Source organism: Camellia sinensis, chromosome 11 (genome assembly GCF_055761805.1).
Source record: "Camellia sinensis isolate YWXY chromosome 11, ASM5576180v1, whole genome shotgun sequence".
NCBI classification, from domain to species: Eukaryota; Viridiplantae; Streptophyta; class Magnoliopsida; order Ericales; family Theaceae; genus Camellia; species Camellia sinensis.
The window spans coordinates 88,858,503-88,930,591 of NC_138971.1; the positions used below are offsets into that span (position 1 = coordinate 88,858,503).

At 35.6% G+C, this 72,089-nt stretch overlaps 2 long non-coding RNA genes across 2 annotated transcripts; one reads left to right on the forward strand and one right to left on the reverse strand.

The window, feature by feature from the left end:
• The first annotated feature begins 12,440 nt into the window (after window positions 1–12,440).
• On the forward strand, window positions 12,441–17,423 carry LOC114257653 (uncharacterized). Its single transcript, XR_014344206.1, has 3 exons — window positions 12,441–12,878; window positions 14,680–14,743; window positions 16,660–17,423. It is a non-coding gene; the product is annotated as an uncharacterized LOC114257653 (long non-coding RNA).
• Window positions 17,424–18,064: 641 nt separating this feature from the next.
• On the reverse strand, window positions 18,065–36,972 carry LOC145803171 (uncharacterized). The gene is made up of 3 exons (XR_014345291.1): window positions 36,926–36,972; window positions 21,439–21,499; window positions 18,065–18,445 (listed from the first exon to the last, which is right to left on the reverse strand). It is a non-coding gene; the product is annotated as an uncharacterized LOC145803171 (long non-coding RNA).
• Window positions 36,973–72,089: the final 35,117 nt, after the last annotated feature.

Sequence of the window (72,089 nt, forward strand, 5' to 3'; positions counted from 1 at the left end):
CATTGTATGACCTTCCCCTCTCGTACCCAAGTTCCCGAGCCGAGGCAACTTTGGTGATGACGGACGCGTGGCCTTAGGCACGAGTCAGGGTTTCCTAAATTTTCCAAAAATAAAATATTTAGCTGGTGACTTTGTATCTGGCAAAGCAGTCCATGTTTGACACTTCTTTCTAAAAATCAGTTTTTCAAAACGATTTGCCGGATTTGAACTCTTTGGTGATTTATCAATCTCGCATTACACTTTGCAAGATCAGATTAAGAACCGTGACATTGAGTCCGAACTGTAGTGAGCCCAATGAACAAAACGAGATTTTCCCGGGACGTTCGGGCGCGTCTACAGTTATGCCCATGGTGTCTAGCATTTTCTCTATCTGCCGAAGCCAATTTTTAACTATCTTCGGGTCCGGTACGCCTGTAAACTTTGGGGGCCTCTGCTTCCGAAACTCAGAAAAGAGTCAAGTCCTCTCATTCTGCCGATTGTTCCTTATTTGCCCCAGTTCCTCCAAAATTTGATGACCTAGGTTATTGGGGATGTCAGCCCCTACGGGGATGGGTCCGTGTTGATTTCTGGGACAATTTCGTACATTGTCGCTGGTTTTGGTATAGTTATTAGCTCGCGTGTCCACCATTCTATTCACGGCACGTGATGAGTTGGTTTCTAGTCTTAGAAAATCTTACTACTTAGATTTGAAATAAAGGTTCAGTTTCCTTAGGGTGCACTAAAGCAAGTAACAGCCAATAAAATAGATCAATACATCATTTATATATTATAATAGGCATCATTACAAAAGGGCTCCTATATCGGAGTTACATTCAAAGAGCATCTATGCGTTACAAAGTTCAGGCTATCTGTCACGACCCAAACCCACCCCTATAGGTTTAGCATCGTAACCGGCCAGTAATCTTGGGATTACTGAAGGCCTCTGAGACAGATTGTCATAATATTAGGGGCTAGCGGAAGCAAATAACAATATACAACATCCATTGAGCTGTGCAGACTTATATGAGACAGAAAAGATTTAAACTTTTTATGTACATATATACACATTATCTTTAAGTCATCATATATATACAGATCAAGCAAAAAGCACTTAGTCCCTTTTACAAAATACACAAGACTTGTTTAACCAAACAAGAAAACATAACTTAAACTTTAAATCACTTAGCGATAATTACTTGACATATCCGGAACCTCCACGGGAGGCACATAGGTTGGCTGACAAAAACAGATTTTAGGCAGATACCTCTAAGCCTGGTCGCGTGCCTGCTCACCTACATACATAAATAATACAATGAGCTAGAGCCCAGTGAATAACAACAGAGTAAAGGGTTTTAATGAATGAGTCCGTACAGATTCAGAAACCATAATTCAGTTTCATATCAAAATCATAATTTGTCCAGATCATATACAGACAAAAATCATAAGTCATACGCAAGCATACGTGATACATCCATTAGCATTAACAGAACATAACAGAACAGAACGTATACACGTGAGGTTACGAATAACCAGTTCCATAAAGAAACCTTCGGATCCGGGTAACAGAACAGAACATAAATATGCTGAGTCCGCGTGACGGGGCCTTCGATACAAGTAACAGAGTGCTAACAGATTAAGTTCCATAAAGGAACCTCCGATACCGGGTAACAGCCAACAGATATCACATGATGCTAAGGATGTCGCGAATACATATCAGAAATTGGACAATCATTCATTAAACAGAACATATCATTTCAGAAAATAGATCTCATTTTATCACACAGAAAATAAATACAGTTGAACATAACTTTACTAAGTTATTACTCATAGATAGCCGTAGAAGCAAATCAGACGGACTGGACATATCAGATAAATCAGGCAGACAATGGCGCGTGACCTACACAAGCACATAACATATACATATTGAAATACAATATTACTCCCTTGATCAAACTTGACTTTCCTAGTCTTTTCGTCTAAGTAGTCTGAAGTTCTACTATGCTTATTCTTTCTCATTCAAATGAACCGGGTTCTTATTTCACATATTCTTTCATTACTAAGCCCTTCTTTTCCAAATAGATTGATCTTTTACTTGGCTTCTTAAACAATTACCACTATATCAATGATTCATTCTTCAACTAACTAATCTATGTTGATTGGTAGCTTATTAATCTTTATTGAGCCATAAATCATGTCTAGAATGCCTTGGAAAGAGATGAGAATAAAAATGTGAATTAAATGCAATTTTTCAAAATATGCTAAAAATGGGGTCTTCGCTCGAGCGCCACTTTGGTCGCTCGAGCGTACTTTAAATTTGAAAAACTTCTGGGAGATCGATTTTCACGCTCGAGCGAGACTTTCCTCGCTCGAGCGGACAGCGTAAATTCTGAAATTTCTAGAATTGCAATTGAAGTTCAAATTTGATATTCAAAGCCTCAAAGCATGAATTTTTGGTACACAAAAATGGAGAGCCATTGTATTAGTAAACACTTTCAATTAGAAATCATTCATTCAAAATCATGCTCTAATTGTCCAAATTTAGTTTTAACTCGTCTTTTCCATATCAAACCCAATTTCAAGCCCACTAATTTTTAAAACACGAATTAAACTTTCAAAACTCTTGAAAAATTCATAATGTACGTACAATTGGAACTCAATTTCATGTTAGGACAAATAAATTCAACCCAAAGTAATTAATTTCTACGTTAATTTTCATACATTTGATCATAGCTTCAATTTCTCATTTTCTCTTTAATCACATAAAATTGGCGTCAAGGTCATTTTATTTTCCTTGAAATCATGAAATTGGAGTCATGAAACTTCTTATAAATTTTCCAACTAATTTCCATAATCTTATACCCAACTTAATTTGTAACCTCAACTTAATTCATAATCAAAATATGTTTAATTTAAATAAAATCTTAAATTACATTACATGCATGGATTAAAAATCTAATTATAAAATCAAAGCTTTATCTAGCATTAGGATTAATTCTAATTTCCCATAAACTTGATGTTCATAAAACATTTCCTTTTTCTCTTCAAAATATGAGATTGAATTAATCCAAATCCTTCAAAATCCATGATGTATGTATCTTAGAGTATTAAACTTGTAAAATTTATTCATGCATGTAACAAATGGAACTTAATCTCATGCAAGATTACAAAATTAAAGTCAAAATAATTGATTTCTAATTTAATTTCCATAAATTGAACATAACTCCATTTATTCATCATCTTGCTAACTTCATCTATTTATATGAAATTGAACCCAAGTTTAACAAATTTAAGAAATCATAATTCATAGTCTTGGTCCTACCTTGATTTTACATGCAAACCCAAATTTAATCTCATAAGTCTTTTTACACATGAATTAAATCTAAAACTTTGAAATTCTAACATGCATGTAAGGATGAACCTCAAATTTATAAAGAATAATAAAAATCAAACTCAAACTAATTAATTTTCAAATTTATTTCCATAATCCTACACTTAACTTGATTTTCTTCATCTTCTTTTTTTTTTTCCAGCTTTTAAGTAATTAATCTAAAAGATTTGAACTTAAATTCCATACCTAGAGTTCTTGAGTGGTGAATTTCCTTTGAATTTCCCCTTTCCTTTCTTTAAACCCATGCTTCCTTGAGCTCCATCTTTCTCTCCTTGACATAGAGCAACTCCCCCATTTTATTTTATTTTCCAGCAACTAAGTGCCTGGAACACTCTCTCCCTCTCTCACACGGGTTTCCAGCAGAACACCCAAATAAGCCTTCATTCAAATATTTCAACATATACACACACACAAGCACACCTTTCTTGTTGACACATATTGCACACGTGCACCTTGGGTCAAGCTTCCTGCACATCACTTATACATATGCACACAATCAGATTTCTCAATACCCCCACACAAGTTTCTCTGCACACCTACACACAATTCTAATTTGTTCCATAATTTAATTTATGTCTAGGATTAATTCAATTAAGCATCACTTAATCTTAATAAATCTTGATCAACACATAATTAAATTAATTATAACAAATCATAATTCCTACATAATTTAATTAGTCTAACTTGACTTCCATTAAGGCCCAATTAATTATGTTTAATTTTATCAATCCGAATCAGATTTTTTGTCAGGCTCCCAAAATGCTCCAAATATTAAATTAAACTTATTTTCATCCTCAATTTTGGTTTCTCAAGCTATTTGGGCCTTTAGTTTCTAATCAGATTTCAAATTTCCGTCAATAAATTACATATCCAAATTGGACACCCCATAAATAAATTTAATTCGTAATAATCACAATTCTCAATTCTCATAATTTAATTAACTTAATTTTCTCCAATGTGGACCTAATTAATCGGATCTCAATGTTACTAAACTAAATCGAATATTTAATTAAACTCTCAAATAGGTCCATAATTAAGATTAAATTGATTCGACTTCTTAACTTCACTTCCTTAAGCCATTTGGACCCGCAATTTCTAATTCCAAAATAAATCTTTAATAGAATCATATACGAATCAGATCCCACAATCCTCATAAATCCCAAATTAAATTATAATACTCGGCAATAAAATTTCAAATCCTCTTAATTAGTCAAGTACTAATCATTATACGTGATGGGGTTGTTACACTATCTTATTCTAAGGATCCCCATCAGCGGGTCTTACAAAAGCCTACTTTCATTACTCCTCGAACTAGTTCTCGTTTCCCGACCAATCAAAGTCTTCTTTTGGATCTTTGTCAGCGGAGTCAGTGGCTTGGTCCGGAGAGCGGGGGGTGTACATTGGTGAGGGGGGATTGTGTTCAGATGACACCTCTATAGGGTAGGCTGGGTTTGCTCTTTGCTATTCTGGTGACTGTTCCATATTCATTGGTTGATGGTTGCCTGGCTCCTGATAAGAAGATGTGTAACTTTCAGCCGGAGTTGGTGGTTGGTGGTATGCTTTGGTGGTCAAAGCTTGGTGTATCAAGAAGTCTATCCTCTGATCATCTTGCTCTATTCGGATCGCCTTCTTCACTGCCCGGCTCAAGAATTGTAGGCGGCGCCGCACCAGGGACCTCTTCTGCTCCCTCGTATAGCGGGAGTACTCCATCTCCACCTTACGTATCTCAGTTTTGATCATTTCCTCGGCAGCACTTATACAGCGTCGGCGGCTAAAGCAGGGGCTAACCGACATGGCCCTCCTTCCTTGCTTGCAGAAAGTACCCCACGAGTCGAGACTGACGGCGCGTCCTAGATAGTCTCCCGATGACATCCTAAGGTGGAAAAAGACTTTCATTAGTTAATCTTCTTAGAATAGCGTGATAGAATAAAATAAGATAAGGGGTAATGGCTTCTAGAGTCGCGTATAGGGTTGCGAGGATTAAGGGTTGAACCTAGGCTCTGATACCAAGTTGTGACATCCCGATTCTACACTATTAGTTGCAGTCAAGGGAGAGTCACTAATGAGTCCTATGGTCAATAACCAAGTAAGATCCCAGATCGCTGGTGGAGTCGAATTAGCCTCCCTTCTAAGTCCAGCTTTCTTAGGCAGCGCACTGCCCTTTTGACAGATCTTAAAAGGCATTGACACAAGGTCTCATAAGCAACGATAAGGTTCATACATAGAATATAAATACATAACAACCACAAACATATTTAATTCAAAAGATGGTTCCATTACATGACATCCCAAAAGAAGCTTAAATCTTCACATGAGTCTTACAAAATAACAAAAGGAATTTTCTAGCCTTCCTAAGATAGCCAAAAGTCTTCGAAGGTTTCCGGCTCGTCGTCTCCAGCTATGAGTTCCTCTTCGTCACCTGGCATGATACGCCGTGAGCTTTGAATGCCCAGTAAACACACACACACCCCGTCTCTTTTTCCCAGTCCAATACACAAACACCAATATAACATCAAGTAATAAAGCATGATACTCAAGTAAATAAATAAAAGGCTAAGTTAGATGCCAATAAACTAGAAATCCCCCAAAGAAATTTCGTCCTCCCAACCACAAGAATCGGACGCGGATTATTCGGTATGCCCCCTCTTTTGCTACTTTGTTGCAGAACTAACCTTGGATGCCTACCAACGGTTATATACCGCGTAGCGCCAACCGCAGGGCCTCAAAAGAGACGGTAAAATAGGGCCTTGGCCAAATCCCTCCTCACACCAAACCACCTAGGGTCCGAATACAACCGCTCCGTTCAAGGGTTCCGAAAACCACTTGCGCAAGACTTTAACTTTCAAATAGGGAACACATCCCAACAATCCATATATCACATATTCTCATCTTTTCATTACTCAAGGGTTTGAAAACCCAATTCCCTCCCTATTAGGTTTCCTGTTGAATTAAATGTTTTAAATCAAGGTTAGTCCAACTTATAAGACAATAATATCCATATAAGCATGCATTCTTAAGATGAGAAAGGTAAATAACATAACCACGACACATATAATATCATGCCAAGATATGATCATAAGCTAATAAGCAATCTCATGAACTCAAGGGTATAAAACATCCACACATAACAAAATTTCCAGATTTAGTATCGCATAAAGATTAAAATGAAAGGTCTATTTTAGATCCTTCACCGGGCTCGGCCTTCTTATGGTTCGTAGGAAATTTGATCTAGTTTCTAGAACATTTTTCGGAAATGGGATTGCTTTTCCAGATTCTAAGTTATTCAGAAAATATTTCAGCGCTGTCTAGATTCTGTCCAGATCCGTCGACCGTTACGAAAATTTGATTTTCTTGCAAACCACTTAATGTTTTTCGATGAAACCAATTTACTTGAAAGTTAACTCCTCAAGGAAGATTTTGACATGAAATAGAGGTCCAGAATAATTTTACACGTTTTTCTAGAATTTCTGGAAGTGGGCTGAAAAAACAGATTCTAAGGTACCATGCCCAAAATAAGAAGTTTTATGAGATAAGGGTTCAACCAAGGGAAAGTTTTCATTTCTTTTGTGAATAAAACATGCTAAATAACATATATTTAACTCAGAAAATTTGCTTGAAAGAGTGCCCTTGGAAAGTTGAGAGATTGGTATGAAAAAAAGATGGTTTTGTGCCAAAATAGGGAAAATACAAGAGAGATGGAATCAATACTCAACCCTTAGCATTTTTAACATAAGAACTCATTAATAACAAATCTGAAAACATTATTTAGAACCTTTAGAAACATGTATTGAAAAAAGGAAAATGAAAGAGAAGGTTGTGTTTGTGGCTTATTTGCTACTTTGCACAAGAAGGCTCTCTTCTTCCTCCTTTTTCTCATCTAGACTTCTCTCTCTTGCTCTCCTCCCTCTCTCTAGCCGAATGTGTGTGTGTGGGTGTGGTGTTTGTGCTTTGCCAAGCTAGGGGAGGTTGGTATATATAGGCAATTTTGATGTAAAATGTCCTAAAAGCCCATTAGTTGGAAATAGATGGAAAGTTTAGGATTTGTTTGAAGTTTAAAGGAATAGAAGTGATTTTTTTTTTGAGGGGGGGGGGGGAGGGGGGCTTACTCAAGGATTAGGCAACACTTAGTTAAAATGGAACTAGTTTTGGAATTTGCATCCTAGGTCTAGGGCACTAGGTTGTGTTTTTTTTTAGAATTTCATGATGATATATTTTGAAAATGGTCTTTCAGTTTCTCCTAGAAGGGCCGGCCATAGGGAAGGGTGGAAGGGCCATTTTTTTTATTAATTTTGGTCCTAGGGCACACTTTTGAAGGTATATATATATATATATATATCTCTCTTACATGATTGATGGTACTTCAAGGTACAAGGTACAAGTACTAGTTTTTGGGGTAAGTTTTGAATTTAAATAAAGAGTGAGGGCTTGGAGTTAAATACATGTAACTTATGTAGAATTAAATTAGGTTAGGGAACCTAATCCGGCTAGGGAAATTCCTGTTTGATAAAAATAAAAATAGTAATGCTAACCGACAAGATTCGAATTAATTCAAGTAACCGAGGGGCTTTAAGAAAATAATTCAAACATTAGGGTTTTTAAAGTGAATACATATTTTAGGGGCATCACAGGGTGATTAGCCACCACCACCTCCTTTGTTTGCATTTTTTATTATTATTATTATTTTATTTATGTTCTTTCTCTTTTCTTTCTTCTTCCTTTCTTTTCTTTTGTTTTGTTTCGTTTTTTCGTAAAGTGCACAGTAATTTACTGTATACTTTATAATATAATAATATATAAAACATTTAAAAGGTATTATTTACATTAATATAGGTATAAAGATCTAATATATATATAAACACATAAAAATCACACAAAACTATAAATTAATACAAATTAATAAACTAATAAAGTGTATATTAAGGGATTAAATGTGTATTTTTAGGCACCGATCATGTACCAACTAACACAATAACTAAGACAAAAGACATACATGTAGATTTCACCATTTAACATGGTCCTATCTAATATTGTATTTAGTTAATGTGTTGATTGGTACACTAATTAGTTTTCCTAATATTATTGTTTAAAAAATGCTTAGGACTTACAGATATTCAAGCCTACTAAATAGTATTGACTCGTAATTAACCCTTAATTTTGAGAGAGTAAGTTGTTAAAATTGCAAAAGCATTAAATAATGGTGAACTCGTTTGTGAGTAAAGATTTAAATCAAGAAACTAGTCTTAAATGGGTTAGTGATACATGTTTGAAATCACAATATAGGACAATTATAAAAGAGTTGAAGCTCGTGATCTAATAGATTCAATTCAGTCCTTTGATTTTGCTTGCAATGTACACAGGGCCAGCCTGAGATTTGTGAGGCCTAATGCGAACTATAAAAATGAGACCCCTCTTATATATATATATATATATTAATAAAAAAATTTATTCATAAAATGATAAGTATCAACAAATTTTTTATTTAAGTTTACTTGCACATATAATTATTAAAATTATAAACTAAAATTTACTTTCATATACACTACAACAAAATTAAATTTTTAAGGCTTGCAATGCATGCTGTAAAAACTCTTTCACGGCATGCACACAAATGCCGTTATATAACATGCCGTGGAAAGGTAATTGTCATTTACAGCATACATGTAAAGTTGTAAAAAAAACATTTATGGTATACTTTGTATGCCGTACATAATCTTTTACGACATTTTTTTGCATGTCATAAATTATTATACTTTTTACAGCATAATTTTGCATGCCGTAAAATGTTATTTTTAATATATTTATGGCATACTTTGTATGTCGTATTTAATTTTTTACGAATTTTTTTTGCATGCTATAAATCATTATGCTTTTCACGATATAATTTTGCATGCCATAGAAGATTATTTATAATATATTTATGACATACTTTGTATGCTGTATATAATCTTTTACGATATTTTGTTTTTGCTTGCCATAAATCACTATACTTTTCATGGCATGATTTTGTATGCTATAGAAGATTATTTTTAAAATATATACATTCATTATCTTGTTTCTATATCTCCTGGTATATTTTACCTATTCTATTCACTTCCTTACATCATTACAAAATCATTTCTTACTCTATACAACATCAAACAATATTACAAATATATATATATATATATTAATTCAATCAAATCACATCAGAATTCCAAATTTACATAAATGTCAACCAAATTCATATTCACTACTAATCTAAAACAAATAAATAAACTCACACTAGCATCATTTTAACATTCAAATACAAAAAACTTAACAAAAATGTATAAACCACATGCCAACAACTTCTAAAAATCAAAGAAGACTACTGAGATGGCGATTAAGAAAAAAAAAATGGATTCATAGAATTGTCAACAAATCTTCTTGTTAACACGTCCCCAAATCTTCTTGGTTACAAAGAAAAAAGAAAAGATTGTTGACATGGTCACAATCATGTTCCTCGTGAGACCATTGAGCTATTATCCAAAGAGCATCACCATTTTTCCTTGGTTTCATTATCCACTATACAGACCTCTGAACTTTGATTTCCGTTTGTGAACAAAATCTAAACACAATGTTTGTGAACAGAACTTTGATTTTTGTTTGTGAACAAAATCTAAACACAAATATCAATATCAACTAACAATCAACACACAGTACAAGAAAAGTGGGCTTATGAGACGGAACTTTTTGCGACAGCACATTTGCCGTCGCAAAAAGTCATTTTTTGTGACGGCACAACTTGCCGTCACAAAAAATGTGACCTTTTGAGACGGCACAATTTGCCATCACAAAAAATATGACTTTTTGAGACGGCACAACTTGCCGTCGCAAAAAATGTGACCTTTTGAGACGACACAATTTGTCGTTGCAAAAAAATATGACTTTTTGAGACGGCACAACTTGCCGTCGCAAAAAATGTGCCCTTTTGAGACGACACAGCTTGCTGTTGCAAAAAAAAATGTGACTTTTTGAGACGGTACAACTTGCCGTCGCGAAAAATGTGCCTTTTCGAGACGGCACAACTTGCCGTCGCAAAAAAATGTGACTTTTTGATAAAAAAAAATAATAATATAATTTTTTTCATTAAAATAAAAACAAAACAAATAAATTTTCAATCTATAACTAAAAATGATTTTTTTTTAAAAAAAATTCATTAACTACAAAAAAAATTTATTTTAACAAAAAATAGTTTTTTTTTGCTACAACAACCCCCGTCGCAAAAAAAAAAGAAAAGAAAAAGAAAAGGTTAAACCACGTTTTGTTGTTTAAATTTCATTTGTGACCGACTTTTTTTTCATTCCCGCTATGTTTCCCTCCCTCCTTTTTTTTTCCACTCCCCCCATTTTTTTTCCATTCCCGTTCTGTAACCCCCCCAACCCAAACAAAAAATTCCCAATCTCAAACCACCCCGCCCAAAACCAAAAATCCCTAATCTCTTCTTACCCCCCTCTCTGCCTTTTTTCACCCATTTTTCATCTTCCTCTCTCTCTTCTCTTTCACTCATCACTCTTCTCTGTCTGTCTGTCTGTCTATCTGTCTCTCTTTCTCTCTGTGTGTCTCTCACTCATCTATCTCTTCTCTCATCTCTTTTCTCAACTCTCTTCTATCTATCTCTCTCATCTCTTTCTCTTTGTGTCTCTCATCCATCTCTCTTCTGTCTATCTCTCTCATCTCTCTGCCTCTCTCTTTTCTCTTTATCTCTCTCGCTCATCTCTCCCTGTCACTCTCTCATTTATCTCTTTTCGCTCTTTTTTGTTCTCTCTCTCTCTGTCTATATCTTTTTACCCATTTTTTCATCTTCCTCTCTCTCTTCTCTTTCTCTCTCTCACTCATCACTCTTCTCTCTCTGTCTATCTGTCTCACTCTCTCTGTGTCTCTCACTCATCTATCTCTTTTCTCATCTCTTTTCTCTCCCTGTCTCTTTCACTCATCTCTCTTCTTTCTATCTCTCTCATCTCTCTCTGTCTCTCTCGCTCATCTCTATCTCTCTCATCCCTCATCTCTCTCTGGCTCTCTCGTTATCTCTCTTCTCTCTCTGTCTTTTTTTCTATCTCTCACTCTCTATCTCTTTATCTTTTTGTCTCTCTCTCCCTCTCTCTCTCTTCTCTTTCTCTCTCTCTCTCTCTCACACTGTGTTCGTGTTGCTCACTCTCTGCCTTCCGTCTTCTCTATTTACTGAGCTCCCTCTCGATTTATCTATCCACTACAAGAAAATGCACTTTTAGCGACCACTGTGTCCCTCTCTCGCTCATCACTCTGTCTCTGTCTCTCTCTGTCTCTCTTCTATCTGTTTCTCATTCATCTCTCTCTCTCACCACCCATCTCCTTTACCACATTTACCACTACTGCAAACGTCATTCCACTACCACCATTACTACTACTGTCGCCACTTCACCTCTATGACTACCATTACTACTACCATTGCCACCACTCCACTACCACCACTACCATTACTGCCATTACTACTACCATTACCTCTCCTTCACCCTTGTCACTCCATCTACTCTACCACTACCACAACTTCACCACTAATCTCCTTCGCCATCACCACCACCACTACCACCATCATCTCTTATCCACCACCTTCACCACTACTGCCGCTCTCTCTCCTCTACCACAAAAAATTAGTTTATGATTTTTAATAACCAAAAAAAATGGGCCGCAGAAAAATATTTTTCATTGACCACGAAAAATTAACTTTTATTTTAGTGGAAAATATTTTTCATTAAAATATTACCCCTACTTCTACCAAATAAAAAATAATAATATTTTTTTTCATTAAAATAAAAATGAAACAAATAAATTTTCAATCTTAGTAACTAAAAAAAAAGAATTTTTTTTAAAAAAATTCATTAACTACGAAAAAAGATATATTTTAACAAAAAATAAAATTTTTTGACGACGGCAACCCTCGTCGCAAAAAAAAAAAAAAATTAAACGTCGTTATTTTGTTATTTAAATTTCATTTCTGACAAAAAAAAAATTATTTTTTATTTTTTATTTTTTATTCCCGTTCCTTTTTTTTCCATTCCCGCCCCCCAACAAAAAATCCCCAATCTCAAACAAATATCCCTAATCTCTTCCCCTTCCTCCCCCCAAAACAAAAAATCCCCAATCTCAAACCCAAAAATCCCTAATCTCTTCTTACCCCCCTCTCTCTCTCTCGATCAACGGCGAACGGCGTTGGAGCAGCGTCGGAGGAGGAGAGGGAACAACGTCGGAAGAGGAGGAGCAGCGTCGGAGGAGGAGCAGATCTTCCGATGTTGCCTGGCCTCCCCAAGTCCTACCCTGTCACTCCTTCTTGTATTCATAGTTTTATCATAAAATAGTATCTGATAAACAGGTTGGAGGTGTTCATTCACATCTTATTTCTCGAGTTCAAAGGGACAAAAGTAGAGTTGGGTGCTTTATGTCCCAAAATGACATTATGACGACAGTGTTTCCAATGTTCCAGCTGCACATTGAACCACATCTTGTTCATGCACATGTTAGTAGATTCGAAACCATTTGAGGCTTATTATTGTTGCATAATTTATTGTTTCATGTTTTTTTGTCAAAGAAAGAAAAATCATTTTTCACTTTGAAATATTTTAAAGGTTGCCATGGCTTTTTTATATTTGACTATTTTGAACTTTTTTTTTTTTTTTTTTTTATCAAATCCAGTTTAATTTTTTTTTTATCATTGATTCAGAAGTATCATAATTTTGTGCAAAAATTTTGATATATGATATTTGTGAGATTTAAACCAGGGTAATATTGATGTAGTGGCTACATATATCAAACCTTTAGAATTACTCACTGCAGGTTATGGTGGATAATTTCTTATATGCATGCATTGCCTTATCTTTTGCTAATTATTAGAATTATTCTTTAGCAGTAACAGGCGTGAAGGCGAACTATATCAATTTTATGGACCATTCCCAATTTTATGACACGAAATATATGCTGGTTCAGTCTTTTCTGACTTTATTTCAATTGTTATTTAGTCAGTTTCTCTCTGTTTTACTGTGATTTTGGTTATTATTCCTGACAATAAGGTCCTTGGAGTCTATGGTAGGGGCTGGTTTTTACATGGCTCACCATTGCAATTGATTATGATAAATCATTACTATAATGCACACTGACAATGTGTTGTCAACCCAACACAGTAATGTACAATTACAAGGAAACTTCCCCCCCCCCAAAAAAAAAGAAAGAGAGAGAGGAGAGAGAATCCCTTGAGTAGTGGAAAAGAAATAATTAATCTATGCTAAGGTAAGAGAAGCCCTTGAGCAGTGGAAAAGAAATAATTAACCTATGTTAAGGTAAATGATTAATTGTGTTGTAATATTCTATTATTTTATGGCATTTTGTTTATCATGTGTTGTGGGAGATCTATTAAATTAATATAATAATTATATATTATGAGAAAAATATAAATTATGATAAGATAATGTAATCATCGTATTGTTATTAAACAAAGATTTAACCCTCCCTGAAACATGCCGCAAAATCAGTATTGCTAGAGATTAAAACCCAAATACAAAAAAATATATATAAAAAATTAGTGTGATCTAAATTTATTTTAAATATGATCACACTTGAAATGAATTTGAATTATACATTAGTTTTTTAGATTTTTTTGTTATTCTTAGTCATTGTTCTTTGTCTTTTTTTTATTCTTATTTTTGTTATAGTGCACCACTAGGATTTGAATAAGAAAATTATTATAGCACTCATTGTTGCTTCAACTCTCCTTTGTGGAATTTTGCTGTCTCTGTTTTGTTTCTGGATCTATAGACACAAAAACTTGAAGAACTCCATTGCAAAAAGCCAACAGAGCCATGGTATCTTCTTTATAAATAAAATCTCATTCACTATTCCTTCAAGATTCTTGAGAAAATATAGCTACCCCTGTGATGCTTCTTGTTCACCTTATGTGATTTTTTTTTTCTCTTTAAATTTGAATTTGAAGATGCTGTAAATGGAATTTCACTGGGTCCAATTTTTTTTTTTTTTCTCTTTTTCTCGTTTCGACTTATGGATTGTTTTAATTACCAATTCAAATTGCAAAGTGCGATGGATTGGTTAAGTAAAATTGAGCATCAAAATATTGTTTCGCTATTGGGTTACTGCATTCATGGCGAGGCAAGGTTTCTTGTTTATGAGATAATGCATAATGGGTCTTTGGAATCCCAATTGCATGGTATTTAAAAAAAAATTAAAAAAAAAGTTAAAAAAAAAAATTCACTGTCCACATGAATATGCTATTTTTTTTTTCTAACTTATATTTTTTATTGATATTTTAGGCCCATCTCATGGATCGACGTTAACTTGGCATCTCCGGATGAAAATTGCTCTAGATGTTTCAAGGTATGCCAATCTTCCAATATCTTGTTATTATATGCATCTGTAATTTCAGAAAGTACCAGGTCTATTATGTTATTTTACTTTTGAAAGTGAACCCACTCTTGATTGCCTTGATGAAACTATGTTATCAATAACTTGGCACACACATTATATTGGAGTCCTTTCTGACAGAGGGATACATCTGCGTAGGTATGTCTAATAACAATTAGTTTTATTGAGAAAGATTGATCAACTAGAGATGCCCCGGTTCTATTGTTTTGTTTATTTATGAAATTTTGCCCATTTAATACGTGCTTTCAACTTAATGCAAGTTATAGGGGTCATTATTTTCAAATATGGCTTTGTCTTATACTTTGTTCACTTCTATATAAAGTTGTAAACATTGTGCAATGGATTTTCTTTAGATGGAATTTTTTTGTACTTTTGTTCTTTTACAAAACCCAAAGGAAATTAAATTGTTGAAGAAACTTGTGAGGTTGAAAAATTGTTCATCCTTACCTATCAGACCATGTGATCATCATTCAAAACAACATTTTTATTGATTTGAATCTGAATATTTCATATTTATAAGATATATTTAACATCTAAGTGTGTAGATAAATTTTTCTCACCAAGCAAAGATTTTAGTTGCCTCTAATACTCTTCAAATCAACAAAAATGTTAACTCTAAAATTCTCTGAATGGAATTATTATTATTTTACTTGGAAAATGCCCCAAAAAATCACCCACTTTCAAAAAAGACAGATCAACTGCAAGTTCTCCATAGGGGTGTTCTCCTCTTTTTAAAATTAACTTTGACACCAAAACACAACACATACAAACAACAACAATAAAAAGGTTAAATAAGCTTTTGCTTTTCTTCAACTTTTTTTGACTTTAATTATTGCGGTGGGGAAAGTGAACCCTTAAACAACAAGTAGACATCAGAAATTGAAAATTGAGAATCAAAGCTAAGATGGAAAAAACAAATCTGCAGCTACTTGTCTTTTCCATCAAAGAAAAATGGAAAAGTAGAATAGAACACGGAACTCATGATTGTTATATGAGTTTCCATTCTTATATATTCTTGTTTCCAGATCTAGCATATAGCAAAAAAGTTTAAAGTGATCATATATGGTCTGTTTGGTTGTTGCGAAAATGCTAAAAGTCAAGGGAAAAAAAAAATCATATATTGAAGATATCAAAAGAAAAATTAGTTAGTTTTATCTCCTCATTGTTGATAAATGTGCAATTGCCTTCAATATTACTGGTTAACCAATCTACCAAACCTGTCCAATTTGATAGAGGAACATTCATATTGCACGTATCCTGCATAACTTCCAAACCCTGTAGTAGAATGGACAATTAAAAAACAAGTGATTATGATCCTCAGTCCTAGTATCACAGAGACAGTAAATAGCAGAGTTCCTAGTACCAAATACTACAAGTCTCAAGAGTGTTCAGTCTATTATGAATGGCAACCCAAACCACAGTACTGATTCTAGGAATAAGAATCTTAGCCCAAGCAACTCTAGAACCATGAATTCTCCACTCATTCCAGGCAGACTTTATAGAGAACTGCCCATCAGAAGATGCAGCCCCACCACCTTATCAGCCACTAATGAAGGCTTCATATCCTCAGTTATAGCAGCCTTAATCTCATCCAACTCCCAAGTTTGACAAACAAGTCAATTCCACCTAGAACCATGAATAACAATCTCCTCTAGGTCGATTGTCTTTAGTTATTATGGTATTTAATTCCTGCTATTTGTGCTGAATAGGTTAAGATAGCTCTTCTTGGCCAATTTTTTTTGTAATAATGATTAAAATCCCATTCCTATAGTTCCTATAGACAGTTCACAACTTTCTTCGGATTGTCCATTAAAAACTCAGTAGATCATTTTTTTTCTCCAACTAAATTGTTGATTTGTTGTTTACAGGCTGTTAGTCAGGAAATTCGAAAAATATTGACATAGAGAGCAGCCTCATTCAACATTGCCTTGGACGATGTGTCTATCACAGGCCTAACTTTTGGGAAGGAGTTTACAGCTGCAATTGAAGCAAAACAAATTGCTGCAGAAGAAGCTGAGAGGGCCAAGTTTGTTGTTGAGAAAGCGAGCAGGACAAAAAAAGTGCTATTATTAGAGCCCAGGTGAGGGAAGTGCTTTTCAACTTCATCCATGTGTTTATATGAGCTCTCTCTTTCTCTCATATTGTTGTCAAAAATATTTAATATCCAAGGTGAAGCCAAGAGTGCTCAACTGATTGGTGAAGCCATTTCCAAAAATCAGTCATTTCTTACACTCAAGAAAATTGAAGTTGCACGGGATATTGCACAGACAATATCTAAATCTGCCAACCCTCTGTTCTTAAACTCAGATGACCTTTTGCTGAACCATCAGGGGATGAATGAATGTTTAAATCTAAAGATTCAGACTAGGCATCAGAAAATGAAGAGCAATTGTAATTTGCATAGATTGAATTGATTCTTTGTGTATGGATTAGTAGCCTTCTTTAAATATCAATTTGATTTATTTGTTGTTCCCGGCAGAGTGGAACACATTGCTATTATGTAAGCAAAAACAATTGTAGTTTCTGATATGGTGTATTATTCTGTTCTTTAGGTTGAGCCAGATTACAATTGATTAGTAGCCTTCTTTAAATATCAGATTTTAAATAGTGGGATAATTTTTATTGTTATGAATTTTTATTTATGTACTGTTATGAATGGAACAATATTATGAATTTTCATTATGTGCAAACTTTTGTTTATGTATGTATTTATATTATTATGTAATTATCAATTTTTTTTTAGTTATTTTTCATTTAATACAGGTTATTTTCATATTTTTAATAATTTAATACAATTTTTTTTTGAGACGGTAGCACAAACACCGTCTCAAAAAGAAAATTGAACCAGGGTTTTTTGTGACGGCAGCTTTACTGTCGCAAAAGACAGGGAAATTGGTTGAAAAGTAGGGCCTTTAGCGACGGTGTTATTGCCGTCGCCAATAGTCCTTTAGCGACGGCATCAGGTGTTGTCTCAAATAAACTTTTAGCGACGGTATTTTTTGCCGTTGCAAAAAACCCTTTTAGCGATGGCAACAATGTGCCGTCTCAAAAAAACTTAGATTTTCACGCGTTATTTGCGACAGAATTTTTCTGTCACAAAAAAGGCATTTTTCCATCGCAAACAAAAGGCGACGGCATAAAACCCTTTTGCAACCCCCCCTTGCCGTCGCAAAAAGCCATTTACCGTCGCAAAAAACCTTTTGAGACGGCGTTTGGAGTATTTGCGACGGCGTTTTACTGTCGCAAGAAAGCAATTTTTTTGTAGTGACATACAGAGTCATGATTCTTTAGCTTCCACTACTCCAAACAAGGTGCAATGTAAACTATTGAAAAAGATGAGCACAATATTCATTTACTTCAATAGTACTTTATTAGTTCCGCTACCAAGTTATCTTGGTGTATAATAATTAAGATCCAATCAATTAACATAAAATGAAAGTACCAAATATTAGTAATCATTTCTTATCCATAGCCTACACCAAAAACTCACCTACAAGATCAATTAGAATCCGGTGCTTGCATTATGATAGCAAAATAGCACCCCAAAATCCCAAGCTTCTAGCATCCACAATAAATGAATTGTTCACTACACCAATCTACATCAACAGAAGTCAGCCGGCTTGCCGATATTAATGTTCTGCTCACCTAGATAACCTATAATAGCATTTTTTTGCCAGCTCTTGAAACTCCTGCAACCAAACATCAGTGTGATGTGCTTATGCATGAAGAATTAACATTATGCCAACCAAAAATCAGACAACCTAACTAATTACCAGTTTGGCATGAGCTAAAAAAGCTGCTTTTTGGATAAAAAAGTCAAAAAGCAAAAGACTGTTTGTTCTGAGCAAAAAAAGCCAAACTTTCCCACTAACAAAAAGATAACTTTTTAGCAACTACCAAATGCAACTAAAAAAAAGCAATAATTAGAAAAGCACATCGAGTAATGTAAAACTTGAAATTTTATAACTCAAGTCATCTGTAATAATAGTTAAACTAGCATATGCCATATTTTTGGTGATGAAATGTTAAACTAGCATATGCCATATTCAGTGGCTTGGCTTGGCATGCTCTTTCTATGTTTAAAAGGGACTAGACTAGACTAGACTATATACATATGTATGTATGTATGTATGTATGTATGTATGTATAGAGAGGAGAGAGACTAGACTAACAAAAAGAATTCAACTTTACATCTCAGGCTACTATTACCTATTATTACCTTCACCTCTGGAGATGTGGTTTTAGCCTAGTCTAATAGTTGAGACTTGCATTAATTGTGCCTTAGATTCTAAGCATGCTTAGAATCTCTCTTCTTTTCAAGTTGTGGTCTCAATCTTTGACAAAAGGAGTATTGTGGCAAGGAGATAATTTTTATGGAAAGTTTATCTAACCAGTACTTATCTTTGCACTCTGCTGCTGATCTCAGGGAGGTCACGCCACACCTTGTGAAACTTTTTTAGGTCCTTTGGAATCCCTCATTCAAGTTATGGAATTTTTCACATCTTAATGTTAATTCCTTTTTATTTTTATTTTTTTTATGTTTTTGGAATTTGAGAGTTTGAACTTCTGAGTTAATCTATCACCCTTCCAAGTCTTCCTAGGTCTATAGCTTCAGCTATTGTTTATTTATAGTGCAGGCACTTTTTTGAGCTTTATAATGGGCTTTGTACTGCGCTTATGTAAGACTTCATCATTCTGCCTCCACCATCTCTATCTTTAATATGAATTGATGTTAAATAGACCGCTCTCTCTTTTAGTTACAATTTTGAAATGGGTTATTCAAAGTAACTGAATGAAAAGGAAGGTATTATCTTGTTGACCTCGATGAGTTGAAATTAAAGCCTAGTTGAGTTGAGTTTTTTGTAACTTGTGATCCCTTACTATAGTATAATCTCTCTTTCCTTCTCTTAAAGGCATAAATAATAATTAATTGTACTTACTAATTTAATCTGACCTATGCTAAAGTGCTTCCTATGTTACAGGCATCATGTACTGTGCCTTTAGCAGGTTGTGTTATTCATCATTTATGTCTCTCGTTGGATGCATTGGCCTGTGCACAAGTCATGCGCTAATCAGTTTAAAATTTGTATTTCATCTAGTTTATGATAATTGTTTCTTATTAATTTGTTTGGATAATTAGGGTCTTGTTGCTCACTCAGCTTCTTTCAGTTGCGTCTTTTCTTCCAGTTTGCAACTGTACTATTATTGTGCTGTTCATGAAATTTATCAATTAGAAATTTATTGTTCTGATCTATTTATTTCAATTTTTATGCATCAGGTTCGCAATTACAGCCCACCTCCCGATATTAACAATAGTACTAAGGTCAATGTGGTACTGCAATGTCTTTTACATTCGCACTAACTGATCTTTGTTGACCAGTGGCCATTCCGAAGGGTAGACTAGAGTCTATGGCTAGGATCAGGGTGCTTTTAGTGTTGGCCTATGCAATTATAGGGAAAAAAGAAGAAGAAGAAGAGAGAGAGAATTATATTATCTCCATTATGCCATGCTTCATATTCATGAGAAATTACGTATTAGATGGGAAAGCATAATCAAAGTTAGAAACTCTAATTTCCAATTCTATATATTTTTAGTATATGTTTGTCTGAAGCATAACACAATCACCAAATCCCAATAGGATTTTCTCAATCTCTAACCGTTTAACCTTGCAGATGGAAGTTGGGATTGAAGATTGCCTTCATATAGAATTTGAGTACAATAAAAGCAAGTCAGCAAGAATGACAAATTTGTGTTTTTGATTAGTAATTTATTATCTGTGGCTTACTATGCTCTTGTTCAGACACCTAGTAATAATTAAACTTTGTTAATCCAATAAACTGAATGTTGATAAAAAAAGAAAAAAAAGAAAAGAAAAGGCAGCTCCTGGTTGTTCAGTTCAACTGGGTTGTGCAGGACACTAAACCCAGGTCCCACTTCTTCAATCAATCAAAGCTTCTTATAACTTAAAGCTGATATTAATCCATATGTATTAGGCTTTCGATTGGACAACTTCTCTATTTGGATTTTGGATTCACAATCTAACCTAACCAAATTAGCTGCCTCGGTGTTTGGCACAGTTTAGTTGTAATTTGTCACTTAAATTTCAATAAAAAGCAGGGATGTATGTCTTGGCTGACTTTGGTGTTCATTACTCAGGTATCATCTGAAAGACGTTATTGTGGGCAAGATATATTTTCTTCTTGTAAGAATAAAGATTACAAATATGGACCTTGAGATCAGACGCAATGAATCAACAGGATCAGGGGCCAACACCGATGTTGAGACTGAGACACTTGCAAAGTATGAGTTGATAGATGGTGCTCCAGTCAGAGGTGTGCAAGAATCATCATTTAGGTTTCATCTGTTTTTCAATGCATGCCATCAAAATAATACTAACTAAGCACAATCATCATTTAGGTTTCATCTGTTCTTCTAATCTCTGTTCCTACTTCAAGTATATCTTTCTTGCAAGTTAAATTTAATAATACTAAGCAACTAATATCTCCATCAAAATTTAATAATACTGAACAAAGCAAAATTCAACTAGCAATTGGAAACAATTTCTGTAAGAACAGAGACATTCAAACCACCCAAATCAATAGAAATTTTCATTGAAGAGCTATAAACACAACACAATTCAAAATACCTCATAACCTCCTGTCTCTCTATGAATCCTTGCTGCTTGAGATCATAAAGTTGAAATGAAACTGCAAGGGAGAAAAATTTAGCTTAATTGAATAGAAATCAAATCACAATCAAAATCAAAATCAAAACCCTAGAAATCAAATCAAAATCAAAGAGAGATGAGAGAGGAGAAACTGAATTAATCGAATAAGGGATGCAATTCAAGGCTCTTACCGAATTAATTGAATAGAAACCAGAAAAAATAGATATGCAAGCAACAATATTGTTGGCTTTTTTGACTTTCAAAGGTTATTTTTGTAATTGTGAGCATGCCAGTAAGGATCAATCAGTCCTTACAGAATATTAATTGCCAACCAATTATCAGACGATTGTGCTGTAGTTCTTTCAGCCTCAATGAAGAGGACTTTTACTGGTGGCTTTGCTTAGGAGAATTAACTGACATTGATTAAATGAAGAACAATTGCAGCATTTCATTAAGTAAAAATGAAAGACTTACAATGATCCAATTCAGCCTCATAGAGATTTACAACAACAATCTACTTGAAACTACTCCTATGAACGAAGTGCAGTGCAGGAATTTTAAAGTACAGCAATGTAAAGAATAGGAAATATAAAAACTGGAAAGGAAATAAAGTTGATAATACTGGTTTTTTGGATCTGAGTCTGAGAGCTTTTTCTGGGGCCTTCTCTGCTATTTATACTTCTCAAGGATAACCATCGAACTGCACTTCTAACCATCGAACCACTCCTCCGTGATTGCTGATCATGTTGCCTTATAGTTAGCTCCACTATGCCAATACCTGCAGTTAGGCTTCCCTCTTGATTTTTGAATTTAAATGTGAGTAACCGTTGAAGCCACGTCACTTTGCATCTCTTTGTTGATCCAGTACTACGTAGATCTTATGAAAACCAATACTAACTACCACGTGTACGATCACGATCGAAGGTTTGAATTGTCTTCCCGTATTATCCTCAACCTGCCACGTGTTGAACTGTGATTGGCTTTATACAAAATATGTAGCCAACATTACCCCCCGCACTAATATACCCAATACTTGGTGATATTAGTGGATCAAGGTATTTTATCCATGTTTTAGAACGTGCATGGGCTTTGTATTTTTCCAGAAATGCAATCGTCATTCATCATCTGCATTAAATTCTCCTTTAATCCTTTGAGCATCCCACTTATTCCAGTATTCGAAAAGACTGATACATCTTTGATGGCTAAGCCAATCTTCTCTTACGTTGATCAAGCATACGAAGAGTTGTTTGATGATGTTGTTCTTCCTCAAAAGAACCTTCATGCATTTATTGGCTACCTTTACCCACTTTCCTATATTCAAGTCATGGAAGCTTTTGCAAATTATCAATCTTTGGACTACGAACCTGTGATCCACGATTCTTTAACCCAAAATTTTGCAAATATGGATATTGGGAGCTCTTCTTCTAACCTAAAACCTTCTGCGTGGGATGAGGCTGCAGCTTCTTCTTCCTCTGGAGCTTCTAGTTGGAGAAGTTGGCCCAAACCTAAAGAATCGGAGTTAAGGGAACGAGTTAATCATCATTTCGTTGAATTTGTCGACCCTCTAATTTTTCCTCCCTCTGCTCGGAGCTCAGTGGTTTATCCATATGTATCCATTGACTGCCGCCGCAGTTTGGAGGACAATCTGCTCATAGCATGGTACACATCCTCTATGCCTACGAAGATAATACAAGCTATCCGACATCCAGAAGAAGCACAAGGGTATAGTCCATCGTTCTTAGCCCAGAAGGCAAAGCTTTGCTCTTTTGACTGGCTTGATTGTGTTAACACCCCCCAATTCCCTCATTCTTTTGAGATGGAAACTTCCATACCTCCTCCTCCGCAAAATCCCCACTAGATAGAGAAACTGAGGCTTGCCCTCTTTGAGGACCAGGTTGTCCCCCCCTATAATCCTCTACCTCTCTCTACTCTAACTCAGCGAAAGCAAGCCCAACTTCTATTTGCGGCCTTTTCTCACTTGCCCTTCAACGTTCTTGAGGATGATGTTCCTCTCAAGAACTTTCGATGGGCCAGTGATGTTATGACCTGATGTCATGTCCTCAACCCTATCCCCCAAGCAGAGCTCCAGATGTTTTTGGACCAACTCCCATTGCTTCTTCATTGGCACCAAACTTCTATGGCCAACACCCAGTCTTTGAACCAACTTTCAGCCCTTCGAGTTCATACCCAGTATGAAGCAGAGAACCTCATCGAAGAATATGATAACTTCAAGAATAAAAACTCTACGTACTGGGATGATTTGGATATGGCTGAGATGGAACAAGGGTTAAAAGAAACAGAGTTCGAAATAAAGGCCAAAAAACTCTTTTGTCAAGTAAGAGCACACCAACTTCAGCAACCAAGCCTGGAGAAAATAGAAGATAGAATAAAAAAGGAACAGAAGTTTATTGACCATAGATGGACCAAATTCCATGACCTTGTCATCTACTCTGTTCCTTACTTTTATGAGCTTGAATATGTGCCTAAGCAAGGCCTCTGATGTAATCATACTTATCTTAATAAAGCGGAGAGATTTTGTTTTGTTATTTGATGTGGTCTAATTTTACCCAGAACTAACAAAATTGTGGTTTCGAGATCATCAATTTTCTCTTCGAAATTTGACTCTCAATGAAATATTTGAAAACAATTTGACTTCTCTTACCATATGGAAGTGACCTTTCAGAATCAGAGCCTCGAATTCGACAATCTTTCCCCTTAAAGCTTGCTTTAATCATATCCAACATATGGTTAGTACGATCAATCAGTTTTAAATTGACCAATTTTGCTTCGAACAACAGTCCATACTTTCAGAAATATGGAAGCCTCCTTTAAGGACTGCATTGTTTTATTCTAAAAGAGCAATCTCTTATGTATATTATCAAACCAACTATTGGTTTGGAACTTAGAACAAACCATTCCTACCTTCGAGGGATTTCAAGTTTTGCTTCGAAGGATTTACTCTCACTAAGAAACCATAAAACAGGTTCTTAATCCTTTTGAAGTAAACAAATATCTAAACACTCTTTCACCGTGAGGCATGGAATGTGCTTCGAAGTAAGCTTTCGACATTCGAAGCCATTTGTCATTTCATTTTGGCACCAAAAATTGGCTTCGAAGCCAAATATTTTATTTCGAAGCTGACATTAGTATTTGAGATGTGTTTCCCTCCATGATTATCAATATAGAAAGAAACTTTTCGCATCCGTAGCTTTAGTGCTTCTTTGTGAATTCCGTTCGTGCAACACGACTGGGTATATTTTTTCAGACACAAAAGTTTTAAAACCCTTTTGTTTCGTGCTTTGAATTCACCTTAACCCTTCATCTCTCCTGACCTTCCTTTTCCTCTACTCTCTTTCCCGACTTCGTCTTTTGAGACAAATCTATCAATGGCTTCTCCTTCTTTGAAAATACCGGTCGTGGAGAGTGCGAGTTCGTCTGTGACCCTGAAAAGGATTATTGACGCAGAATGTGAGAAGTACAAGGCTGGTGAGAAAAGCGCCATTGACAGACGCATCTTCATTCCTCGTCGTTATGAGCAGCAAGAGTATGTGCTTGGGCCCATCTTCAAGGAGATCCTTACTGAGCTTCTAGCTCTATACCCACGTCTAGAGGACCATTGTCTCCTTTACGAAGGTGGTCTTGACTGGGGAAGCTGGAGGATGAACCACCCTCATCGCTGCTGTCCCACGGTGAGACTAGAGTGGCAAGAGTGGTATGATCGGGTTGTCCCTGATAGGACTCTGGACCTTCAAGAGCTCTGCCTTTTCGACGCCCTCCAATTATTCAGGTTCACTATTTCAGAGGACCCTTTCTTAATACCTGCTACCCTTTGCTTTTAGAATTCTGTTTTCAATTTCTTTCAATTCAGATGTGGGATGATGGCCCTTATTGTTCTTGATATCTGCCATTTATTAGGATTGTCCCCCACCGGAACCCCCAGATTAACCTGACCTACAAACCCCTTTTTCCCTCCCCTCTCTTAACTCATCTTATAGTGACTTTGTCAAGGCCGAGAATAAAAGGGAGGGCCCTGTGACTGATAGGGAATTCTTTTCTTTCATATTATATTGGCTTTGCAAATTCTTTTTTTGCACCTCTTCTCAGAGGATCATGCCTGAATTCGCCCCTCTTGCCAAAGCCCTTGTTTTACAGAAAAAGGTGGCTTTAGCTCCATACGTTCTACGTCATGTATATAGAGCCTGTTCTTTTTTTTGTGAGAAACCTTTGGATGCTAATCAAGGAGGTCCATTTTGGATACTTCAGCTTTGGCTTTTCGCATATTTTACTGAACTACAATCTAAATGCCTTAAGTTTTTCGAGCCAAATCCTACTACTCATGGCATGAGGCTAGCCAACATTTCACTCTATCCTTCTACCTTTGCTTTTTACTTCTCTTTCTTCCACCAACTCCCAGCTTCCTTTTCTTCCCATAACTTCCGTCCCTTTAAACCTACCACCATTGGACCATCTTAGTTGAAAACCTTTCTGAGTGATAGGTTCTGCTCTTCACCCCAACAAAAGAACATATGGGCCTCTATTCTAATCCCTAGAGAGTTATTCATTGGACTATGAACCCCAGAGCTTACAAGTGCATTGCTGAGCCCTATTGTCCTGCTCAATTTGCTAGGCAATTTGGCCTCTCACAAGGGGTCCCAATACCTCTCTGCAGCCAGACCAATTTATGTCTTACCAGCAGGGCCTTAAAGGTTCAAAGATCCAGATTAGAAGAAGCAACTTCTAAATTTATCCAGGACTTGATTGAGTTTGAGTATTTCCCTTTCATTCCTCAAAGTAACCTATTGAAAAGGTTCCAAAACTGGTGGGTGACCAATATAGAGGTAAACTTGGCCATTCCTCCCCAAGACCTATTAATGGTGTTGGATATACCTCAACCTAAATCGAAAGGGGCTGGAATTGTTACTTCTTCTACTGTTCCTGCTACCACAGTTCTTGCACCTGCCATTACAAAGCCTATTCGTACTGCCTCAACTTCTCCTAGAGTTACTTGAGCTGCCTCGAAGAAAGGTATGTACCCTTGTTTCTTTTCTCTTCTTCTTCTTCTTTATAATGCTTTTAGCCTTACTTCTAGTTCTTCTTTTGTTGAAGGTGGTGCGGGTGCCTCACAGGGAGATTCTCCCCAAAAGGTCCAAGTTTTAAATCTTCTTAGGAGCAAACAACAACAAAAGAAAAGAAAGCTTTTACTTGACCCTGAAGAGGAAGCACCTGGGGTTCAGGTAGTAGAAGAAGGAGAGGTAGAACAAGAGCAAGAAACACCCTTAAAAAGAAGAAAGAAGATGCCTGTCTCTCTTGCTGATTTCACTGGAGATCCCATCTACGAAGCATCCGCTAAAGCAGTGCAAGCAGAGCATTCTAAAGAGCTTATCGTATTCTAAAGGGCCGAGTAGAGGAAGCAACAACAAATGCTCAGGGATAAAGCCGCCACCGCTGATACACTCCAGAAAGAGGTTGTAAGAAAACAACAAGCTGCTGGACACTATACTCTTCGCTGCTTCCTAATCATAGCCATTACTTCTGAAATCAGTAAGCTCCTTTGTACTTCTATTCATCTTTCTTAAATTCTCAATACTGAGGCTTGACATTATTTTGTATTTCTTCTTTTGCAGCAATAACTACTTTGTCTATTCTTCCAATAAGGATTCCTTTAGTTTTAGTTGAAGTTGAACAACCTCAAGATGTGAAGCCCATTCAAATAATTCTCCCACTTCCTGGCCCTATATTTTCCATATCCTTCTTGAGGCCAAGTATTCCTGCTTCTCTTTCTTTTGGCTTAACTCCATACCTCCCTCATTTGTCTTTCTATTTTACTTAATTTGATTCTCTTTCGAGTTTTACTTCTCCTCCCCCTCCTAAGGAAATTCTAGCAGTTACTTCATCTTTGATGGTAGCTGATTCCTATAGAGAAGGTACTGGTAGCTCTCCAATCCATCGTCCATTATCTTTGCCTAGCTCCAGTCCTTCTTCTCTTGACCAACTAGTAGCCAAAACTATAGAGACTACTAAGGATACTCCACTTTCTTCTCCTATTCCTATGCAGTTATTTCTTCCTTCTACCAGGGCTCTTTCTGCACCTTCCATGTCAATGGATGAGGTGGATATCTTTGAGGCTAGACTTGCTAGTCTTTTTGACATACCTTCCACCTCTCCAATGACTAGCAATGAGACTGAGCCATTAGTTCTAGCTGATTCTCTACTAGAAATTTTTGAGAGCTTTTCCTCCAGTGGTAAGACTTCCTTGCCTTCGATAGACTTGGACAGCTGTCTGGAGCTGCTGGCATTTTTTTCGAGGATTCCTTTCGAAGCCTTACAGAGGCCTATAATCAAAAATGGCTTCCTCCAATGTTGCAAGATTGCTGAGCAATCTGGCATGGCTGTCTCCAGTTTTGTATCTCAGGTAGCAGCCACCATTGATTTTTACATCAACATTTGTCATGCTGCCAAGGTTGCAGAGGAGAAATTAGTGAGGGATCAGAGCTTTGTTTCCAAAGTACATACTGAGGTGTCAGAATTAAAGGAACAACATTCCTCTGTTCTCCAATTTCGAGCTCAACTATTGGAGAAGAAAACTCAACTTGAAGAGGAGCTATCAGCAGTCAACCAAGCCTTAGATTGTACTACCACCAAATTGCAGATTACCAATCAAGGACTGGCTGATCGAAAGCAGGAGATGGCTACAGCCATCCAGTTATTCCCATCACTTCAGAATAGAGCATCTATTGTAAAAGAACAACTGAGACATTGTGTTGACTTCTGGGCCAATCTATGGCTATATGTACTCAACTCTTTATGAAATAAACATTCTTATTTATCATCTGAGTGTTCTCATGTTATTTTATTTAGCACTTATTCTATTCCTTGTGTTTCCCATGCGGTTGGATAATAAGGTTTCAAATAGCTGCCATTAATTTTCTTGGGATGTACATATCCATTCAAATTTTTTAAATGATATGTTCCCATAGGCAAGACTCTATGAACTTGATACGGTCCTTCCCAGTTAGGTGACCATTTGCCAAACTTGTGGCTTTTAATCCCTATTGGGAGTATTGTCTTCCATACCAAATCACCTTCATTAAAACTAATGTACTTGACTTTCTTATTATAGTTTTTAGCAGCTTTCTTCTTTTGGAAAAGAATGTTATTTAATGCCAGAATCCTAGCTTCATCTATACTTTCTAATTCCAAGCACATACTCTGATGGTATTGCTCAAGATCTAACTGGTCTTGGCATCTCACCCTCAAGGACTTAACATTAATTTCTACAGGTAGCACTGCATCATGCCCATATACGAAGGCATAAGGAGTGACTCCTGTGCTTGACCTTGGAGAAGTCCAATAAGCCCACAATACATCCAACAATAAGTTATGCCAATCCCTAGGATTGTCTTCCATAACTTTTTGTATTCCTTTTTTCAAAGACTTATTGGATGATTCAGCTTGACCATTGGCTTGTGCATAATAGGGAGTGGAATTAACAAGGCTAATTCCAAACTCTGCCACAAAAGACTTTACCATTTTCCCATCAAATACAGTCTCATTATCAACAGTTATAGTCTGTGGGATACCAAATCTATGGATTAAATCCTTAATGAATCCAATGACTTCAGTCTGGTCTACAGCCTTGTATGGCTTAGGTTCGACCCACTTAGTGAAGTAATCAGTGACCACTAAGATGAAACAATGATACTTCGAAGAGGGTGGGTGTATTTTCCCCATCATATCCATGACCCATCCTCTAAATGGCCAAGGCTTCACAACTGCATGCAGGTCAGTAATGTGCATGTGCCTTATTGTGCCATGCTTTTGGCATGCTTGGCAACCTCTTGCATATTCTATGCAGTCTTTAAGGATAGTTAGCCAATAGTAGGAATGCCTTCGAAACAGCCATCTTATCTTCACACCAGGCTGATGAGCACCACAGATGCCTTCATGAACCTCAGCCATAGCTGTCAATGCTTCCTTTGGGCCTAAACACTCTAAGAATAACCCATCTCCCCCCCTTTTGTAGAGAGCATTACCATACATTATGTATTGCATAGACTGCAATTTAATTTTTCTGCTGGCTTTCGAAGATGGGCCAGCCAAATATTGCATTATTGGATGCCTCCAATCTTGTTCTTGTAAGTCATTATGATTGACTTCCAGGACCACATTCCTTTTATTTAGGGGTGGTATTACTTTCTGATATGTTGTTTGGCTTATGTCCCTTTGAGTATTATCCCTTCTCTTGAAATTCGAAGCTTTCTAAGCCACATCATTAGCTTTATTATTCAAGAATCTTGGGACATGAGTTACATTTGCTATCTGAAATTGAGAAAGCAGATGTAATGCAACAACATAGTATGGCAACATGCTTATACTTTGACATTTGAAAATCCCTTTCACCTAGTTAACTACCAATTGAGAATCCCCAAATATGTCAACTGCATGAGCTTGTAATCCAATAAGTATTTCCAGTCCCAAGGCTTCATATTCAGCCTGATTATTAGAACAAGTAATTTCATCCACTCTGAAACCATGCGTGGTTTCTACTCCTTGTGGTGACTTAATTACTATACCAATTCCAGTTAAACTATTGGCTTTTGATCCATCAAACCACATTTTCCATGGTTTAACACTAGCCATACCAAGTTCCATTATCTCTTGGCTTTCAGTTTGACATGGATGGTTTGCCAAAAAATTAGCTAAAACTTGTCCTTTTACTGCCTTTTGGGGGACATATTCTAGATGAAATTCTGATAAAGTTAGTATCCATTTGCCAATTCTTCCCCTCAACAAGGGTCTAGATAACATATATTTAACAAAATCTATGGTTGCAATTACCAAGACAGTTGTAGGCAAAAGATAGTATCTTAATTTCATTGCAGCAAAATACAATGCAAGGCACAGCTTTTCTACAGCTGAGTATTTACATTCACAAGAATTTAGAAACCTACTAAGGTAATAAACAGCTTGCTCCTTGCCTTCTTCATTGTCTTAGGCTAAGAAAATTCCCAATGAATCCTCTGTTGCAGCTATGTACAACTTCAAGGGCTTATCACCCTTTGGTGGCATCAGTACTGGAGGGTTAGCCAAGTAGGCTTTGATTCCTTCGAAAGCAGTTTGATGCTCTGCTGTCCACACAAACTCCTCTTCATCTTTTAGCCTTAACAAGGAAGAAAATACTTTAGTTTTCCCTACAGTATTAGAAATGAATCTTCGAAGAAAATTAACCTGTCCAAGGAACTTTTGTAATTCTTTCTTACTTGATGGAGGTCTGGCTTCAATGATGGCTTTGGCTTTATTCTGGTCAATCTGTATTCCTTTCTTGTGTACTACATAGCCCAAGAAGTTTCCAGATGATACGCCAAAAGCACACTTAAGAGGATTGAGTTTCAACTTAAACTTTCTCATTCTTTCAAAAGCTGCTTCTAAGTGAAACAAATGTTCCACCATGGATTGGGATTTCACTACAATGTCATCAATATAACACTCTAAATACCCTCCAATGAGGTCATGAAAGATAGTGTTCATAGCCCTCTGATATGTAGCCCTAGCATTCTTCAGGCCAAATGGCATGTTAACCCATTCGAAGGTGCCAATATTTCCAGGACATTTGAATTCTATCTTATGGACATCCTTCTCTGCATTGTAGATTTGGTTATAACCAGAGTGCCCATCCATCATTGATAAAATTTGATGCCCTATTGAACTGTCTACCAACAAATCTACTATAGGCATAGGATACTCATCTTTTGGAGTTGCTAGATTCAAGTTTCTGAAATCGATGCATACCCTCATTTTACCATTCTTGTTAACTACAAGCACAATATTGGATAGCCATTCAACGTACCTGGCTGTCCTAATAAAGCCTGCCTTAAAGAGTCTAAGAATTTCCTCCTTAACTTTCTAAATCACTTCTGGACTCGTTCTTCTTGGTTTTTGCTTGTATGGCTTGAAATTAGGCCTCATAGGGAGCCTATGTTCTACTAATGACCTATCCAATCCTGGTAGTTCATTATAAGACCATGCAAAACAATCTTTATATTTCTTCAAAACAACCAACAACTGGTCCATTTCAAGAGCATTCAACCAAGCACTTATATAGGTGGGCTGTTGTATAGAACGTTCCCCTAAATTTACTTCTTCCAAGGAGTCTTGTATCTGAGAACTTACTGATGCTCCTTCTTTGATTCCTTCTGATTTCGAAGCAATCTCCTTACTTTGTTCTGCTCCCAGTTTCTTTGATTTAACATCATTACCCTCCTCCTCATAGACAAAGTCTGTCCACAATGCTTCTTCCTCCTGTATCTCCTGGACTTTTGTTTCAATGTTCAAAGCACAATATTTATCTAAGGCAAAAAATCTGATCTGTTGCTATTTCTTCTTACAACTAATCATCATGGCTTCTTTCTCTTGCTCTTGCACTTTCTGGACTATTGATTTTACATCCAATACTGAGAACTTAATTAGAGCTAAAGACCTGGCTTCATGGGTTTCATCTCTTTGCCTACAACCAGGCTTCATTGTCATCCTTAATGACAAACTCTTCATCAGTACTCTCCTGGACCAAGTACTTTAGATGTGCAAATTCTTCATTAGCCGTCACTTTGGCTGATCCATAAGGTTTTCTCAGTATACTGAGTGGTGCCACTCTTTCAGTATATAATTTGGCCTTCGCAAAATCTGCACAAGCTATGAAGGGTTGAGGATCTACATTGATCTCCCTCGTCTCTCCATTGCACAAGGCCATCATGATTTTCTGATGTAAAGAGGAAGGCACACATTTGTTGGTGTGAATCCAATCTCTTCCAAGTAAAGCATTATACTTAGCATTGCTGTCGATAACGAAGAATGCTGTCATGCAGTCCCTAGTTCCCACACTCAGGTTGATGGGCAAAATACCTAGGGCCATCTGTTTGTCTCCAGCGAAACCAGTAATGGCTGTACTGGTTGGGATTAGTCTGGGGTTCTTCTTTCCTAGTTTCTTCAACGAAGATTTTGGAAGCAGGTTTACTGCTGCCCCGTTATCCACCAGCATCCGATTTATCTGTATTCCATCGAAGAAGGCCTTGATATACAAGGGTTTGACATGCTGTGTCATGGATGTCGTGAGATACTCAAAATGGTATGAGAGGTTAATACTTACCTCTTCCTCACTCTCGTCTTCAGTTTCTATTGGGGTGGCTACTTCGGATTCGTCTTGCACCATACTTACTTGTAAGTCTTCACTAGAGACTAGAATTGGGTCAATCTCCTGACCTTAGTTTTCATCTTCAGCTTGAAACTCCTGTGGTAATATAAGCACCATATTCACTGACATTGGAGGAAACGAGCCAAATTGGACGACTGGCTGTACCTACTTTCCCTCTTGGTTAACTTGTTTAATTACTTCAAAAGTGTCCTCCATTCTGCATTCTGGCACTTCTGTATTAGTAACGTCCTTCAAATGGTTTGTTTCTGTTGGTTTTTCGACCAAAAATGTCTATTCAGCCATGAAGGCTTCAAACATTTCTTCCTCAACCATCCCCTTCTTTTGGCCTGTGATGACTTCATCTTCTATCTCACTATCACTTTCCATCAAAGCTTTTTCCAATCCTGCCAAGCTGGATCATTCCTTGGCCTTTAGTTCAGAATGAACTTTGGCCAACTGCTCCTTGTTACAACTTCTTTTGTTTGGAAGAGTCGATTTTAGATTATGGTCTGACTTTGAATCTTCTTCTCCTTCTGCCTGGCTCTTTAGCTGAACCAATGAAGAGCTTTCTCCACATTCTTTCAGATCCTTCTGGTACTGAGTGTACCTTCATTGGATCTTCCTTTTTTGGGACCCAGAAATCACTGGGACCATATTTGGTTTTTTGTTTTTGGGTGCTTAAGCAATACCCAATTGTTTGGAGCCACCAAACGAGATTTGACCATCCTACCTTGGTTTCCAACAACATTTCTTTGGGTAGACATCTCCCTAGGTTTGTTCTGCATGACAAACCAATCTGGAACTCTAGGTACCCATGAACCTACTGACCCAGCTATTGAACTGTTTCTTTCTTCCTTCGATGCCATCTTCGAAGCTGGCTGTGAAGGCCACTGCTTGGCCTTAACTCCCTGTTTTGGGCCTAACTCAGGCCTTTGATGAAGGTGGCCACTTTTCATCCTGCGTGAGACTGGTCTAGGAGGCCAATCTTTGGCTTTGATCCCATAAACTGAACCCTTCTCCGGTCTCCTTTCAGGATGACTGCTCTTCATTCTATAATAATTAGGTGGTCTGGACTCATGTAAAGGCCTCTTGCCTTTAGAATGCATTCTAGCGGTTGTTGGCTCAGCCATTAATGGCTGTTGCCTAATACTAGTTGGATATGGCCTTTTGTTATAAGCACTGGTTGGTTTAGGATGCCTCTGTACATCCTTGTAATATTGCTTCCCATCAATTGGAAGCCCTTTAAACCACTTGTAGCTCAGCCTGCATCTAGGACACATTCTTTGCATAACAGCTGCTTCTAAAGAATCGTCATCTAGTGCTTCTTCATCAGAGTCTTCCCTCTGGTCTGAGAAACCTTGTCCAATAGCTGGTAGATTTCCAGTGTCTTTCTTGACAGTTGTCTGGCTGGCAACATGCATCTGCACATTGACTTATTCTAATTCTTTCAAGGACAAGTTCTGGAAGTCTGGCTTAATAACATTGGCTGCCACCTCTCTAATTTCTGGGAATGGATTAGTATCAATCCCCATGGCCTTTTCTGCTTTAGCTGGGAATTTTAAACTCCCCTTTCGAATCTGTTCTTGAATCCTGTCTCAAAAAACAATGCAGTTTTTAGTTGAGTGAGACCAAGAATTAGGCCATTTACAATAAATTTTTCCTTTAAGTTCTTCTAGAGATGGAATTTTGACTCCTTTTGGTAACTTCAGGAAATTTGCAACAAGCAAATGATCAAAAATGTCATCTGCCTTTGTTAAGTCAAAAGAGTATTTTTTATGAAGGTCTTTCCTTTTAAACTGCTGATCAATTGTTGTGTCTTTATGAATTAATGCCTCACAGATCACAGGTTCTTTCCCTACAATCTCTGTTGCATCAATTTCATAATTAGGATCTCTATAATACGTCTTGTATGATGCATTACTCCGATCTTGTTCTTCTTCTAGTAATGCTTCATACATAGACACCTTATAGGTTAATTCCACTAAGTCTCTAAACTCAGTTGAGTCAAACTTCTTTCGAAGCCTAAACTCTAGACCATGTTGAGCCAATCTCACAAATTCAGGCTCTGGTAAGATGATCCTACATTTATTTCGTGCTCTTTTAAATCTGGCAATAAACTGAGTAGCCTTCTCATTAGGCCTTTGACTCAATCTTGCCAAGTTTACCATGTCTCTATTTGGAAGAATTGGGCATGAAATGCCTCTTCCATTTGTTGCCAAGTTTGGATAGAGCCAGGCGTAAGGTTAATATACCATACAAATGCTCCCCCAGTTAGAGAATTTGGAAATAATCTTAACTTCATATAGTCATTATTGGTAAATTCACCGCACTGAGCCGCGAACCTAGCAATATGCTCAATCGTTGACTGGTTTCCATTCCCATAAAAAGGGCAAAATTTGGTATCTTGAAACCTCTTGGGTATTCATGTACCCTATTTACCCATTTTGGGTATGGTTTCTTGTACACAGGAGTCTGAACCCCTCGAGCCATTGGTCCACACATCTCTCTAACAATATCTGCAATTTGGTCCCTAGGGACCATATTTTGTGCCTGTTGAACCACTACTGGAGGAACAAACACAGAATTTGGTGGACAACCTTGTGCCTGGGGTCCTCTTGGTCCATAGGGTGGTATATTTGGGACTAGTTGTCCTTGTGGTGCTGGCTGCTGTTGGGGGTATGGGTGACCCCTTTGAGCCTATCCTGTGAAAGGACCTGCGAAAGGTGCTGGAACAGGTGTTGTGTTTCTTCCAGTTATAGGAAAACCTTTCAACCCCCCAGGTATAAATTTGAATAAAGGATTAGTGAACCCCCTCGTGCCAGGTATGGCTTCGAACATGGGATTTGGAACCATCCTTATGCCATTTTCTTGTACTGGGCCAGATTCACCAATTTGCATGGCTTTACTGTTAAGTAATGAGGCATTTTGACTTGCTATAGGCCTCGAAATATGTTTATACCAAGACTGAAATAATGGTCTTTCATAGTTTTGATTACTAGTTTGACCATTAGAATGTCCATTAATTTGTATAGGCTGTTTATCTTTATCCAATCTTTGCTGAGGGACATTTGAAATTTCCTCCATGTGTCTTGTGTTTGTTGGTTGGTGGGTATTCATTCGATTCAAAATGAATGTTGCCCACCTTTCCATTGTGTTCATTAACTGCTGTCCCATGGCATCTACTAGGCCACCCCATGGATTCATTGGCTGAGTAAATAGAACAGTGGATGATCCAATTCCTCAGCCTCGTCCAATATTATGAACAAGTGGTACTTGTTCTGACGTGCTGGTCTATTCGACCATAAGTTCTGATAAAATGGGTGTTTCCACAGGATGTGTTATCACATTATCCTCTGGATTAGACATTTCTACCTCTCCTTCCATGCCTTCTTCCAAGCGTTCATTTTCTCCTTGTCTCCTATGTCTAGCCATTTCAATTAGTCCCACCGGGCGTGCCAAAAATATATGTTGGCTTTTTTGGCTTTTGAAGGTTATTTTTGTAATTGTGAGCATGCCAGCAAGGATCAATCAGTCCTTACAGAATATTAATTGCCAACCAATTATCAGACGATTGTGTTTTTGTTCTTTCAGCCTCAATGAAGAGGGCTTTTACTGGTGGCTTTGCTTAGGAGAATTAACTGACAATGATTAAATGAAGAACAATTGTAGCATTTCATTAAGTAAAAATGAAAGACTTACAATGATCCAATTCAACCTTGTAGAGGTTTACAGCAACAATCTACTTGAAACTACTCTTATGAACGAAGTGCAGTGCAGTAATTTTAAAGTACAGTAATGTAAAGAACATGAAATGTAAAAATTGGAAAGGAAACAAAGTTGATAAAATTGGTTTTTTGGATCTGAGTCTGAGAGCTTTTTCTGGGGCCTTCTCTGCTATTTATACTTCTCAAGGATAACCATCGAACTGCACTTCTAACCGTCGAACCGCTCCTCCATGATTGCTGATCATGTTGCCTTATAGTTAGCTCCACTATGCCAATACCTGCAGTTAGGCTTCCCTCCTGATTTTGAATTTAAATGTGAGTAACCGTTGAAGCCACATCACTTTACATCTCTTTTCTGATCCAGTACTACGCAGATCTTATGAAAACCAATACTAACTGCCACGTGTACGATCATGATCGAAGGTTTGAATTGTCTTCCCGTATTATCCTCAACCTGCCACGTGTTGAACTATGATTGGCTTTATACAAAATATGTAGCCAACAAATATATACCAAATTAATCAAATGGAAACTAAATAAGTTAGAAACTCACAAAGAAAATCAAATCCGTGGAAGGGGCTTAGAATCAGAATCGAACTCTTAGAATCAAGCTCGGAATCAATCGATTGGTACTCGTGTAACTAACATCATCGAAGGGGCAGTGGCTGGTGGTGGTCGCTGGTGGTGCTCGTGTGTTTGTGTGAGATGTCGATGGAGAGAGAGAGAGAGAGAGAGAGAGAGAGAGAGAGAGACGTATATACAAAAAAAAAGTGTGAGCTAACAGATTGCAATAAATCTGTTAAAAAAAAAATGACAATATTAATAATAAAAAAAATCTGGGAGGTGAAGAATGTATAATTTTAACAATATTAATAAATAAATAAAAAATAAGAGTAGAAAATTTTAGAAAAAAAGATTTAAGTATAAGTTTATAAATTATTTTTGTATTAAAAAAAATCTAAATTATAACTAGAATATCTAGTTTATTGGAAAAAAAAATAAAAATTTGTCATATCTATTAGAAATTTATAAATATTTAAGAACATCTAGAATTTTTTTTATTGTTTATAATTAAAATATAATTTCTCTAGAGAATGGGTCAGTTTGGGACAAAAAAAAAAGGTATGAATCTAGAATGAGAGGGAGTGTGGCGTAAGTTTTTAAATAATTTTTTTTTTACTTTTTAAATTCAAATAATTTACATATACTTAGATGGAAAAATATTTTTAATTTTCTAAAAAAAATTACTAAATTCAAAAAAATATAAAATTTAATATTTTACGACATGAAATGTATGTTGTCTTGAGTGCAAATATTTTATAACATATTTTTTTATGATGTGAAATATACATTTTTTACAGCATACTTTTGCATGTCATAAAAAAATCAGATTGCATTTTTTTTTTTGGTACAAGTTTTCACGACATTCATTAACATGACGTGTAAAGTTATAATATTTTACAATATAAAATGTTTGTTGTCTTAAATACACATATTTTACGACATATTTTTGTAAGTTGTAAAACATACATTTTTACGGCATACTTTTGCATGTCATAAATATATGAATTAACGACTTATATAGTATGTATGCTGTTATTAACAAAACATTAACGGCTTGCAAAAAAAAAAAAAAATGTCGTATAATGTACTAACTACGATGTGCATTTAATGCATGCCGTAAATAGTTAGTTTTGTTGTAGTGTAAATCTCTTTAAGTTACCTATATATGCAAAGGTTTTGGATAAGGCAATCATGGCCGAGCTAATTACAAAAGACGAACAAAAATCCAAAGAATGGTTCAACAAGAGACAGGGATATGACATAAGGAAAGGGCTAGAAAATCCACCTATCAAAAAGCCAAGTGTAGGAAGTACCGTGGTGCTATCCAAGGAAATAGAACTGCCCCAATTTGTCCAGATTGCAGTAAGAATCATTTCGGAGTATGTCATCAAGCTACAAGTGCTTGCTTTGAATGCGGTCAAATGTGACATCAAATAAAAGATTGTCTAGAGGCCCGGCAAAATACTTCAAAAGATACAAGTAGTTCATCGAGATCGGTTCAGAAATCAAACACAAGGCCTAGCATGGGAAAAGAACCAGTGAGACAAGCAAGGGTTTTTGCACTACTCTTGGGAGATGTTCAGAGTATGGAGCCCATTGTATCTGGTATACTTTCAATTTGTGCTCATGACATGTATATTTTCATAGATTCAGGTTCTACACATTCATTTGTATCTAGTCAATTTGTGAGTAAATTGAACAAACCATCAGAACACTTGGATTTCTTGTTGTTGGTGGCTACACCGTCTAGCGAGTATACTATATGTACATCTATTTATCGGGATTGCTATATATTAGTTGGGAATGTTAGTTTGACTATTGATCTATTGCCCATTGACATGAACCATTTTGATACTATTTTGGGAATGGATTGGTTTTCAACTAATTGTGATACTATAGTTTGTGTAACAAAGAGTGTTACATTTCAATCACCAAATCAGAGAGGATTTTTCTTTCACGGAGAAAAGGAGTAGTACCCCCACCTTATTTTATTTCATCCATGAAGGCTTGTCGACTGCTCAAGAAAGGGTGTTAGGGTTATTTGTGTAGTGTTTTAACTATATAGGAATCTAATGACAGCTTGAACAACATCCTAGTGGTGAGAGAATTCCCATATGTATTTCCTGATGACTTACCAAGCAATTGATTGATAGGAAAATTGAGTTTATAGTTGATGGTGCACTGGGAACTCCATCTATTTCTAATACTCCTAATAGAATGTCACCTGAAGAACTAAAGGAGTTGAAAATTCAATTGCAAAACTTGCTAGACATAGGGTTCATCTGACCCAGCACATCGCTTTGGGGTGCACAGTGTTATTTTTTAAAAAAGAAGAATGGTACACTTCGTCTATGTATTGATTACAAGGAGTTGAATAAGGTGACTATCAAGAATAAATATTCATTGCCTAGGATTGATGATTTATTTGATCAACTACAAGGGGCACAAGCCTTTTCGAAGATTGATCTTAGATTAGGTTACCATCAGCTCAAAGTCAATGTAGAGGATGTTGAGAAGATGGCGTTTAGAACCAGGTATGGCCATTACGAAGTTTTGGTCATGCCTTTTGGGGTTACCAATTCCCCTACAGCATTTATGGATATGATGAATAGAATTTTTAGACCTCATTTAGATGAATTTGTTGTAATCTTTGTTAATGACATTTTGATTTACTCCAAAAGTGACGAAGACCATGAGATTTGAGTTTGATCCTTCAAACTCTTAGAGATAAAAGTCATATGCATAGTTGAAGAAGTGCGAGTTTGGCTGACTAGTGTGACTTTTTTGGGCCATGTTATCGACAAAGAAGGTATTTATGTTGATCCTCAAAAGATTGAAGCAACAGTCAACTGGCCAAGACCTACTAATGTAACAAAAGTCTAGAGTTTCCTTGGGTTGGTAGGTCATTACAGGAGATTTGTCAAAGATTTCTCCAAGATAGCAGTGACACTCACCCAACTGACACAAAAAGGAATGCCATTCGAGTGGATAGAATAAAGAGATTTTGCTTATCAACAATTGAAAACCAGGCTGATCACATCACCAGTCCTTGTACTACTATCAGGTACGGAGGAGTTTGTTATTTATAGTGATCCATCTCATAAGGGATTAGGTTGTGTCTTAATGCAGAACAAGAGAGTTATTGCTTATGCTTCACGCCAATTAAAGCCACATAAAAAGAATTACCCAACACATGATTTAGAATTGGTAGCCGTTGTTTTTGCATTGAAGATATGACGTCATTATCTGTATGGGGCTACGTACGAAGTGTTCACAAACCACTAGAGCTTGAAATATTTGTTCACACAAAAAGAACTCAACAAGGGACAAAGGAGGTGACTAGAATTGATGAAAGATTATGATTTGCAAATTCAGTATCATCCTGGCAAACCAAACACCGTGGCAGACACTCTCAACTGAAAGTCAATGGAGAACTTGGCATGCTTATTCACCAAACAAGGAAACATACTACAAGATTTCAAGAAAATGAAAGTGGAATTGGTCTAACATGAGATTGGAGGGACTTTAGCTGCAATTTTAGCTCAACCATCAACCTTTGAAGAAATCAACAAAAAACAATTGGATGATGCTTACTTTAAGAAAGTTTTTGATGAGATTGACTCAAATCCAAGACCCAGATTCACAATCAAAGATCAAGTGTTGCATTTTGAAGGCAGATTATGTTTTCATGATATGCCAGAGCTAAAAAAGAAAGTCATAGAAGAAGCACAACGCTCTAAATTTCCACCCCAGAAATACCAAAATGTATCAAGACCTCATGCAAGTCTATTGGTGGCCAAACATGAAAAGGGACATAGCAGAATTTGTTTCTCGTTGCCTTCAGTGCCAACAAGTTAAAGTAGAACACCAAAAGCCAGCCGGTCTACTTCAACCTCTTTCTATCCCGAAATGGAAATGGAAATGTATCATGATGGATTTCATAGTTGGCTTGGCTCACACACCAAGAGGTATGGATTTAATTCAGGTCATTATAGATAGATTGACCAAGTTCACCTATTTCTTACCTATGAAATCTTTTTGCGACATGGACAAACTTGCTACCTTGTACATAGATGAGATTGTTAGACTTCATGGTGTGCCTGTTTCTATTGTGTTAGATAGATACTCCAAATTTGTCTCTACATTTGGGCAAAGCTTGTAGAAAGCAATGGGAATAGAATTGAGGTTCAATACTGCCTTCCATCCATAAACCAATTGATAGTCAGAAAGGATGATACAAACTTTGGAGGATATACTTCGTTTATGTGCTTTGGATTTCTAGGGAAGTTGGGAAACTCATATACCATTGGCAGAATTCACCTACAACAATAGTTTCCAAGCAAGTATTAGCATGGCACCGTATGAGGCACTGTATAGAAGAAAATGTAGATCACCAATTTGTTAGACGGAAATTGGAGGTAAGCCAATGTTGGGGCCTGAAATTGTTCAAGTCATCACCTAGAAAATCAAGATTGTTCAACAACGACTCAAAATCGCCAAAAGAGTTATGCAGATTTGAGGATGAGGGATCTAGAGTTCGAAGTTGGATATCATGTGTTTTTGAAGATAACTCCAATGAAGGGCCAGACTCGAATTGAGAAGAAATGAAAGTTAGCTCCACGTTACATAAGGTCGTTTGAGATTCTGGAGAAGAGTAGTCTAGTGTCATACCGATTAGCATTATTGCCAGAGATGGAGCAAGTCCACAATGTATTTCACATTTCTATCTTACGAGATTATGCTCGGGATCCTTCCCACATGATAGATTATCGCCGGTTGGTCATTGATAAGTATTTAGAATATGAGGAGCAACCTATTAGTAAAACAATTGAGAAACAAAACTACACCAATGGTGAAGATAGAACAAAAAGAACACTATGAGAGAGATGCTACTTGGGAAAAAGAAGATGAAATAAGGATGAGGTGCCTTGGTTTATTTCCAAGTTAAGGAAAGGCAAGTTTGGAGGACCAAATTTCTTAAAGGGGGAAGAATGTGACAACCAAGCATTCATGCATGACACATGTCATGTTTCTTACATTCATGCCTTGTGTTATATGTTTATGTCAAATAGAGCTCATTAGAATTAGAAAAGAGAAGAAGAAGTTAGCTTGAAAACTAAGTCTAGGAAAATCATTTGTTTCATGTTTTGAGTTAGGGGAATGACTTTAGGCTTGCTTTGAAAACTATAGGATGACTTGTTGAACAAATTGAGGAGCTTAAAGATCCTAGTCTAATGTGCTTGTCCATTTCATGCTATATGAATTTTTGCTAATTGGGATTAGTGTTAAGTAAGTATGATTAGAAGAGAATACTTAAAAAAGTATCGCACTCCCGGATAATATTATCTAGGTCTCTCCTCAGCTTAGTAATTTGTGAAGTAGCCTGACCGCCTCTAATCACATAGTTTGACCATATCCTAAGTGTGAAACTTAATCTTGATTAATTAGTGTGAACCTTGTTTAATTAGTGTTAAACTTAACTAACCAGACTAAGTAAGCAAATTAGATAACTTGGTGAAGCATACATACACCTTTCCTTTTTATCCCTTATAACTAATTATTGCCCTACCTTACCTCATAAAAGCTAAATCAAACCAAAGAAGAGAAGAACAATCATGCAGTAGCCTAGAATCATCGAAAGAAGGCTAGAGAAATGGAGAAGAAAGGAGAAAAAGAGAGAAAAGAAGAGGGACTCAATAACTTCACCAAAAATCATTCTTTAACCAAGTTAAGGTAAGATTTCAATTCTAAATCTTGTCATAAACACTTCTAGAATCTAAGAACAAGAAGAAACTAGGATTAATTTGAGTTAGAAATGAAGAAATTTGAAAGAGAATAAGAAAAGTTGAGCTAGGTTGAAAAATTAGGTAGGAAGTTTAGAAATCCATCTTCTTGATTTAGTTTTTAATGTCTTTGATGAATTTGAACCTCCATCTTCATATGTTCCTTTAATTTTCAAGAGATTTATAGCTTAAATTCATGTTTTGAAGGAAAGGAAAGAAAAGTTTCTGAAAAGGATTTAATTCATGAAGTTCTTGACAAATCTTGTAATTTAAACTCTTAATCTTGGAATTAAACTAAGTTTTATTGTTAATGATTTTGAAAATGACTATGCTTTCATGTTTTCCATCAATTCTACATATTTTTCATTGAGTTTGTAAGATCCCTAACGTAGAATTTGAGAAAAAATAACTTAGAACCAAGGCTGAATTTCAGACAGGGCTGTTTTGCCCAACCCTGCATGTCCGGTTGTGAGCCCCGTACGTGTGGCCAACTCCCCAACTTACCAAAATCAATTTTGAAAATAAAGACACGTGCAACCCACACGTGCCCTGCCTCTCCTGTATGTGCGGCTTGAGCCTCGGATGTGGAAAAATGTCCGATTTTGTGCGCAAGTTTGTTTTACAACCCTCTGTCACATAGGACACTCCTTGTATGCCATTGAAACCTAGTTGAGACTTGAACTAGACCTAGAACAACACTAAATACATAAAAGAAATTTAAGGAAAATACTTAGCTAAGTTTAGATATTTGAAATGTTATGTTTATATAAGTTTATTTAACAAGTTGATATTTTGTTCTTGTTTTGTATATGTCACGCATCGGATGTGTTCAAGGAGCCATTTCTCAGTAGTAGTGTAGTAAAGGTATGTTTGTTAAAACTATGATTCAAAATGCAAACATATGATATGTTTAAGAAAGTTATGATATTGATTTATTATGAATGAACATCCTATACTCTTGTATCATCTATTAAGATGACATCTTGGATCATGTTTGTTATTGGAAATCATGTCAATAACCTCTAACTAACCGAGCTCCTCTTGCCACCTGTTGTAGACTCTAACTTGAAAGCCTTGGAATGTTCATCACTATGTCTAGCTTGTAAGTTAAACTTGTGTTGACTTAACTAAATTATATTACGTTTGAAATAATTTTGTGCTTTGTCTCTATAAAATTTATCGATGTTCATTCATTTACCACTTTACTATATTATTCACTGGCTTTGGTTCACCCCTCTCTCCTATATATATGTAGGTGATGATGAAGAATAAGTTTGAGAAGAGACGTTAAGTTAGAAGTCTTTTTCTTTTTGTTTTGTACTTTTTGGAATGGTGATTTAGAGACGATAACTTTGTATATATGTTTTGATTTTTGTTAAGAGCATGTTTCTAAATGTTGTACTTTTCTTTTTGTATTGTTTGAACTTGTAAATGTCAAAGTAAATAAAATGAGAAGCTTACTTGTTTTGTTTTCATATAACTTATGCACATGCTCTGAATGAACTATTGGTAATTAATGGACAAATGATTCCACATAAGTTCTAATGTTGTTGGTCCAGTTTTGTCTTGCTAGGCTTTCAGTAATCAGACACTACTGACTAGTCACAACTACTATCCTGTTTTGGGGTAGGATGGGGTCGTAACAATTTATCTCACGTTGTTACTTAAAGTCTCCTTGATTGTTGGCCATGGGGCCTATTACTTAAGGCGGAATGCCAATTCATTTTAAAGTGTCCCGTCTTGTCTTGTCTTGATTATTTTTTTGATTTCATTTGTTTTCTTTTAAATTGTTAAATGTAGCCTGGGGCACTTGTAATTATTTGTAATGGACACTTCATCATTGTAGATTTATGCAAGAGAGAACCTTGATTGTTTCATTTATTTTATCTCGCTTTATATCTTGGAAATTGACTTAATTAAAAGATTTTGAGAATGGATTCGACTAATAAAAATTTGAGGATGTCAACTTGATATCAAAACTAATCAAGTTTGAGTTTAATCTAAGCCTTTTAGTTTAATTGCCATGTAGGACAAAAGTCCCATCAAAACTCAAAAGCTGAATTTCCTTGTTATTTGTGTGGTTTACGGAAATTCATTTTTAAAATAAAAAATTAATTGAGTCTTAATACTTTATGTATAGAAAATTTTAACAATTGGAAGTCAAATATGTACAGATTTACTAATGACTGATGAAAATTTTATCACAATGTGATCATATGTAAAAGGCTCATAAAAACAATTTCTTTCAAGTTTAAAAAGAAAAAAAGAATTTGATCAAATCCTCATTTATGTTAATCAAACTTTCCAAAAATCATGAATTCCACTTGTATCAAAACATTTTTTATGAAAAAATAAAAATAAAAACAACAGAAAATTCGACAATATAAAAATTATGACTTGGTTATAACTCATGGTGTATTATTTTGGTTATTAATCAAAAATGTTTTTGCTAATTTCTTAAGTTTTTGGTTATGTCTAAAGTAGTGCATCGAGTCTTTAATTATGTTTTAAGTGGTGTTTGATTATGATCTATTGTAATATTTTTATATGACAATATTTAAGCATTTTGTTATACGAAAAAGTGTTTAAGGTGGGTTGATTCAAAGGTAGGATTTATGTTTATATCAGTAATATCGTAAGAGTTGTTCATATTGATGCATACAGAATTACAAATTCAAATCATAAACAGTGTCCTCAAAGAGAATCAAGCACCAAATCTCTATAACTTTAATAATTTCAGTTTTCAAATGGGTTCTGATCAGTTATGTAACACATCATAATAACTGCAAATTTTTTATTCCAAACAAATTATTTTTGTGTATCCTTTCTGGCAAAGCTCACGAAGGTGCATTATCAGTAATACTATAAATTCAAAAAATTTATTTAAAATTTATTCAAGAAACATCAATAGGTACCTTAAATATATACAATCATTTTTGATGAATCATTATTCTTTAAAATAATACTCTATACTATTTATTATTTGACATTGGTCAATTTATCTTCCAAAAACTTAACCCCAAAAAAAAAAAAAAAGGTATTGAGTTGTATTACTATAATCAATCAATATTAGATTAGGCACTACACATTTATGTAAATCACTTTTATAAATATGATGTCTGACATCATATCACAATGGGGCTAACTTTACTTAATGTAATAATATTTATATTATGATATGTGTTACAAAAAAATATTATTAATTTTAATTTAAAATAAAATTTTAATTTTAATTTTAATAATTTTAACTTTATCGTTTTATAAAAGTCTTACTTGAGTACTTATAATTAATAAATTTAGTTAAATTATTTATTAATTTTGATAATTTTAGTTCTATTGTGTTATAAAAATATAATTATCATATAATGATTTTATATGACATATATTAAATTATAAGATAGTAAAATAAAAACTCATTTTCATATTAAAAATAGTTAAATTAGAAAGAGAATTAGTAACATAAAAGGGTGAACTACCAATGAGTCCTAATTGTTGGACTTAATCCAATTCATTCCTATTGAAAATAAGTTCTAGTAAAATCATCGTTAAAAATTGATAATTAGTGACTTTTTTTGTCATACTTTTTATATATTGTCGTTAAAACTTACAATTAGTGACTTTTTTTGTGGCGAATTTTTAAAATTGTCGTTAAAATTTAAAATTAGTGACTTTTTTTGTGATGATGTTTTTAAATTGTCACTAAAACTTATAATTGTGACATTTTTTGTGACAAAATTTTCAAATTGCCATTGAAAATTAGCAATTATTGATTTTTTTAAATAGTGTTTGACGAAAAACACCATTAATTATTATAGGACCTATTAGATAATAAATTTACTTATTAGGATATATATGTAAGTCTTCCTATAAAACTAAAAGTGATTTTAATTATTTAATTTAATTTTTATTTTTTTATATTTATTTCAAAAATCAAAATATGTAGAAATATAACTACATAAAATTTATTTAGAAGATTAAATATAAATATGCATGTTATGATTGGATTAAAAAGAAAATACATAAATTAATTATGTAGAGTATTAATTTTTTCTGTAATATTCTTTTTGAATTATTTATACATATTGCATATAGGTACATAAAATTTTATGTACCTATAAATATAAATATTGAATTAAATATAAATATTTTGTAATAAATAATTTTATGTTAAATAAAAAATTCAATATAAATTAATATTAAGACATCAATAAGATAAAAAATATATATATAAAATATAAGAGAAAATTAATTTGATCCATGCAATACACATAATTAAGTACATTTTGTCCTATTTATTTATTTATTTGTATATCAAGATAATTTTTTTTTTCAAATATCACAAAAATTAAATTAAAATATCAAACATATAAAAGAAAATTAACAACGACAAAAATGAATACACGAGAAAAAATATATGAAAAATAAATATTTTTCAAAAAGAATTCATATAAAATTAGTTATTATAATTGAATTGAATTTATATGGAACTTTATATGTAAATAGAAAAAACATGTTGATGTGCATTTAAAAAAAAAAAAAAAAAAGCCCTTAGAATGTGACACATAAGAAAGGAAATAACACTACTTATATATATATATATATATGATTAGGATTAATCACACTTTTCACTCCTATAGTGTTATTCAAATTTTACTTTACTTTTTATTATTTCAATTAGCATAATTTGATTTCTACACTTTGAGTCAAGTTTTAATTTGGTCATTCCATTTAAATTTTTATTAATTTTGTCTACGTTTACACCTTAGAAACTTGACAAGTATCCCAAAATTCTTAATGTTAACCTCCAATATGAACAAAATAACCAAATTAAAATTACATTTGAAGTGTAAAATTAAATTATTCAATTTAAAATTATAAAAATAAAAATAGAATTAGATAAAATTATAGAGGTTAACCCTTATATATATATATATATACGGGGTTGCTATCGATGCCACACTTTTAATCTCCTAGTCTCTATCTATGATGTGATACAGATAAACTGAGTAGAAAATCTTGAAGGGAAAGGATTATTCCTGGTCCAAATTTGGACGGGAGGGGTATTGTTTGGGTATGTGGAGTCTGTTTGGTTTTTATTTTTGGCAATTCCGTTTGACAAAACTCCTTTCAGTTGTAATTTTGTATAACTTTTATTTCAGTGAGGCTCTGAGTTTTTAGATGCGAATCCAACCCGAATTGTGCCTTGCAAAGATGTTTCAGAAGTTAATTCTTTCATGTTCCAGAAGCAAAATTGTAGTCGAAGTTGCTTGTTCGCTCGAGCGGCCCATTGTCCACTTGAGCGGAGAATCTTTAGTTCCAGAAGTTTGAACAGTCTGCAAAAGTACTGGAAGTTGTGTTTTTGCACTCGGGCGAAACTTCCTGCGCTCGAGCGTTAGTCCGGACGAGCTTCCATTCTTGCGCTCAAGTGGAGATCACGAAACAGTTTGCTATAAAAGGTGCAGTTTAGCCAAATTTTAGGTTACGGCTTCCAAAACTTCTTCCTTGGATATTAGGGTTTATATTTGGAGCTTCTTTGCTAGTTTCTTTGATGTTTTGTTTGAGTTTAAATCTAGGGTTTATATTAGGGTTTATATTATGATATGTGTTACAAAAAAATATTATTAATTTTAATTTTAATTTTAATAATTTTAACTTTATCGTTTTATAAAAGTCTTACTTGAGTACTTATAATTAATAAATTTAGATAAATTATTTATTAATTTTGATAATTTTCGTTCTATTGTGTTATAAAAATATAATTATCATATAATGATTTTATATGATATATATTAAATTATAAGATAGTAAAATAAAAACTCATTTTCATATTAAAAATAGTTAAATTAGAAAGAGAATTAGTAACATAAAAGGGTGAACTACCAATGAGTCCTAATTGTTGGACTTAATCCAATTCAATCCTATTGAAAATAAGTTCTAGTAAAATCGTCGTTAAAAATTGATAATTAGTGACTTTTTTTGTCATACTTTTTATATATTGTCGTTAAAACTTACAATTAGTGACTTTTTTTGTGGCAAATTTTTAAAATTGTCGTTAAAATTTTAAAATTAGTGACTTTTTTTGTGATGATGTTTTTAAACTGTCACTAAAACTTATAATTGTGACATTTTTTGTGACAAAATTTTCAAATTGTCATTGAAAATTAGCAATTATTGATTTTTTAAAATAGTGTTTGATGAAAAACACCATTAATTATTATTGGACCCATTGGATAATAAATTTACTTATTAGGATATATATGTAAGTCTTCCAATAAAACAAAAAGTGATTTTAATTATTTAATTTAATTTTTATTTTCTTATATTTATTTCAAAAATCAAAATATGTAGAAATATAACTACATAAAATTTATTTAGAAGATTAAATATAAATATGCATGTTATGATTGGATTAAAAAGAAAATACATAAATTAATTATGTAGAGTATTAATTTTTTCTGTAATATTCTTTTTGAATTATTTATACATATTGCATATAGGTGCATAAAATTTTATGTACCTATAAATATAAATATTGAATTAAATATAAATATTTTGTAATAAATAATTTTATGTTAAATAAAAAATTCAATATAAATTAATATTAAGACATCAATAAGATAAAAAATATATATATAAAATATAAGAGAAAATTAATTTGATCCATGCGATACACATAATTAAGTACATTTTGTCTTATTTATTTATTTATTTGTATATCAAGATAATTGTTTTTTCAAATATCACAAAAATTAAATTAAAATATCAAACATATAAAAGAATTTTAAGAACGACAAAAATGAATACACGAGAAAAAATATATGAAAAATAAATATTTTTCAAAAAGAATTCATATAAAATTAGTTATTATAATTGAATTGAATTTATATGGAACTTTATATGTAAATAGAAAAAACATGTTGATGTGCATTTAAAAAAAAAAAAAGCCCTTAGAATGTGACACATAAGAAAGGAAATAACACTACTTATATATATATATATATGATTAGGATTAATCACACTTTTCACTCCTATAGTGTTATTCAAATTTTACTTTACTTTTTATTATTTCAATTAGAATAATTTGATTTCTACACTTTGAGTTAAGTTTTAATTTGGTCATTCCATTTAAATTTTTATTAATTTTGTCTACGTATACACCTTAGAAACTTGACAAGTATCCCAAAATTCTTAATGTTAACCTCCAATATGAACAAAATAACCAAATTAAAATTACATTTGAAGTGTAAAATTAAATTATTCAATTTAAAATTATAAAAATAAAAATAGAATTAGATAAAATTATAGAGGTTAACCCTTATATATATATATATATATACGGGGTTGCTATCGATGCCACACTTTTAATCTCCTAGTCTCTATCTATGATGAGAATGCCTCGTATGGGGAGAGACCGGCTCGGGTCTTGGATAGGCGAGATCAAGTCCTGCGTGGCAAAACCATTCCTTTGGTGAAGGTTTTGTGGAAACATCACGGAGTGGAGGAAGCCACTTGGGAACGTGAGTTGGAAGTCCGCGAGAAATATCCGGACTTGTTTGTTGATGAGTAACCATGTATTGGTAATTTTGTAATATTGTTGAACTTTAAGAACATTATATGTGTCTTAAGTTGTAAAACATTGTGAATGTTTTGGTTAATGGAAATTTGTTATAACATTACATATGTTAAGTATATTGTGGAAATGCAAGCATGATGATAATGTTGCATGTATTATGGAATTGTGGAAAATGAGTTGAAATTGGTAAATTTTAAAAGAATGCATGTTGATAATCCAGGTTGTTATGAATAATGTGATATGCCTCTTGAAAAGAGATGGGATTGACCGGTAATGGGTCGGGTTGTTTAATATTATGTTGTAATATTGTTGAGAATGGAGAAAACCTGTTTTTTTTGAAAAACTTGTGTTTAATTTCGGGGACGAAATTCTTTAAGGGGGGAGGTTATAGCGATCCCGGTTATCCCTTTACTGTTCTATTGTATTCCGGACTCAGTTCCGTGAAGTTGGTAGTTGTATCTATCTTGTTGTCATCCTTCAATTCCATTTGTTCGGGTTTTAGGATGTATTGGGTAGAGTTGTTACAGGTTGGTTAGGCTTTGGTTTCAATTCTTTGTTGCCCAGTTTTTAGGAGGTCCGCTCGAGCGGGTCTTATTGCGCTCGAGCGGATATTGCACGCTTCCAGTATTTTGGTGCTCTGCAGAACTTCTGCGAGCATGTTTTTCACGCTCGAGCGGGTTTTTTTACGCTCAAGCGGGTACTTTGGCACTCGAGCGGGTAGTACCTTTTGGTGTAAGTTCTGGGAGGGAAAAATCTACGCTCAAGCGGATGTACTTTATTCTTGTGTCTTGGCGCTCGAGCGGGCCTTCTTACGCTCGAGCGTACCTAGTTTTTGTTCTTGACGCTCGAGCGGGAATGTCGTATATCAGTTGGTAGCTAGGCATTTTAAATTCACTTTTTACTTTCTCTCTTTCTCTCTCTCCTACTTTCTAAAAAGACATTTTGAGAGTTCCTCTCTCTAGAAACTCACTTCTCTCTGGGGTTTGATCTAGTTAGAGTGTTTTCTTTTCCTTCGGCCTTTGTAAAAGTTGGGTTGATCGTCGAGGGCTATCCATTGATCCGAGGATATTGAGTTTTGGAGCACGTTGAGTTTCTTCGCCTTCTTTCCTTGAGCTCCGAATTTGAGGTAGGGATTCCTACTCACTCTTATGGGTTTTAACCTAGATTTTGAGCTTATTGTTTAAATGGTTGATTTTGGGACTTAGGGTTTCAAAATGTGTTAAAGAGGGTTTTGTGATTTTGGGCTCATAATATGTATTTTGGGTTTCAAAATGATGATATAGTTGTTGGTTGGTGATGTTTGAACCTTTGAGTTGATAGTGAGAGTTGGGGGTAAAAGCCCTAATTTGTTGTTTAAAATTAATTGGTATAATTAATTTGGGAAAATTGTAGCTATATGGAATTGAGTTGGAAATAATGAAATTGGTTCATTATATGGTAGAATAGTGGAGTTAGATTTATTAATCGCTCACTTTTGAAAACATTGATATTTTATTTGTTGGAGCTTTTATTATCTGTTTAGAGATAATTGCTTGGGCTATCGGTGGAGGGTAGTTTTGATTGTTGTAGACAATGCATGATGATTAGGCAAACTAAAACTAATCAATTGGATATGTCATAGAGTATGACGGTTGATAGAATACATTAACGTTATGTATTGATTGATTATGTATGTGACTTTTGTGTATATATGTTGTGTGTGTGGGAGGAGATAGGGGATGTACTCCACGGTTTAGGGGAAGATAGGGGATGGACCTCTAAACCGGATGTTATTTGGGAGGAGATAGGGGATGGACTCCACTGATACAGCTCATATGCTTGTCAGATAATGTGTTGATATAGCTCATATATTTATCTTTGGAAGTGTTGATACAGCTCATATGCTTATCATTGGAAGTGTTGATATAGCTAATATGCATATCTGTTGAAATGTGGATACAGCTTGTACGCTTATCTGTTGAGATGTTGATACAACTAGTATGTTTATCTATTGAAAAATGGGAAATGTTTAATATGAGTCATTGTCTCATATAAGTGGTTGGCCAGGTTCTGAGCCGTTGATGTAAATTATGAAATTGAAAAGAAATGGAAACGGGTTATGAATTGGTTTATGGAAATTGAACATTTATCAATTGCTAATGTCTTAGTTATTGCTCATACTGTGTTTAGCATATCTCTACTGGGCGTTGGCTCACCCTTTATGGGACATTATTTTCAGGTACAGGTAGTATGCTACCTCCAAGGACATAGCTTGGGTGAGGATGAGAGTTGAAGACTCTTTTTGTTTATTTTGATGTATTACATGTAAATTCAAGCCAAGGGCTTATTATGTATTGAGTTAGCACTCCTTTTGTAACCAAGTGTTAACTTGGAAAGCTGTAAGCCCATAAGGCATTTTCTTTTGTCGTTAACATGTAATACAGTTGTAAGAATTACTCTGATAAATAGAAATGGTTGGTTTCTTTTATATCAATGCATGCCTAAAGTGATGGGTTTTAGGTATTTTTTGAGGACGTTACAACTTGGTATCAGAGCGTACCGGGTTCGAATACTTTGGGTACGTGGGAAGTGATTAGGATCACAATGGGTTTGTCTTGCTTGATAGGGACTTAGATGTAGTGTCATATGCTATGTGCATAATTGATAACATGCTTATGTGACTATGTGGGTATGGAATGTAGTTTCTAGGATGTTGATTAGATCCTTGGGTTTCTGGGAGTCTTGTTGGAAAAGCACTTGATCAATGCTGTATCTAACCGAAACTCTAGTAACGCCTCGGGACTATCATTATCCGAAAATGAAATTCGTAAGTGCTTATGTGTTTATGTGCTTACGTGGAGTGAATTACAGTTGTCCATGTATTAGGACGTGTGTGGTTAGTTTTGGCACATTTATGAATGTGCTAACGTTCTTCGTTACCTTTATTAGGATGTCAGGATGAGGACGTGGTAGGCAAGGCAGGCGTGGTAGGCAGGAGATGCCTTTACCGGATGATATTCCGGCACAGCAGGAGGGGGTTGGCTAGGCCAATGTGGCCGAGCCAGCAGGTCAGGAGGCTATGGGCGCTTTGGCCCGAGGGATAGCCGATGCTTTGAGGGAGTCTGTGGGTATTTTTCGAGCTGAGAATCCAGTTCAGGCTCCAGTTCAGGCCCAGGTTGTTGAGGCAGGGCCTTCCTTCTTGAAGAGGGAATTCTTCCGGTCCAATCCGGACGAGTTTGTTGGTGATCCGAAGGAGCCACTTAAGGCTGACGAGTGGTTGGAACAGATGGAGAAGACGTTCGAGATACTTGGCATCGAAGACGGGGCTTTAAAGGTGACCTTGGCATCCTTCCAGCTGAAGGGAGATGCGGGTCAATGGTGGAAGTACGAGAAGGGCAGTGTTGGTGGTGCATGGGAGGCGTTTGTGAATGCTTTCCAGGAGAAGTTTTTATCTTCAGCTGCTAGGGAGAAGCTGAGAGAGCAGTTTTGCCAACTTAGACAGCAGGGCTTGTCAGTGGCCGAGTTTGAGGCTACTTTTACCAGTTTGTCTAGGTTTGCACTTGAACTGGTGGTGTCCAAAGAACACCGTTGTTTTGAGTTTGAGTGGAAGTTGAGGCGTGGACTCAAGTTGAGGGTTGGAGGGTCCTTTATTTGAGAGTATAGACGTTTGGTTGATGCTGCAGCTCATATGGAGATTATGATGCAGGAGGAAGACGAGGGGCAGAGAGGCTCCAAGAGAAGCCAAGATGGTCAAGGTGACGGCAGGAGACAGAGGGGTTCTAACCCTCAGCAGTCTCAGGGTGGTTTGGCTAGGTCAACCTTTCTAGTGCCGAGTGCGGGCTCTAGGAGAGGCAGTCAGTGAGGCTTGACTTGTTTTGCGTGTGGCCAGCTGGGTCACAAGTCTTCGGTTTGCCCGCAGAAGGGAGGGGGTCAGCGAGTTGTTTCTTCTTCAGCTAGACCTCAGGGCCAGAGTCAGGGCAGGGGCCAGCCTTTGTCTTGCTATCAGTGTGGTCAGCCTGGGCACCTGAAGAGGTTTTGCCCACAGTTGAGTGCCACTTCAAGGGCGTCTGGTTCTAGGCAGATGCAGAGTTATCAGCCAGCTCAGTCTGTGCAAGCCTCGAGGGCCAATCCGGGAGCTTCGTCATCCCAGTCAGTGCAGCTGTCTTTTGCTCCTAGAGGTGAGCAGGTAGATCAGGGGCCTACAGGGTGCGTGTATGCTGTTACCGCGCAGGACCTAGTACCGGCTCCATCAGTAGTGAGAGGTACCTTTCTGTTTTGCAACTCGGTTGCTAGTGTATTGATTGATACGGGTGCATCTCATTCTTTTGTGTCTGCTGCATTTGCATTTGTTTTGGAATTGGAGTTGGCAGAGTTAGCATCTCCCATATGTGTAGTATCGCCTGTTGGTGGTGAGTTGATCTTGAAACAAGGTGTTAGAGGTTGTGATATAGAGGTCGCCGACCATAGGCTTCCTTTTCCTTTTGTTGTCATGCCCATGAAGGGTTTTGATGTTATTTTGGGTATGGACTGGCTATCGTCATACCGGGTTGTTATTGATTGCTACCGCCAGAGGGTCACGGTTTGCACCTTGAGCGGGGAGTGTTTTCATTTCTTGGGGGATCGGGTTGGCAGTGTGTTGCCACCGATGTATGATCCGAGAAGCGGAGTGAGCTTAGTGGTCTACTTGCTACCTTTTTGAGTGGTGAGTGCGATGAGACCCAAACTGTGTTGCCGAGGGTGGTTTGTGAGTACTTGGACGTTTTTCCAGAGGATCTCGTTAGTTTGCCACCTCACAGAGAGATAGAGTTCTCTATTGATTTAGTGCCCGGCACAGCGCCGATTTCTATGGCACCTTATTGTTTTGCCCCAGCCGAGTTGAGTGAGTTGAAGATTCAGCTCCAGGAATTGCTAGATAGGGGTTTTGTTCGCCCTAGTGTTTCGCCGCGGAGAGCACCGGCCCTCTTTGCTAAAAAGAAAGATGGTGCCTTGAGATTGTGTATCGACTACCGAAAGTTGAATCGGGCTACGGTTAAGAATAAGTACCCTATGCCCCGTATAGATGATTTGTTTGACTAGTTGAAGGGTTCCTGTTGTTTCTCTAAGATAGACTTGAGATCGGGTTACCACCAGTTGAGGGTCAGGAAGGAGGATATTCCTAAGACGGCATTCCGTACGAGGTATGGCCATTATGTGTTTCTGGTGATGCCATTCGGGCTTACCAATGCACCAGCAGTCTTTATGGACTTGATGACCCGGATCTTCCGGGAATTCTTGGATCGATTTGTAGTCGTTTTCATGGACGACATTCTTATCTATTCGCCTTCTAAGGAGGAGCACGAGGAACACTTGAGAGTGGTGCTCGAGTTGCTTAGAGCCCATAGGTTGTATGCCAAGATTGGGAAATGTGAGTTCTGACTAGTAGAGGTCAAATTCTTAGGCCATGTGGTATCCGGGGAAGGGGTGTCTGTTGATACATCCAAGGTAGAGGCAGTGCAAGATTGGGCACAGCCTAAGATTGTATTTGAGATCCGCAGTTTTCTAGGATTAGCTGGGTATTACTGTCGGTTTGTGAAAGATTTCTCCAGGCTAGCTTCGCCGTTGACTAGATTGACGCGAAAAGGGGTCAAGTTTGTGTGGAGTGAGACTTGTGAAAAGTCGTTCCAAGAGTTGAAGGTTAGATTGACCACCGCTCCGATTTTGATTATTCCGGAGAGAGGATTGGGTTATGTGGTTTATTGTGATGCTTCACGCGAGGGTTTGGGTTGTGTGTTGATGCAAGAGGGGAAAGTGGTAGCTTATGGCTCACGTCAGTTGAAAATACACGAGAAGAATTACCCTACACACGACCTAGAGTTAGCAGCAGTGATCTTTGCCTTGAAGATTTGGAGGCACTACCTTTATGGTGAGAGGTTCGAGGTGTTCTCGGACCACAAGAGTTTGAAGTATCTGTTTACACAGAGAGACTTGAATTTGAGGCAGAGGAGATGGATGGAGTTCATTGAGGACTATGATTTTGAGTTGCACTATCACCCGGGAAAGGCCAATGTTGTGGCCGATGCCCTTAGTAGAAAATCCATTAGTGATGTAGCTTGTATAGCCATCCGGGAATGGGAGATAATGGGTGCACTTGGCGAGTTTGACTTGCTTCTGAGTGAATCAGCTGAGTCTACGGCCTTGTTTTCTGTTGTTGCGCAGCCTACACTTGTGACCCAAGTGTTAGAGGCACAGAGAGGTGACCTTGAGGTAGGATCTCTCCGAGAGAAGATCTCAAATGGGAAGGTTGAGAAGGGTTTGGCGGTGTATCCCGACCTGAGTGTGAGATACCGAGACCGTTTGTTTGTGCCGGAGTCTTGCCGAGAGGAAGTACTCCGAGAGTTCCATCATTTGCGCCTTGCGGTGCATCCGGGAGGCACTAAGATGTATCGGGATTTGGGTCGCCAGTTTTGGTGGCGGGGTATGAAGAGAGATGTGGCTGTTTTCGTATCGAAGTGCCTTACTTGCCAGCAAGTGAAAGCTGAGCATCAGAGGCTAGCGGGTTTGTTGCAACCCTTGCCTAGTGCCGAGCGGAAGTGGGAGCATGTCACTATCGACTTCGTTGTGGGTCTTCCGAGGACTCAGCGGGGTAGTGATGCCATTTGGGTGGTTGTAGACCGGTTGACTAAGTCGGCGCACTTCATTCCTATGCGCGTGAGAGATTCGGTAGATCATTTCGCCGACTTGTATGTTCGGGACATAGTGAGATTGCACGGGGTCCCAGTGATGATCGTCTCAAATAGAGATCCTCGTTTTACTGCTAGGTTGTGGCAGAGTTTGCAGAGTGCTATGGGCACTAAGTTGACCTTTAGTACGGCTTATCATCCTCAGACTGACGGGCAGTCCGAGCGTACTATTCAGATCCTTGAGGATATGCTTCGAGGTTGTGTCCCTGACTTTAGTGAGACGTGGGAGAGGCACTTGCCCTTGGTGGAGTTTGCCTATAACAACAGTTTTTAGTCTAGCATCGGTATGGCACTGTTTGAGGCCTTGTATGGCCGACCGTGTAGGTCTCCAGTGTGTTGGGCCGAGGTGGGTGATGCACCTTTGTTGGGTCCGGAGTTGGTTAGGGAGACGACGGAGAAAGTTGAGCTTATCCGTAGAAGGCTTGTTACAACCCAGAGTCGCCAACAGAGTTATGCCGATCGTAGGAGGAGGCCTTTGGCGTTTGAGGTAGGCGATCATGTCTTCTTGAAAATATCACCTAGGCGAGGTTTGATGAGGTTCGGGAAGAGTGGGAAGTTATTCCCTCGGTTTATTGGTCCCTCTGAGATCCTTGAGAGGGTTGGCGAGGTTGCTTATCGTTTAGCTTTACCACCGCAGTTGTCCGAAGTGCATGACGTGTTTCATGTGAGTATGCTTCGGAAGTATGAGCCGGATCCGTCCCATGTGTTAGATTGGACCGACTTGGAGGTAGATGAGGATGCCTCATATGAGGAGAGACCGGTTCGGATCTTGGATAGGCGGGATCAAGTCCTGCGTGGCAAGACCATTCCTTTGGTGAAGGTTTTGTGGAAACATCACGGAGTGGAGGAAGCCACTTGGGAACGTGAGTTGGAAGTCCGCGAGAAATACTCGGACTTGTTTGTTGATGTGTAACCATGTATTGGTAATTTTGTAATATTGTTGAACTTTAAGAACATTATATGTGTCTTAAGTTGTAAAACATTGTGAATGTTTTGGTTAATGGAAATTTGTTATAACATTACATATGTTAAGTATATTGTGGAAATGCAAGCATGATGATAATGTTGCATGTATTATGGAATTGTGGAAAATGAGTTGAAATTGGTAAATTTTAAAAGAAGGCATGTTGATAATCCAGGTTGTTATGAATAATGTGATATGCCTCTTGAAAAGAGATGGGATTGACCGGTAATGGGTCGGGTTGTTTAATATTATGTTGTAATATTGTTGAGAATGGAGAAAACCTATTTTTTTTGAAAAACTTGTGTTTAATTTCGGGGACGAAATTCTTTAAGGGGGGAGGTTATAGCGATCCCGGTTATCCCTTTATTGTTCTATTGTATTCCGGACTCAATTCCGTGAAGTTGGTAGTTGTATCTATCTTGTTGTCATCCTTTAATTCCATTTGTTCGGGTTTTAGGACGTATTGGGTAGAGTTGTTACAGGTTGGTTAGGCTTTGGTTTCAATTCTTTGTTGCCCAGTTTTTAGGAGGTCCGCTCGAGCGGGTCTTATTGCGCTCGAGCGGATATTGCACGCTTCCAGTATTTTGGTGCTCTGCAGAACTTCTGCGAGCATGTTTTTCACGCTCGAGCGGGTTTCTTTACGCTCGAGCGGGTACTCTGGCACTCGAGCGGGTAGTACTTTTTGGTGTAAGTTCTGGGAGGGGAAAATCTGCGCTCAAGCGGATGTACTTTATTCTTGTGTCTTGGCGCTCGAGCGGGCCTTCTTACGCTCGAGCGTACCTAGTTTTTGTTCTTGACGCTCGAGCGGGAATGTCGTATATCAGTTGGTAGCTGGGCATTTTAAATTCACTTTTTACTTTCTCTCTTTCTCTCTCTCCTACTTTCTAAAAAGACATTTTGAGAGTTCCTCTCTCTAGAAACTCACTTCTCTCTGGGGTTTGATCTAGTTAGAGTGTTTTCTTTTCCTTCGGCCTTTGTAAAAGTTGGGTTGATCGTCGAGGGCTATCCATTGATCCGAGGATATTGAGTTTTGGAGCACGTTGAGTTTCTTCGCCTTCTTTCCTTGAGCTCCGAATTTGAGGTAGGGATTCCTACTCACTCTTATGGGTTTTAACGTAGATTTTGAGCTTATTGTTTAAATGGTTGATTTTGGAGGGTTTTGTGATTTTGGGCTCATAATATGTATTTTGGGTTTCAAAATGATGATATAGTTGTTAGTTGGTGATGTTTGAACCTTTGAGTTGATAGTGAGAGTTGGGGGTAAAAGCCCTAATTTGTTGTTTAAAATTAATTGGTATAATTAATTTGGGAAAATTGTAGCTATATGGAATTGAGTTGGAAATAATGAAATTGGTTCATTATATGGTAGAATAGTGGAGTTAGATTTATTAATCGCTCACTTTTGAAAACATTGATATTTTATTTGTTGGAGCTTTTATTATCTGTTTAGAGATAATTGCTTGGGCTATCGGTGGAGGGTAGTTTTGATTGTTGTAGACAATGCATGATGATTAGGCAAACTAAAACTAATCAATTGGATATGTCATAGAGTATGACGGTTGATAGAATACATTAACGTTATGTATTGATTGATTGTGTATGTGACTTTTGTGTATATACGTTGTGTGTGTGGGAGGAGATAGGGGATGTACTCCACAGTTTAGGGGAAGATAGGGGATGGACCTCTAAACCGGATGTTATTTGGGAGGAGATAGGGGATGGACTCCACTGATACAGCTCATATGCTTGTCAGATAATGTGTTGATATAGCTCATATGCTTATCTTTGAAAGTGTTGATATAGCTAATATGCATATCTGTTGAAATGTGGATACAGCTTGTATGCTTATCTGTTGAGATGTTGATACAACTAGTATGTTTATCTATTGAAAAATGGGAAATGTTTAATATGAGTCATTGTCTCATATAAGTGGTTGGCCAGGTTCTGAGCCGTTGATGTAAATTGTGAAATTGAAAAGAAATGGAAACGGGTTATGAATTGGTTTATGGAAATTGAACATTTATCAATTGCTAATGTCTTAGTTATTGCTCATACTGTGTTTAGCATATCTCTACTGGGCGTTGGCTCACCCTTTATGGGACATTATTTTCAGGTATAGGTAGTATGCCACCTCCAAGGACATAGCTTGGGTGAGGATGAGAGTTGAAGACTCTTTTTGTTTATTTTGATGTATTACATGTAAATTCAAGCCAAGGGCTTATTATGCATTGAGTTAGCACTCTTTTTGTAACCAATTGTTAACTTGGAAAGCTGTAAGCCCATAGGGCATTTGCTTTTGTCGTTAACATGTAATACAGTTGTAAGAATTACTCTGATAATACAAATGGTTGGTTTCTTTTATATCAATGCATGTCTAAAGTGATGGGTTTTAAGTATTTTTTGAGGGCGTTACACTTTAATTCCGCTTGATTGAGTTTTAGGATGTATTGGGCGGAGTTGTTACAGGTTGGTTGGGCTTTGGTTTTAATTCTTTGTTACCCAATTTTTAAGAGGTCCACTCGAGCGGGTCTTCTTGCGCTGGAGCGGATATTGCACACCCCCAGTATTTTGGTGCTTTGCAGAACTTTTGCAAGCATGTTTTTCACGCTCGAGCAGGTTTCTTTACGCTCGAGCGGTCGTGCTCGAGCGAGTACTCTCGCGCTCGAGCGGGTAGTACTTTTTGGTGTAAGTTCTAGGAGGGGGAAATCTACGCTCGAGCGGACTGGTTTTCGCGCTTGAGCAGATGTACTTTATTCTTGTGTCTTGGCGCTCGAGCGGGCCTTCTTGCGCTCGAGCGTACCTAGTTTTTTGTTCTTGACGCTCGAGCGTTGTGTTCTCCGCTCGAGCGAGAATGTCGTATATCAGTTGGCAGCTGGGCATTTTAAAATCAATTTTTATATTCTTTCTCTCTCTTTTACTTTCTAAAAAGACATTTTGAGAGTTCCTCTCTCTAGAAACTCCCTTCTCTCTAGGGTTTGATCTAGTTTGAGTGTTTCCTTTTCCTTCGGCCTTTGTAAACGTTGGGTTGATCGTCGAGGGCTACACTTTGATCCGAGAATATTGAGTTTTGGAGCACGTTGAGTTTCTTCATCTTCTTTCCTTGAGCTCCGAATTTGAGGTAGGGATTCCTACTCACTCTTATGGTCTTTGACATGGATTTTTGGTTGTTTTGATAAAGTGTTGAAGTTGGGTAAATTTTGGGACTTAGGGTTTCAAAATGTTAAAAGAGGATTTGTTATTTTGAGTCTAAAATGTGTATTGTGGGTTCAAAATAATGATATCGTTGTTGGTTGTTGATATTTAGACCATTGGGTCAATATTGGGAAATCGGGTGGAAAACCCTAATTTTGGAAAAATTGTGATTTTATGGAATTGAGTTGGAAATAATGAAATTGGTTCATTATATTGTTGAATAGTGGAGTTAGATTTATTAATCGCTCACTTTTGAAAACATTGATATTTTATCTGTTGGAGCTTTTATTATCTGTTTAGAAATAATTGCTTGGGCTACCGGTGGAGGGTAGTTTTGATTGTTGTAGACAATGCATGATGATTAGGCAAACTAAAACTAATCAATTGGATATGTCATAGAGTATGACGGTTGATAGAATACATTAACGTTATGTATTGATTGATAGTGTATATGACCTTTGTGTATATACGTTGTGTGTGTGGGAGGAGATAGGGGATGTACTCCACGGTTTAGGGGAAGATAGAGGATGGACCTCTAAACTGGATGTTGTTTGGGAGGAGATAGGGGATGGACTCCACTGATACAGCTCATATGCTTGTCAGATAATGTGTTGATATAGCTCATATGCTTATCTTTGGAAGTGTTGATACAGCTCATATGCTTATCTTTGGAAGTGTTGATATAGCTAATATGCATATCTGTTGAAATGTGGATACAACTTATATGCTTATCTGTTGGGATGTTGATACAACTAGTATGTTTATCTATTGTAAAATGGGAAACGTTTAATATGAGTCACTGTCTCATATAAGTGGTTGGCTAGGTTCTGAGCCGTTGATGTAAATTGTGAAATTGATAAGAAATGAAAACTGAAATGAAACATGAATATAGTGGTCATGAAATGGAAATGGGTTATGAATTGATTTATGGAAATTGAACATTTATCAATTGCTAATGTCTTAGTTAATGCTCATACTGTGTTTAACATATTTCTACTGGGCGTTGGCTCACCCTATATGGGACATTATTTTCAGGTACAGGTAGTATGCCCCCTCCAAAGACATAGCTTAGATGATGATGAGAGTTGAAGACTCTTATTGTTTATTTTGTTAGTGTTGCATGTATATCAAGCCAAGGACTTATTTTGTATAGAGTTAGTACTCCTCTTTTGTGTAACCAGGTGTTGACATGGAAAGCTGTAAGCCCATAGGGCATTTGCTTTTGTTGTTAACACATAATACTATTGTAAGAACTACGCTGATGAATATAAATGGTTGGTTTCTTTTATGTCAATGCATGTCTAGTGATGGGTTTTAATGTCATTATTTTGAGGGCGTTACAGGCTCTGCGTTTTTAGATGTGAATCCAACCCGAATTGTGCCTTGCAAAGATGTTTCAGAAGTTAATTCTTTCATGTTCCAGAAGCAAAATTGTAGTCGAAGTTGCTTGTTCGCTTGAGCGGCCCTTTGTCCACTTGAGCGGAGAATCTTTGGTCCCAGAAGTTTGAACTGTCTACAAAAGTACTGGAAGTTGTGTTTTTGCGCTCGAGCGTTAGTCCGGTCGAGCTTCCATTCTTGCGCTCAAGTGGAGATCACGAAACAGTTTGCTATAAAAGGTGCAGTTCAGCCAAACTTTAGGTTATGGCTTCTAAAACTTCTTCTTGGATATTAGGGTTTATATTTGGAGCTTCTTTGCTAGTTTCTTTGATGTTTTGTTTGAGTTTAAATCTAGGGTTTATATTATGATATGTGTTACAAAAAATATTATTAATTTTAATTTAAAATAAAATTTTAATAATTTTAACTTTATCGTTTTATAAAAGTCTTACTTGAGTACTTATAATTAAAAAATTTAGTTAAATTATTTATTAATTTTGATAATTTTCGTTCTATTGTGTTATAAAAATATAATTATCATATAATGATTTTATATGATATATACTAAATTATAAGATAGTAAAATAAAAACTCATTTTCATATTAAAAATAGTTAAATTAGAAAGAGAATTAGTAACATAAAAGGGTGAACTACCAATGAGTCCTAATTGTTGGACTTAATCCAATTCAATCCTATTGAAAATAAGTCCTAGTAAAATCGTCGTTAAAAATTGATAATTAGTGACTTTTTTTGTCATACTTTTTATATATTGTCGTTAAAACTTACAATTAGCGACTTTTTTTGTGGTGAATTTTTTAAATTGTCGTTAAAATTTAAAAATTAGTGACTTTTTTTGTGATGATGTTTTTAAATTGTCACTAAAACTTGTAATTGTGACATTTTTTGTGACAAAATTGTCAAATTGTAATTGAAAATTAGCAATTATTGATTTTTTTAAATAGTGTTTGATGAAAAACACCATTAATTATTATAGGACCTATTGGATAATAAATTTACTTATTAGGATATATATGTAAGTCTTCCTATAAAACTAAAAGTGATTTTAATTATTTAATTTAATTTTAATTTTTTTATATTTATTTCAAAAATCAAAATATGTAGAAATATAACTACATAAAATTTATTTACAAGATTAAATATAAATACGCATGTTATGATTGGATTAAAAAGAAAATACATAAATTAATTATGTAAAGTATTAATTTTTTCTGTAATATTCTTTTTGAATTACTTATACATATTGCATATAGGTACATAAAATTTTATGTACCTATAAATATAAATATTGAATTAAATATAAATATTTTGTAATAAATAATTTTATGTTAAATAAAAAAGTCAATATAAATTAATATTAAGACATCAATAAGATAAAAATATATATATATATATATAAAATATAAGAGAAATTTAATTTGATCCATGCGATACACATAATTAAGTACATTTTGTCTTATTTATTTATTTATTTGTATATCAAGATAATTTTTTTTTTCAAATATCACAAAAATTAAATTAAAATATCAAACATATAAAAGAATTTTAACAACGACAAAAATGAATACACGAGAAAAAATATATGTAAAATAAATATTTTTCAAAAAGAATTCATATAAAATTAGTTATTATAATTGAAATTGAATTTATATAGAACTTTATATGTAAATAGAAAAAACAAGTTGATGTGCATTTAAAAAAAAAAAAAAAAATGCCCTTAGAATGTGACACATAAGAAAGGAAATAACACTACTTATATATATATATATATATATACATATGATTAGGATTAATCACACTTTTCACTCCTATAGTGTTATTCAAATTTTACTTTACTTTTTATTATTTCAATTAGAATAATTTGATTTCTGCACTTTGAGTCAAGTTTTGATTTGGCCATTCCATCTAAATTTTTATTAATTTTGTCTACGTTTACACCTTAGAAACTTGGCAAGTATCCCAAAATTCTTAATGTTCACCTCCAATATGAACAAAATAACCGACTTAAAATTACATTTGAAGTGTAAAATTAAATTATTCAATTTAAAATTATAAAAATAAAAATAGAATTAGATCAAATTATAGAGGTTAACCCTTATATATATATATATATACGGGGTTGCTATCGATGCCACACTTTTAATCTCCTAGTCTCTATCTATGATGTGATACAGATAAACTGAGCAGAAAATCTTGAAGGGAAAGGATTATTGCTGGTCCAAATTTGGACGGGAGGGGTATTGTTTGGGTATGTGGAGTTTGTTAGGTTTTTATTCTTGGCAATTTCGTTTGACAAAACTCCTTTCAGTTGTAATTTTGTATAACTTTTATTTCAGTGAGGCTCTGAGTTTTTAGATGCGAATCCAACCCGAATTGTGCCTTGTAATGACGTTTCAGAAGTTAATTCTTTCATGTTCCAGAAGCAAAATTGCAGTCGAAGTTGCTTGTTCGCTCGAGCGGCCCTTTGTCCACTTGAGCGGAGAATCTTTGGTTCCAGAAGTTTGAATTGTCTGCAAAAGTACTGGAAGTTGTGTTTTTGCGCTTGGGCGAAACTTCTTGCGCTCGAGCGTCAGTCCGGTTGAGCTTCCATTCTTGCGCTCAAGTGGAGATCACGAAACAGTTTGCTATAAAAGGTGCAGTTTAGCCAAATTTTAGGTTACGGCTTCCAAAACTTCTTCTTGGATATTAGGGTTTATATTTGGAGCTTCTTTGCTAGTTTCTTTGATGTTTTGTTTGAGTTTATATTAGGGTTTATATTATGATATGTGTTACAAAAAAATATTATTAATTTTAATTTAAAATAAAATTTTAATTTTAATTTTAATAATTTTAACTTTATCGTTTTATAAAAGTCTTACTTGAGTACTTATAATTAATAAATTTAGTTAAATTATTTATTAATTTTGATAATTTTAGTTCTATTGTGTTATAAAAATATAATTATCATATAATGATTTTATATGATATATATTAAATTATAAGATAGTAAAATAAAAACTCATTTTCATATTAAAAATAGTTAAATTAGAAAGAGAATTAGTAACATAAAAGGGTGAACTACCAATGAGTCCTAATTGTTGGACTTAATCCAATTCAATCCTATTGAAAATAAGTTCTAGTAAAATCGTCGTTAAAAATTGATAATTAGTGACTTTTTTTGTCATACTTTTTATATATTGTCGTTAAAACTTACAATTAGTGACTTTTTTTGTGGCGAATTTTTAAAATTGTCGTTAAAATTTAAAAATTAGTGACTTTTTTTGTGATGATGTTTTTAAACTGTCACTAAAACTTATAATTGTGACATTTTTTGTGACAAAATTTTCAAATTGTCATTGAAAATTAGCAATTATTAATTTTTTTAAATAGTGTTTGATGAAAAACACCATTAATTATTATAGGACCTATTGGATAATAAATTTACTTATTAGGATATATATGTAAGTCTTCCTATAAAATTAAAAGTTATTTTAATTATTTAATTTAATTTTTATTTTTTTATATTTATTTCAAAATTCAAAATATGTAGAAATATAACTACATAAAATTTATTTAGAAGATTAAATATAAATATGCATGTTATGATTGGATTAAAAAGAAAATACATAAATTAATTATGTAGAGTATTAATTTTTTCTGTAATATTCTTTTTGAATTATTTATACATATTGCATATAGGTACATAAAATTTTATGTACCTATAAATATAAATATTGAATTAAATATAAATATTTTGTAATAAATAATTTTATGTTAAATAAAAAATTCAATATAAATTAATATTAAGACATCAATAATGTAACGCCCTCAAAATAATACATAAAACCCATCACTATGGACATGCATTAACATAAAAGAAACCAACCATTTCTATTCATCAGAGTAATTCTTACAACTGTATTACATGTTAGCAACAAAAGCAAATGTCCTATGGGTTTACAGCTTTCCAAGTTAACACTTGGTTACAAAAAGAAGAGTGCTAACTCAATACATACTAAGTCCTTGGCTTGAATTTACATGTAATACATCAAAATAAACAAAAAAAAGAGTCTTCAACTCTCTTCATCATCCAAGCTATGTCCTTGGAGGTGGCATACTGCCTGTACTTGAAAATAATGTCCATATAGGGTGAGCCAACGCCCAGTAGACATATGCTAAACACAGTATGAGCAATAACTAAGACATTAGCAATTGATAAATGTTCAATTTCTATAAACCAATTCATAACCCATTTCCATTTCATGACCACTATGTTCATGTTTCATTTCAATTTCCATTTCTTATCCATTTCACAATTTACATGAACGGCTCAGAACCTGGCCAATCACTTGTATGAGACAGTGACTCATATTAAACATTTTCCATTTTACAATAGATAAACATACTAGTTGTATCAACATCTCAACAGATAAGCATACAAGCTGTATCCACATTTCAACAGATATGCATATTAGCTATATCAACACTTCCAATGATAAGCATATGAGCTGTATCAACACTTCCAAAGATAAGCATATGAGCCATATCAACACATTATCTGACAAGCATATGAGCTGTATCAGTGGAGTCCATCCCCTATCTCCTCCCAAACAACATCCGGTTTAGAGGTCCATCCCCTATCTTCCCCTAAACCGTGGAGTACATCCCCTATCTCCTCCCACACACACAACGTATATACACAAAGGTCATATACACAATCAAACAATACATAACGTTAATGTATTCTATCAACCGTCATACTCTATGACATATCCAATTGATTAGTTTTAGTTTGCCTAATCATCATGCATTGTCTACAACAATTAAAACTACCCCCACCGGTAGCCCAAGCAATTATTTCTAAACAGATAATAAAAGCTCCAACAGATAAAATACCAATGTTTTCAAAAGTGAGCAATTAATAAATCTAACTCCACTATTCTATCATATAATGAACCAATTTCATTATTTTCAACTCAATTCCATATAACCACAATTTTTCCAAATTAATCATACCAATTAATTTATACATCCAATTAGGGTTTTCTACCCTATTTCCCAATATTGACCCAATGGTCTATATATCAACAGCCAACATCAATAACACCATTTTGAAACCCAAAATACATATTATGAGCCCAAAATCACAAAACCCTCTGTAACACATTTTGAAACCCTAAGTCCCAAAATCAACCATTTAAACAATAAGCTCAAAATCTATGTTAAAACCCATAAGAGTGAGTAGGAATCGCTACCTCAAATTTGGAGCTCAAGGAAAGAAGATGACGAAAACGAAGTTGCTCCAAACCACGAGTTTCTCGGATCAAAAGATAGCTCTCGACGATCAACAACTCTTTTGTAAAGGCGAAAGGTGAGGAAACAACCTCTACTAGATCAATACCTAGGGAGAAGGCAAGGTTCTAGAGAGAGAAGCTCTCAAATGGCTTCTTCGGAAAAGTAAGAGAGAGAAAGAATGAGAAAAAGTGATTTAAAACTGCCCCACAGCCAACTGATATACGACATTCCTGCTCGAGCGGAAAACACAACGCTCGAGCGTCAAGAACAAATACTAAGTCCGCTCGAGCGCAAAAAGTCCCGCTCGAGAGCCAAGACACAAGAATAAAGTACATCCGCTTGAGCGCGAAAACCAGTCCGCTTGAGCGTGGATTTCCCCCACCCAGAACCTACACCCAAAAAGTACTACCCGCTCGAGCGCCAGAGTACCCGCTCGAGCGCCACCGCTCGAGCGTAGAGAAACCCGCTCGAGCGTAAAAATCACACCTGCAGAAGTTTTGCAGGGACACGAAAAACTGGAAGTGTGCAATCTCCGCTCGAGCGCAAGAAGACCCGCTCGAGCGGACCTCCAAAAAACTGGGCAACAAAGAATTGAAACCAAAGCCTAACCAACCTGTAACAACTCTGCCCAATACATCCTAAAACCCGAACAAATGGAATTAAAGGATGACAACAGGGTAGATACAACTACCAACTCCACGGAACTGAGTCTGGAATACAACAGAACAGCAAGGGACAACCGGGATCGCTCTAAATAAGATAAAAAAATATATATATATAAAATATAAGAGAAAATTAATTTGATTCATGCGATACACATAATTAAGTACATTTTGTCTTATTTATTTATTTATGTGTATATCAAGATAATTTTTTTTTCAAATATCACAAAAATTAAATTAAAATTTCAAACATATAAAAGAATTTTAACTACGAAAAAAATGACTACACGAGAAAAAATATATGAAAAATAAATATTTTTCAAAAATAATTCATATAAAATTAGTTATTATAATTGAAATTGAATTTATATAGAACTTTATATGTAAATAGAAAAAACATGTTGATGTGCATTTAAAAAAAAAAAAAGCCCTTAGAATGTGACACATAAGAAAGGAAATAACACTACTTATATATATATATATGATTAGGATTAATCTCACTTTTCACTCCTATAGTGTTATTCAAATTTTACTTTACTTTTTATTATTTCAATTAGAATAATTTGATTTCTACACTTTGAGTCAAGTTTTAATTTGGTCATTCCATCTAAATTTTTATTAATTTTGTTTACGTTTACACCTTAGAAACTTGACCAGTATCCCAAAAATTCTTAATGTTCACCTCCAATATGAACAAAATAACCGAATTAAAATTACATTTGAAGTGTAAAATTAAATTATTCAATTTAAAATTATAAAAATAAAAATAGAATTAGATCAAATTATAGAGGTTAACCCTTATATATATATATACGGGGTTGCTATCGATGCCACACTTTTAATCTCCTAGTCTCTATTTATGATGTGATACAGATAAACTGAGTAGAAAATCTTGAAGGGAAAGGATTATTCCTGGTCCAAATTTGGACGGGAGGGGTATTGTTTGGGTATGTGGAGTCTGTTAGGTTTTTATTCTTGGCAATTTCGTTTGACAAAACTCCTTTCAGTTGTAATTTTGTATAACTTTTATTTCAGTGAGGCTCTGAGTTTTTAGATGCGAATCCAACCCGAATTGTGCCTTGCAAAGACGTTTCAGAAGTTAATTCTTTCATGGTCCAGAAGCAAAATTGTAGTCGAAGTTGCTTGTTCGCTCGAGCGGCCCTTTGTCCACTTGATCGGAGAATCTTTGGTTCCAGAAGTTTGAACTGTCTGCAAAAGTACTGGAAGTTGTGTTTTTGCGCTCAGGCGAAACTTCTTGCGGTCGAGCGTCAGTCCGGTCGAGCTTCCATTCTTGCGCTCAAGTGGAGATCACGAAACAGTTTGCTATAAAAGGTGCAGTTTAGCCAAATTTTAGGTCATGGCTTCCAAAACTTCTTCTTGGATATTAGGGTTTATATTTGGAGCTTCTTTGCTAGTTTCTTTGATGTTTTGTTTGAGTTTAAATCTAGAGTTTATATTATGATATGTGTTACAAAAAAATATTATTAATTTTAATTTAACATAAAATTTTAATTTTAATTTTAATAATTTTAACTTTATCGTTTTATAAAAGTCTTACTTGAGTACTTATAATTAATAAATTCAGTTAAATTATTTATTAATTTTGATAATTTAAAGTTTTATTGTGTTATAAAAATATAATTATCATATAATGATTTTATATGATATATATTAAATTATAAGATAGTAAAATAATATAGCGATCCCGGATTTACCCTTGTTGTACAATGATCCAGACATGTGTCCGTGGAGGTTGGTAGTTGATTATTATCTTGTTTACATCCTTTTTACTTTGTAGTTGAGTTATGGGATGTGTTGGGCAGGTTTGTTACAGGTTGGTTGAGTTTAGAAACCAAAACTAGTTGCCCAGATTTTGACTTGTCCGCTCGAGCGGGGGTTTTGGCGCTCGAGCGGGAATTGCACCCATCCAGTATTTCCTGTGCAGTGTTGGACGCTCGAGCGTGGGATTGGCCGCTCGAGCGGGGTTGTGTAAGTGCCGCTCGAGCGGGGAGTTGGAAGCTCGAGCGGAGACCTGGTTCTGTAAATGTTCTGGGAGTGTGCATCAGCCGCTCGAGTGGGATGGTTGACGCTCGAGCGGGAGTCTATGAGTGACGCTCGAGCGGGGTGTTTGACGCTCGAGCGGGGCGACTGGGTTTAAGTTCCGAGTTTTGACTTTTCAAATCACTTTTTCACTTTCTCTTCTCTCTCCTACTTTTCCAAAAACACCATTGTTGAGCCTCTCACTCTAGAACTCTACCTTCTCTCTAGGTTTTGATCTAGTAGGAGTGATTTGCTCACCTTTGGCCTTTACAAAAAAGTTGTTGATCGTCGAGGGCTACATTTTAATCTGAAAATTTCGGGTTTTGGAGCACGTTGGGTTTTGTCATCTTCTCTCTTGGGACTCCGGATTTGAGGTAGGGATATCCTACTCCACTCTATGGATTTTGTCTTTAAATTTTGGCATTTTGAGATGTTGGGGTTGGTTTGGTAATTTTGTGAAAGTTTGGAGCTTTTGTGTTATTTTACAAAAGTTGGGGCTTTATTTATAATAAACCTAGATGCATGTTTGGCATAGAGAAATGGAATAAATGTTGAATCATTGATGAAAATGGGACCTAAGGGTCGTAATGTTAATTATGGAAATGACCAAATTACATTGTTTGATTAATTGGGATAATTAATTGTGAGAAATGAGGAAATGAAATGAAATTGTTGAGATTGGGAATATATGGGGTTAAAGGGTGTAGTTGAATTAATTATCACTCACCGAAATGAAATGTTGATTGAATATCCATTGTGCATTTATTTTCTGCTTAGAGATAACTACTTTGGGCTATCGGTGGATGATAGTCGTGATTGTTGTAGACAATGCATGATGATTAGGCAAACGAAAACTAATCAATAGAATGTGTCATGGAATTTGACGGTTGATAGAACACATTAACTGTATATATTGGGTGATTGTATATAGAACCAATGTGTTTGTATACGTTATGTGTAGAGGAGGAGATGGGGGATGTACTCCGCGGTTTAAGGGAAGATGGGGGATGTACCTCTAAACCAGATAGCATTGGGAGGAGATAGGGGATGAACTCCGTAGATACAGCTCATATGCTTGTCTAGAGAAGTGAAGATAGAGCTCATATGCTTATCTTTGTGAAATGTAGATACAGCTTATATGCTTGTCTGTGAATGTGGGATATAGTTGTTATATATATCTGTTGAGAATGTGGATATAGCTTATATGCTTATCTGTGAATGTGGGATATAGTTTTTATACATACTTGTTGAAATGATGATAGAGCTAATATGCTTATCTGTTGAAAAAGGAAAAATGAAAAGTAACTTGGACTCATAAGTCGTATGACATAAAATGTGATTTATGTGGATGTATCAGTGTTGACCATCTATCAATTGCTAATCTTTTAGTCATTGTTCATGGTTGGTTTAGTGTATTTCTACTGGGCTGTGGCTCACCCTATATGGGAACATCATTTTCAGGTACAGGTAGCATGCCACCTCCAAGGACATAGCTTGGGAGGCTAGATGCGAGCTGATTTTTTTGCTGTTTAGTTTCTTTTGATGTATTACATGTATATTCAAGCCAAGGC